The sequence below is a fragment of the Trematomus bernacchii genome, unplaced genomic scaffold, assembly GCF_902827165.1.
Source record: "Trematomus bernacchii unplaced genomic scaffold, fTreBer1.1, whole genome shotgun sequence".
In the NCBI taxonomy this organism is placed as follows: Eukaryota; Metazoa; Chordata; class Actinopteri; order Perciformes; family Nototheniidae; genus Trematomus; species Trematomus bernacchii.
This window is the reverse complement of record NW_022987786.1, coordinates 756693-828781: the sequence shown is the minus strand read 5'-3', so window position 1 is coordinate 828781 and position 72089 is coordinate 756693. Positions and strand designations below refer to the sequence as shown.

Below are 72089 nucleotides of genomic sequence, written 5' to 3'. Positions count from 1 at the left end.
TGCGTACCGACGTACTTGTGAAGCTTTTTCCAGAAGGCGGTTAGATCACCGGTCTCCGCGTGCTGGTGCACAGACAGGGCTGCTGTTAACGTCGGTCTGTACAGCAGCCCTGCGCTAAAACAGCTGATCACAACGTTCACACGCTCCGCGGTCACGAAGCTCTGTACTCCACTACCACCCCCCCCCCGTTGACAATCGCGAAGCGCGCTGTACTCCACCCCCCAAGCACTTTTATTTCCAAGGCAGTCTTTTCCAGACCGCTACCGTAATGCATAGGATATTCGCGCACCACAAACAACGCGGATGCTGGCTTGACTGTGTTTTCCGAAGTGGAGGCTGGCTTGACCGCATTGATAGGTCCCCTTTAACTTGTAATGGAGTATTTTCACAGTGTGGTGTTTGTACTTTTACTTCAGGATGTACTACCTGCAGCACGTGCTGATAAAGTGTCTAAAGTGTTGTTAATGTGATAATAAAGTGCTACTGAAGAGTTTTAAAGTGTTAATGGAGAGTAAAGGGAACAGACCTGCTCTGTGTATCCGAAGCTGAGGCTGTAAAACAGCGTCCAGTAGTTTCTGGAGTCTCTTGTTCTCCTCTTTGGAAAGAGACAGCTCCTCCTCGAGCTCTGCTATTGTTTGTTCAAACAGAGCAAATATCTCTTCAGTAGTGAGTCGCTGCTTCTTCAACGACAGCAGCATTTGGACTTTACTCATGTTTCCTAGATCACCTTTTCCTGCAGACTCCGTTAAACACACCGTTTCTCTCTCCATCAAACTCTCAATCTGACTAGTGTTGCTAACGTGTTTCCAGCTAGCATGCTAAGCTAGCTCCTATAGTCCGAGGTAAACGCTCCAGAAAAAAGAGCACAGAGTCCATTCAGAGGTTGATCCAGACACACAGATGATGGATCAGTAGTGCTGGAGCTCACACACACTTTCTCAGGAACAGAGATGCGGCTTTCACACCAGCGCTTTTCCCTTTCTAGCTCTGAGCTAGAGCTTTTCTGGTTCAGCTCCGGTGTAGGTACCATATGTGTTGCTTACCAATGACGTCACGCATTGTGATTGGCTGTACGGTAATTTACCCAGGGGCGCCCATGGGGCGGAAGTAGATGGGCGTGACTTCGCCACTCTATACCGGGGGTCTGATCAAAAGACGAATGAGTGTAGGTAGAGAGAGAGAAGGAGAAGAATAAGAGAAATCGAAGGTAAGAAGAATATAAGATATGTTCCCGCCACATGTACAATATTTTCTTTTGTTCTGTTTAAATTAATTAAAGTTAATGCTTACAAGTGCCAGTATAGCCCTAATACTTACTACTACTTATTTCGTTTTGATTGTTATATTTGATTATATTATATATTATCAAAAAATTATATATTATTATATGATATACTTTTATATATTATTATATTATCAAAAAGATCATTTTTCCATCTTGAAATAACACAATATAATAGATTATCAAAAAAAAGTATGTATGAAATATGTATATATACGACATTTTTCTTTTGTTCTTAACTTTGACAGAAATGGAGAGTTTTTATACAGAGGTAAAGCACTATGTGCTCAGTGGTGGTTACCACGATCTCACCATCGCCGCTGAAAAGCCTGATACAAGGAAGGCGTTAATTCGGAGGGCATCAAAAAAATACCTGATCAAAGGTAAGTAACAGAATAAGACCATGGTTAAGTCATGAACATACGTTTTTATTATGAGGTACACACCTCGATTTTGCTCCTGTAGTGTAAGCACATATTCCTGCTACTTACTAGGCCTAACTGAAGTATTTTGTAGTTTTTTTAGAACATTTAAATGATCCAGAACCTTTTATATTGTTTATATCTCATGTAATATGTTTCCCTTTACTTTTAGGGATCAATAGTATATATCTATCTATTTATCTAATGGTGTTTTTTGGTGCAAAAGTGATCATACCTCTAATGGTTTATCATATTGCAATTCCAACATTTTTCAGTAAATCGCAAGGACTCCACAGCTTGTTTCTCCTTTTTCTTTTCATTAGTATACACACTATTACTGTAGTTGTTATGTCTAAACCCTATTTGCAACTTATCAAGGCCACTGGATTTCTTGAACAGCTTTTAGTCATAATGTCATCTCTACACACTTCTAAATGATTGTTTTTTTGTTCCTGATGTGCCAGCTGGAGATGTGTACTACACATGCAAGGGCAGTGAAAGGTTGGTTGTGTGCACCAAGGACCGAATGATCGATGTCCTGAAGGAGTGCCATGATAACCTGGGTTCCGGAGGTCATGCAGGGAGAAGGCGCACCACCGAGAAGGTTTTGGCAACGTACCACTGGTCCACTATGCGGGAAGATGTGAAGAAAATGGGTGGGAGTTTTTGACTGACTGATATTGATCTACATAAATGTGTTGTATGTGTACATTGAACAGAGCTGTCTAAAAACATATTTCAGAACTGAACAGTTTAATTCTGTCTCCTCTGAAAGTTTTCTCTGTTCTATCATTTTTATACCTAAAGTTTTTTGTTTTGCTGATTGAAAATGTATGATATTTGCTAAGGTTGATGAGTGTCCCCCGCTGCCAGCCACATGAGGCCATTTAAAACGGTTTGCACCCGTACTGCATCCGATTCATGTTCCTGAGGCCTATGGACTGTCCTTGGTGTGGATCTCATTGGCCCACTTCCCTCATGATGGGCATGTGTAACCTCCTTTAAAGGTTCTAAACGTGAAGATTCTGGTTTAAAAAGAAAGGAAATAATTGACAGTGATTCTGTATGTATTGACAACATTCTGCATTTCATATTGCAGATACATTCTAACAGCGACCGATTTATTCACGAAGTGGGTTGGTAGCAAAAACGCTCTACCGGGAAAACAGCTGCTGATGGTCTCAAAAAAGATCGTAAATATTCTTCTGGATTTCGGCTTGTCGAGAAGATCATTACCGACCAAGGACGGGAATTTGTGAATGAGGTACAATAATCTATCTAATACAGTGTATGTGTTATGTGTAACAATGTAATAGGATTTTTCAGGGTAATTGGTGTACACTAAACCATCTGCAGGTCAACCGTGGTGTTTTCGATGCACTGGGTGTAAAACACTGCATCACTTCAGCCCAGTGCAATGGCCAAGATGAGCGTACAAACCAAACAATTAAAAAAGCCCTTGCTAAGTACTGCGGAGAGGACCAGAATGACTGGGATGTACACTTGAGGGGCATTGTGGCGAGCATTAACACCTCAAAGCAGGTACAATGTTGTAACAAATGCAGATGGAAACAATACTCAACAGAGATACTAAAAGGGAATTTTTATGTTTTCAGAGGTCAACCAAGTGCACGCCCTATTTTGCCCAGTTTGGGAGGCACCCTCGCGTCCCAGGTTTATTAAATGCAACACACAATGACGGGGATGATACCTCTGTTTTGGTGCCTGCTGATGAGGCAGAACAGCAGCTTGAGGCAAAGGCTGCAACCATTGCAGATTTGCACTCGAAGGTGAGAATAAAATGGCAATATTTAAAACATAATAACTCCTAAAAAATGCAAGCGTCTGTTAAGGACTGTAAATGATAAACTGTTACATATCTTTCTCAGATTTACCAGAACATTTCAGATAGCACAACAGAGACAAAAATCTGTTTTGAAAAACGCAAGGGAAAGAATGTGAAATCTTTCCTGATTAATGTTGGAGATGAGGTTCCGAAGAGCGAATAAGAGGAAGGAGGGCCGAAAAAGGGTGGAAAAACTGGAGTGCAACTGGTTTGGGCCTTATGTGGTTTCCTCAATCACCAACAAGGGTGTGGCAACCCTGTTGGGCTCAACAGGAGCTCAGCTGAGACAGGGTGTGAATGTTTCTCAGCTGAAGCCCTTTATCCGGCCTACGTTGAGAGGTATTTTGATTATCAATACAAGGACACATTTTAGGTATACTTCATGTGTGGTACTTGAATAATACTGTTTATTTTTTGTATCTAATAACAGCTGAACCGAAGTTGGATTCGGAGGGATCAGTTGCTGACCGCCAGTATGCCCTCTCTGGTGCGAAATACGCAAAGGAACTAAATCCGATTCAAGACATGCTGGTAGATATATGTTTGCTTCATGCACAGTGATGGAGGTGCATTGTTTTGATTTTAATTTTTTCTATATTTTCTATGGCTTGAAGTATGTTTTGCAATCTGTTATTTGCAGCTCAGCTATGTGCTAGACCACAATAGGCCTGGAGCAGAGGTCATTGTAAAGGAGGGTGATGTGTGCCTGACCAGAGAGGACTTTTGGAGCCTGGGTCTTCCTCAGTGCATGGAGTCAAATGTAGGTATACTAGAGCTTTCCTGACAACTTATCTTGTCTCAAATAAATGGCCACAGGTAACTTACTGTTGTTACTGTTTCAGATTGGAAACACGTGCCTGAAGATGGTACAAGAAGCCACCCAAAGACATGTACAGTTTTCAACAGACATCATTGGCCTGCTTTTTTCTTTTGAATAACACATATTTTCTAAATAGCTGTTTAGTGGTGAAACTCCAATCTCGTGAAGTGTGGTTTTCTCTTGTTGTTGAACATACTTCTATGAAGATTTCATTTATTTTGGAAAACTATCAATATAGGGCAAAGATATATACATCGTGGACATGTATGTGGTTCCTACCTGGAAGTCCAAAACAGCCGACGCGTTGGCCAGTTTTCCAGTAAGTTCCTGTTGCTTGAGACCTTCTATGTTGCTTGACATTGATATACAGCAACTTAAAATCCCTTGTTTAAAATGCTAGGCTGACCACTTGGCCACCAAGGACATGATTTTCATCCCTGCCTGGAGTCGGCAGCAAGGAAAGGCAGATCACTATTTGCTTTGCGTGAGTCTGTTCCAAATGATCTCACCAGCTGGTACAAAATTAACACAAGTTGTGCTGTGTGGTTTTCTTCTGGTGTTGGATTATGTCTAATTTCAGCTGTTTTGTAAATGGTTGACAGGAGATCAAGCCAGCAAAGAGAGTGTTGTATTTGCTCGACCCTCTTAAGCCAGATGGCTTTGGTGACAGTTTGTACAAGGACATCTTTAGGTTTTTGTAACATGATTACCCAGCCCCGTTTTGTGGCTTGTATGGGAATTCTAAATAGTTTATAGTATTCTAATACTGCAGTAACACTCTTGTAGACCAGGGTTCTGAATCTGATCAAATTAATTTATAATATATCTCCTTTTCCACAAAGTCTGGTGTGTCCTTAGTGGAACCAAAAAAGAAAGTCTGCAACAGGATGCTATGAATTATAATGTTCATTTTGTTATAAGCCTTGTTCAAAGGTTGTTTTCAAGTTCAGCTTTGTTCAGAGGCTGGTAAACGTTTGTTTTATTTTAGCCCCGTTCAGTGGCTTTCATAACTTTCCTCTTTTAAGGCATGCAATAGTTCAATGTAAGGAAATCCAAAAACATGAATTATATTGAGTATAGCGTTCCTTCACCAAATCAATTCCCATGTCTTATAATTGCTTTTGACAGTGACCTAGCGCGCCGCATTGCTCCAGGTCATTAAAGTTCGGCAGAGACGTCAAGGTACATTTCTCCACCATCTCATACACCTGCTTTCACATGTCTTTATTTTCCCTTTGACCATGCACATCACTGTTATATTCACAATTCTTACAGGGTTTGCCTCACCAAACCACGGGCAATGACTGTGGTGTCTTCATACTGATGGTCAATTCCTCTCTTGACACTTTTTAAGGGGTTTTGTTAATTTTTGAAACTCATAACTTCACAGATCTTTATCCTTTCACAGTATGCACTCAACTTCAGCACAGATGCTCCACTTTGGTTTACTGAGGTCAGTATTTATTCTCTGAGTTAGTATTTCAGGGGGAAGGGCTAACATTGAGTAGACAAATGATGAGGTTCCATTCATTTTCAACTTTATTATTGTTACATTTTCTTTTAGCGGGACATAGCACAGATCCGGAAATGGTGGTGCATTATGCTGATGGGACGGTACCAGATTGAAGGGTAAATCATACCTTTTAAATGTTACTTTATAGACAACAGTTTCTTTGACACTGATTTACATTTTCATCCTGATATTATATGATTTTTATAGCCACGGACAGAGGTTTTCTTACTGGACCAATGAGGCCAGAGAGCTGCTCAAAGGGGCACTGGAGCCAGTGTACAGGGTCCCAAAGAAGCGAAAGACAGAACATGAGGTGAGCATGAGGCCGATAGGCACACTCCTGTTTGTGATAAACAAATGTAACAATCCAGATTATTTAACACATGCATACATATCAATATTGATAATTGTATACACATGTAATTAAACAATCACATGACCCACACCTTATATTTTCCTTCAAAGGTCCAGTTTCAGAAGTCCGACATGTGCTTCATATTGGAGGGTAATATATTTTCAGTTAAGCAGTAGTAACTGTTTTTTGTTTAAAAAACGACCTGTGATCACGGCAGAATTTCCAACTATTATGACTCACTGCTTTTGTTAACTTTATTGATAGCTGTTTTTTACCTCCAGGAGAAGAATAACAAAACATAAGAAAAATGTGTGTGATATATTCAACATTAATATTAAAAATGTGTATTTTTGCTACCTGAAGCCCAAAGAATCTTGGTATTTCGATTGTGCTGGCAACAGTCTAGTCAATGTGTTGTTAAATATGTTTGATCTAGTCTGACCAACACTTCACAGCTGCCAAACTGTGTTCTTTCGGACATTCTGATGGAAATGGTTCTCCAGGAAGGTGACAAAGCGTACTCAACACTCGCTCTAGTGTGTACCACCTTCAGAGACACAATGTCCACTGTGTCTTTCAGAAGAGGGGCCCACTTTCGCTGGCTTGAGAGTAAGTGATTCAGTGAAGGTGCAGCAGTATACAACAGCTGTGGTGTCTGCATATTTGTACTGGCTCTATTGAAATGTGGCTTGTTTTACACAGGTGTTGCTACATGGAGTTGCTTCTCTGCTTCATACTAAGAGGATTTCAACGTCATGTACACTATTGACACCTGCCGTGGATGCTTGGAGCTATACAAAAACTGCAAACCAGGTAGGCTTCTTATTCTGGATAATATTGTTTATGTGTCATTACAATATTTTCTTTCTCTATTCATAGGATATGTTGGGACAGGTAAAAGAGGAGAATTGATAGGCATCTACTCTGATGACCAACATCCAGGCTATTGCAGTCCCTTCTGCAACCAGATATCATAGGTAAAGATGAACTCACACAAACAAATGTCAGAATAGACTAAATTGACACTGCAATTAATGAAGAAGGAGGCCTTGATGGTGGCACTGAAGAGAGAAGACCTTGACGCTAAGGAGCCTTTCATGTTTGTTTTCAGGGACATGGAGGATTTCCCCTCCGAGAGTTCAGATCAGCAGGATTGTCTGTATGAACTCCCACACTCCCTTGTGGCTGGACGCTGCCTTAGTGCCACACACACACACACACACACATCACATTACATGTTACATGTTAGACGCTTTTCTCCAAAGCGACTCACATACTCAATACTGAGGGCAATCCCCACAGCAGCACTTTGGGGTGAAGTGTCTCAGGGACACAACGACATGCTGACTGCAGTGGGGTTTGATCCTGTGCTCCCCTGATCTGAACACCAACGCTCTATCCACTGCGCCACACGCGCCAGGTTAATACTCGATGTTTGTTACACTTAGATATGATTTCTGTAATACTTGTAACATAATTATTCTCCAGTTTATGTCTGAAGGCTCCTGCACACTTAATATTTCCAATACATGTATTGTTATTGTTCCTGCCTATAGCAAAGGGGTGTGCGCCAAGGTTCCATATTAGGACCAATTATTTCACCATATATGTAAATAATCTCTGTAATAATTTATTCAAATGCTGCTTTCCATTTTGATGCAGATGATACTGTTATTTATTGTTCATCCTCTTCTATAGAGCAAAGTCTTGATTTCCTCCAGTCTGCCTTTGATGTTATTCCATCCCATTTATCTCAATTTAGTATTAATGCAGACAAATTCCAAACTCTATGATATTCTCAAATGGCAAAAAGTTAACTTATTTTCTCCCCAACATTTTACTGTTCAAGGGACTGACATTGAAAGGGTCACTACATACAAATATCTAGGTTTTATTATTGATCAGAACTTATCTTTCAAGTCACACACTGAAAATGTTGTTTTAAAATTAGGTATATATTGTGAGTTTGGAATAAATATGCACTTTATGAAATTATTAGTTGGTTACTGTTAGTAAAAACAGGTAAGGTTAATACTGGATGTTTGTTACACTTGGATATGTTTTTTGTAATACTTGTACATAATTATTCTCCAGTTATTGCATTTTAGTGACTTGCAGTTTAATGCTCGACAAGACAGTTTAAAGGGCTACTATGCTACTTTCAAGTTTTTAGAAGAGTAGTATTTAATACTGTGGAAAAAATGTATTTAAGGTACAATAAATGTCTACTGAATGTGAAATTCAAGTGAAATATGTGTTTATCACAGAAAAGGGTAACTGACAGTGAATGTATGGAACTGTGTCAGGAAAGTGAAGTGTTAATTAAAGAATGTTAATGAACTGAAATGTATAGAAGAGAAAGTTAATATGCCAGATTTTGTTGTGCAATAAAACAATCAGAGAAGCGATCTGTTAATACAGGTATCATCACTGCTACTGTGGTCATATCAGGGACCCGTTACAATAGTTGAGATGTGAAGGGGGTTATGTTTTTTGAACAGACAGTACCCACGTTCAGAGGATGAAGCTGTTAACGTGCTGCTAACATAAACTGGCTGTAGCCACAAACTGAAGCAGAATGGTCAAGTTATAGTAAATAATAACAAACTCCAGTGTTAGAATTCCATAATTCCATATTCATAAATAAAATGATATGCAGATAACATTTTCTTGGCTGTGGACTTGTACTCTACATAATTATGTTGAGCTCATGGTAATCTAATTCAATAAACAATGACTGCAATGAACTGATAGCATTTTCTGACTCGTAAAATGATTGGATATGGTGTAATTTGGTAAATGATTCTGTGTTGAAAAATGTATATCTTTAAAAACTGCGTTGGTGTATTAGGGCGGGCCATACTATTTTTTTTTTGTAAATCGATCGAGAGGGGTGTTCAAATAACGTATGTTGGTGTGTAGAACACAAACATTTTAAAATTCCGATAAACCTAACCTACATCAAAAACAAGGGCAACATCTACTTCTCATTTGAGTAATCTTGTTGGCACTGGGCGAGAGCTGTTGGTGTCTGAACTGCCAACTGTGAGGGATATCCTGAGGTATGGCAGCTACTTGAGGGATCAAAGTAAAGATGGCAGGAGGAACTACCCAGTGGACCAGCTGGTGGGTGACATCTTCCCTGGTCTGATTGGTCAGTGGAGCAAAGCCAATGCTCTTTTCAAGCCACCTGTTATTAATGAAAAGGTGACCATCATGTCCAAGCTCAAAGAGGTCGAATCAGGCAGTGAAGTTTTCCCTTGGGAAGGGCAAACTTGATGCCAAAGAGAGGTTCAGTGTCAAGTTAGACAAATTATTTGATATTTTGACTTGCAAGTGTCAGATTACCAGTTGTGAGGGGGGAGGCTGTGATGGCTGTGTGATCCAAGCCCACATTCACTGTTCCTGCAGCAGAGACAAAAGCATTCCTTTAAAAGATCTTGCATACATCAAGGGACAGAAGGAGAAGGTTGGAAGTAAAGGACCCCACCAAATGGGGGCCCCTGATCTGCAGGAGCACAAGAGACAGGTGAGGACATTGGAAAGGCAGGGGATGGAAAACATGGCTGAGGAAAGGAGAAGGAGCAAGGAGGGAAATGCTTCAGCAATTGGAATTGGAGAGTGGTGCTGAAGATGAGTTTGTCCCTGAAGTTGAGCTCTTCCCTGAAACTGAACCTGAGCCTGCAGCTTCAACAAAAGTACAGAAAAACTATGATGATATTCCAAATATTGCGCTTGCTAGTGTGAGGTATGGCATAGGGCTGAGACCAACTGCAGCTCTGATTGGTGCAGGAATCATCACAGAAGACAACACAAGTAAAGTCATTTATAAGAACAAGGTCAAGAGAGCACAGGAAAAGTTGATGAGAGAGCTGGGAGAAGAGTTTGAGGAGAAGTGCGGGGAGATGGGGGATCTCCTGCATCCTCTTTGATGGGCGGATTGACCTGACCAATGTGATGATGGAAGCTGAGGGCAGTGACCAATCTTTTCCTGCAAAGATCAAAGAAGAACACTATTATCCATGTTGGTTTAACGTGAAGGTCAAGCACTCCTGGATCGAAGGGCCTAGGCACATCCTGTTTCAGCTGGACTGCCTCAAGTCCCAGAGGAAGGAGGTGCTGGACCTTGTGATGCCAACTGTGAGAAGATCTGCTTGGTATGCCCACAGTGAAGCCATCCACCAAACACTGCTGTGCTCTGAGGATCAGAAGGAGATAATTGAGGGGGTGATCCTGGCCATTAGGGGAGAGGGGGACCCATACACTCAGCTGGGGGACTCCTCTGTCAGGACCAGAAGGACACCTCACATCAATTGTGGATGCTTCCAGCATTTGGGGACTTGATCAGCTGGTCAGAAGGTGTGTCAGAGCCACTCACCTGCTTGCTAAGCACCTCGGAGGTGAAAAACGTCATCAAAACCCCCATGGAGGTACTCAACTGGCCTTGCCATACTCAAAGCATTGAGAGGGTTGTTAAAATAAGCTCATATTTGAATTCCCCATAAAAAAAACACATCATTTCGACACCCCCATGTTAGGATTTCCTTCTGATTCATGTTAGCACCTGAGTATGGTCCGCCCTGGTGTATGATCAAATTTGATTTCTAATTTTAAATAAAAGGAAAGAAATTCACAGTTATTGTCAAACAGGAGTTAAATCAATTTCTCGCTTATTCTAAGAATGTATTTCACCATATTCATATTTAAATGTTCGGGATTTAATTACGTTGTAATGATAATAAATCACCTCCCTCGTTCAGATTTATGTCGATTGTTATTTTTTATGTTTGAATGTTAAAAAATAACAATCGACAGTGTAAACATAATTATGTAAATAACCCAATTTGTGTTCTGTGAAACGGGAAAGGATTTTACATTGTTTTTGTTACTTTCGTTGCAGTGTCTTAAATGCAATTTAGGTTAACTTCCTGTTTGAAGTTGTTGCTATGGAAACAACATGACGGAGAAAAAAGTAATATCTTCTACATATAATAATGGGCAAAGTAAAGAATGAAGTGTATGTTTAAATGTTAGCACCCCCCGAAGAGGCTCAAGCTCTTACGTTGAGTCTGGAGTTTCAATACATTCGGAATTTGACCGTGTAAAATGTCCTCTTGGGTTACCGTTGTCACTACCCGATCGAGAAGGGTCTAGCTGCGGCCGCGGCAAGTACACGACACTCACGACACGCCCCCTACACGACACGCCCACCTGACACGACACTACGGTGGCTGAGAGACATTACCGTACATCGCAGATTAAAAACGAATTGCAAATGTTATTGTAGCATTTTAAGCAACTATTAGGCAAATAAATTAATAACCTAGTCTATCCGTTTGAGACACAACAGTATAACTTTCAACCCAAATCATTTTGTCAACAAACGGTGGTTTAGTAAACTTTTTTAAATATATAAAATAGGTATTAATGAGATAATCTATTAATTATGTTTGTCTAACTGCTACACATGTATTTATACATAAATGTAGATATTTGTGAACATCTAAATATAGTTGTTAAAGGTTTTAAGATATACATAATCACATCATGGGGTCATTAAGGAACAAATTAGGAGGGCCAGTCAGGCCACTAATGAGCTCAGTCATTCACATGTATTATTATTACTTTATAAATTAAAAGTACTAGGGGTCTATTACAAAACCTTTGAAGAAATCGTCATGCATTCTGAATGTTTCTGTACTTTAAAAACATCATGGCTCAAGATCCTGTTCTTGTTCAAGATTATTCAGACTCATTTGTGAATTTAACATCCATATTCACTCAAAACTGAAACAACACCAACATTTTTTTTAAAGCATTGCAGGCCTAAAGCTCCACGCCAGTGACCTATATTTTAATTTCTTCCATCAAACTTTAAAAATGGCAAACAGCATGTTTTTAAAGATTTAATCTTTTAAGAAACAAAATATCAAATTTCAACAGAAGGGTTTAAAAACACGTTTTTAATGCAAATAAACTGCGAACTCAAAATTCACTTGTATTGTCTAAGGCACAGTAGGCTATGAGCGAATACATATCAACATTAAAAAAATGACAAAGTCGTACAATATATACCATGTGCTCCTGTCTAGGATTAAGTATGGTGAGACTTTTTTTAAGGAGGGACCCCAGAGCCAAGGGCAGGCCGAGCAGACCGCCTTCTCCCGCCGCAGGCTTCCCCGGTGATGGGCTCCGTGTAACAAGTCCCCTCAGTCTGTGCGGGGAGCTGCACCACGGTGATGCTGCTGTCATCGCTCGCCTCTCCTCCGGTGGTGCCCTCGGCTCCCTCCGACGCCACACTGCCCAGCACACTGGAGATCACTAATGTCTCTCAGCCACCGTAGTGTCGTGTCAGGTGGGCGTGTCGTGTAGGGGGCGTGTCGTGTAGTGTCGTGTACTTGCCGCGGCCGCAGCTAGACCGTGGATGTTTCTCAATCTCGAGTAAAGCTGCTTCAGAGACACTATTTCAAGCATACTACGTCATCGAGTGCCGCCGAAGTACTGTTCCAATCTCCAGCTTACTTGGAAATCTACCGAGCCCGGCGTACTCCGTTTGGAGAAATATCTGTTAAGCTCACCGGTAGCTACAGGAGTGAATTCACTATGCTGAACACAGGACGATGAAACAGAGCTTTTGAGGTAGAAAAAGGTTTATTAACCAAAAACCTAATATAGAGTCAGACGAGGGATTTAATATCCAATAAACCCAAAGCCAGGGTTTGTCAACTGAGGTGGTGCGGATATGCACGGAGATACTCTGACGAGGAGAGCCGGGGAACCAGAGCTGGCGATAGTTGACAGGTTGGAGCTGGTGTGCGTGGAAGCACGGAGATACTCAGACGAGAGGTACGTGGCTGGATGTGGCAGGCAGAGGAGTAGGCAGATGGATTCTGACGCAGAACACAAGGGTTAGATTTGGCAGGAACACAGAGAGTTAGTTTTACCATAAACTACATGTACCAAGTCGAATTACCAGCGAGGTGAAACGACGAACTGGTGAATACTGGATGAGAGAACCGGGCATATAAGCAGGTGAAGGTGAGTAGTGTAATCAGGATGATGAGCAGCAGCTGCGGAGGTGAGTTGGCGGGAATCAGAAGTGGGTCAGCCACACCCAGCCAGGGAGACAGACACACAAACAGACAGAACGAACATAACAAACATAAAACAAAGAAGAGAAGAAGGAGGGAGATACTGCAAATCCTCACAAACATATTGTAAATCGAATACTTCTTAAACTACTGACAGGTAATCACTGTATATTGTACGTTACTTGGTAATTGATTGATGAGATCAACATTTTAACTGCGTAAACCCAATGCTTAGGTTGTAACAACAAACATGAAATTCTGTTACATGTCATAAGACTTTTGTATTGCTGTTTTGCAGGAGTGCTGTCCTACGATATGCAATGTGGGACCAAATCCGAGTAGACCATGGAAAATAATTCTACTTGACTCTTTTCATGCAGGAGAAATTGGCAGACTACCGGAATAACACAGGCAGACAGCCATACATGCAAACAAAGTCAACACAGGCCAGTTGTTTTTTTTATCTGAATTACAATCAACGTGTTCATACATGACATGTTACTTGTTAGACGCTTTTATCCAAAGCGACTTACATACTCAATACTGTGGACAATCCCCACATCGCCATTTCTGTCTTTTACTCCTCACTTTATCTGCTGTTGTAATCATGTAAATTACCCTGTGGCGAAACAAATAAAAGATTTCTGATCTCATTATTCACCCAACTGCTAGCTGATAAAGCTGTCAATAGACCCATGGCGTTCACTAAACTTCTCTAGGGGACTGCTAGCTTTTTCCTATGACATATGTGGCAGTAGCCGCAGAGGGGAGGATAGGTGAATGTATTTGTTCAAGTTGGTTTGATTACACCATTCACAATTCCGACAACGCCACCCTGGGAGTTTCACCCAAGGAAATATTAACACTTTTTCAGAGGACACATAGGTTGGAATACTAATGGAGCCAGAGACGTGGTTTCAATTTATCAAAAATATACCATTTTATTTAGCACAAGTCAATAGTTTAAAATGCAGTTTAAAACAGTCGCACAGGGCTGTAGCACAAAGGGAACAAATGAATTAGGGGCTGAGGCTTACCAGTGGGGGGATAGGGTCGACGAGTGAGTGGAAGGATCCCCAAACAAACCAAACTTAAATCACCCCAGTCATACGTGCAGGAAATCAAATCCCGGGGGAGCACATCACACACAAAAGGAGAGAGGAAAACCACCACCTTGGACACCAGCACCACCACCTTCAGCTCTCAGTAACTAAGTAGGGGAACAAAGAGGGGAATGCAGTTAATGGGGGCTAAATAAGTAAATCAAAGTAATAAACAAACACAATAGCAAATATGTTCTCATAAACAGATAACTTGTGTAAACATTTAAGAATAAAACAAATCACAAGAGAAAAGGTTCAGTTAAACAAAATAAACAATTAACTAGAATAAAATAAACAAACTAATTTAAATCAAGTTGGCCAAAGTAAGGACAAGTTATAGGGGGGAGTTAGCCCCAGAGTTCAATGACTTCCACACTTCGAGTGTCGGCCAGCATGGACCCACCAGCATGGACCATGCTGGTGGATCATGCTGGTGGGTCCATGCTGGTGGATCATGCTGGTCCATGCTGGTGGTCCATGCTGGTGGATCATGCTGGTCCATGCTGGTGGTCCATGCTGGTGGTCCATGCTGGTGGATCATACTGGGGACCAGCATAGTATGCTGGTTTGCTGGTCACCAGCATACTAGCATAGACCAGCATACAAGCGACCAAAACACAACATATGCTGGTTTTGCTGGCATACCAGCATTTATCTATCACCAGCTTATGTTAGTATTAAATATACAATGTATTCTGGTAACTATCAAAATAAAGACATTGTATTGTGTTCATAACAGTATTTTTATTTAATAAATTATACATTAACAATACAATAATATTCCAAAAAAAACCTACATCTAAATAAATATATCATCTAAAATAAATGCATTTGATTTAAAAATAACAAATATAATTCAAAATGTAAATAGCAACAAAGAAATTGTAAAAAAAAATGTTTAAAGTATTTTTTTCTTTTTCTTGTTAATATCCATTATGTTTCTCTGTTATGTATCTTCCGGTCTTTGCCAATCTGGCCAGCATTTCTTGGTCCTCCACGTCTTTCTCGTACAGCCATGCTTGAAGCAAACTGAAAATAAGAAACAACAATGTTTTAACAAATGGTATTAAATGATGTGATGACAGAACTGTAAACAGGATAGCTGAAACTTTAACAAAATAAATAACTCAGTTACCTCTAATCATTAACCCATGTTTGTATCATTTAGTTAACTCCGTGTGTTGCTGCTAGCATACATAATATATACCTGACGTGGAAACGTTACTTGTGGATGGGGCTATAGAGTTACTAGAAATTAATTTATTCATTATAATAAAAACGTAGCTCAAGCATTTATGCAACTTGATTTGAACCGTGTGTGTGTGTGTGTGTGTGTGTGTGTGTGTGTGTGTGTGTGTGTGTGTGTGTGTGTGTGTGTGTGTGTGTGTGTGTGTGTGTTGAAGTAAGAAGATATGATTCTACACTGTATTGAAGTAAACATATATTGTTTGAACGGGTTTTGATAATCACTTAGAAAAAGAATGTTATTCTCACTTTTAAATTCACTGACTTAGAGATTCTGTGTTTCACACACCAACATTGATCCTTATCACCACTAAGAGCCAGATGCTGTTTCTAAGTCGTTAAAGACATCGTAAAATAGGAAAAGATCCCCTGGAAAAGGTAGGGAGGGGAGATCGGGACGGAGATAAGAATTGACTTTTGACCTAGTGTGGTTTGGGGTCTCACTCTGTTCGAAACTCTGATTGACCTCGGCCAGAAGCGAATCCAGCCAATCAGGACACTTGGAGGAGGTGGTCAGTTTAAACAGCTCCTCCCCAGGGCTTCTCTGATTCGCTTGGGAGAAAAGTGGGAAGGAAGAAGAATCGACAAATCTCCGCCCCAAAGACAGATAGAAATACTGACGTTTGTGTGTGTAAAATTGCTTTTGGGTTTGGTGAGTTTGTTGGTCCTGATATCTGTGTCCGCATCGAATCACAAACTTGAAGTCCAATTTCTTCTCGTTTGATGAGTTTGTCTGGTCCCGATGCATTTATCCGCATCGCATCACAAATCTAAAAGTCCGGGGTACTCGAGTACTCTGTATAACTTGTATATGTGTTTGGTTTCCTACTAGAAGTAAACTCAGATAATTTGTTATAACTTTGATTCCGGTGTTTTCAATTCCTTTCTTAATTTAATAGAGATCCAGCCTCATCCAACGAACGGCGCGTAGCAGAGGTATTCTACTCCAACAAGTGGTGACTCCCGACGTTTGTGAGCTGATCTCTAGAAAGGAACACCGATAGCCGGGGGACAGAATCCAGTCCAGGGGGAGGACACAGAGATACTGGTGACAACTAAACCAATGGCCATATACAAAAGGTGAGCAGACACCTGTTTTGATTATCGAAAATCTGTGATTGATTATACTAAAATTTTAGAGTTGTCAGCAGCGTTCTCAGTGTTTTTAGTCACGGTGGGAAATACAATACATATTCTAGTTAAATTAGATTATTAGTGCTTAGAGAAGGGTATTCAGTCCTGGATCTAGAGCAAAAATAGTGTTTGAGTGTGGCGGGTAGATCCCAGCCCTTCACTCACTAAATACGAAGGCTGCAAGGCTAGAAAAAGAGGGTTAAATTCCCCGCAGATCATGATAAGATTGATTAATGCGGTTACTGTACCTTGCAGCGCTTTAATTAAAGACTACAAAAGGCGTAAAAAAGGGTTGCATTCCCCGCAGGTCATGATCAGATTGATTAATGCGGTTACCTTTCGTGGTGCTTTAAATGTATAAAAATGTCTGTAATTGTAATATGGTGGGTGATAGAGGAGGAGAGAGACGCGACCTCCAACTAATTATTTGGAACGACCGTATCTCATCACAAAACTGTTGTGGGGATAATCAGGCTCATTAAACGTGACGATAAAGAGATTTTGTTGACTGAGTTTTTAACTCTTGACCTGAAGTCGCAATCACCGTGAGGAGATTGTAGAAGCCTACTTCTGGAAGTCACGCTATCTGTTGAAATAAACATTGCACAATAATAATTTGCCTGAATGTGATATGATAAGGTATGAGAAGCTCTGTGTGATTTTTTTAAAGTCAAATCTGTGTAATACTTGAGAGACAGAGAGCAACAAGAAGGTGGTATAATGTCTGAGACCCTACCTCCACCCTAAGGAGATAAGGGCTCACAAATGCCACTTATGAGTATCCCATCTAATACTCCTAAAGGAAAACACATTGTTAGACCTGATATTCAGGGATAAGGAATGTTGGAAATAGTAATGGAAGATATTGAAAATCTTAAACTGGATCAACCAACCATGTTAGTGAACCCTGCTAATATGGAGCTAATACATGTAGAAAGACTAGCAGCAGCTCTGGCAAAGACAATAGGTCCTAGCATGCAAGCACAGAGCGGTAATATGATAAGGGCTATTAAACTGACCCTTTTTGGAAATGGGATTTTCCGTTACATAACGGAAGACTCGATTCAGGCCTTAAAGAACGCTTTACAAACAAGTCAGGGAGAGTTAAATGTGTTGCTATGTTGCTCAAAAGGGAACTTACACTTTTGAGAAGAGATCTCCCTTTCTCTGTCCTGAGGTGCTGCTGACTCAAAGCAGCATACAGGGTCAAAGACAGGCGTGACCTCTGGAGAGGAAGAAAATCTAAATCTGAACAGACCACAGAGCCCATTAAAAGGTTTTATGGCCTCTACACTGAGAGGAAGATCTGGAGATTGTAAGGAACTCTCCCTGAATATCCACCCCCACACCATTGAGGGGAAGAGTGTTCCTTTCACCAATAAACAAATCATCTCTTAACCAAGTCAGATTTCAAAATAGCCATACCTCAAGTTGTTAAGAAAAGAGGGAGATTCAAAAGGTTATCAATAATTGCCCAGTATATTAAATAAATACAAACAGACACGTATCAATATAAGTCAGATAATGTAGACGAGGTCAATCATGGAAGAAGGCTGACATTTAATGCCTGATATATAAGTAATAGTAATAATAAATATATAGCTGATATTAAATAACTGATGTATAAGGCTCGATATTTCTGAAAATGAGAACACCGTTAACGGCGTTCTATTTCAGAAAAAGGGGGAAAAGGATGGGATATACATCAGACAATATGTATGTGAGATTATTACGTTTTTAGGAGAAATTTATCAATTTAAAATACTAGTTATGGTATTTTTTGTTTTGTTTTATTTGTTGCTTTTAAGAGAAATTGATACATTTAAAATAATCTAGCTTTGGTTATTTTTTGTTTTGTTAGTTTGTTCCTTTTTTGTTTTATTTTTATTTTTGTTCTATTTTTGATTTTGATTTTGATTTTTGATTTAGATTTTTGATTTTTATTTTTTGAGATGATTTCAAAACCATATTTCCAGCAACTTAAGGGCTTGGTATGAGACTTCTCCACACAGGCTGCTGACGTTAAAAGGGGGACCCGAGAAACACAAGGCCAACACAGCAGATTACGTCTGGTTGGAGGGGACCTCCCATGCCGTCCGCTCAGATGGAAAGGGAGACAACTGGTACCACTGGAGCCAGTGTGCGGTCGGGAAAAACACCTGCGAGGACCCTGGACGACATCAGGACAGAGTTGGCCCTCGTCGCGAGGACCCTGGACGACATCAGAACAGATCTGGCTCTCGTCAAGGCAGTCGACCCAGGAGGCGCCATCAGCAGACCGGAGGAGGAGGATCAGGACATCTCTCCAACAGTCGACCCAGGAGGCGCCATCAGCAGTCCGGAGGAGGAGGATCGGGACATCTCTCCAGCATCGACCCGGAAGCCGCCATCAGCGGGCCGGGGGAAGACAATCAGGCCACATCTCTCTAGCAAGCACCCCAGAAGCCGCCGTCAGCGGGCTGGGGGGACGAAGACATGGCAAACCAAGACGGCACAGGGAACTCCATTTCCCGCTGAAACAGGTTGATATAGCCGGTGTGGAACTTTGTCTGAACAATCCATTTTTTTTGAGGAACTTTCAACTTTATTTTTATATCCTATAATGTAAGGGATTTGTATTTTTTTATTCTACAGAACTATGTGTTACCAAAAGAGGGAAAAGTATGATAATGTCTTTTCTGATTTCTGTGGCTACTTTTATTGCCATTTTGGTGACATGTGGTTGTTGTTGTGTGCCTTGTATCTGCTCATTGTGTGTTAAGACTCATCAGTTCCACCATTGAGGGAAGAGTAAAGATGACTCAGCTGACAAGGACTTTGCTTTTTAGACATATTTTATTCTCCCTCCACTGTCATAATAAGTTGTTGTTGTGGACTGTTCCTAAAGGTTTAAAGTGCTCTATATCCCAACTTCTGATGGGTTTATATAAATGTTGGGACAGACACAGTAAGAAGAAAATTGACAGTGGTAATGTTTCAAATGCTATATGTTGATCTCGTGAGGTGAGATCAAAAGAGGGATTGAAGTAAGAAGATATGATTCTACACTGTATTGAAGTAAACATATATTGTTTGAACGGGTTTTGATAATCACTTAGAAAAAGAATGTTATTCTCACTTTTAAATTCACTGACTTAGAGATTCTGTGTTTCACACACCAACATTGATCCTTATCACCACTAAGAGCCAGATGCTGTTTCTAAGTCGTTAAAGACATCGTAAAATAGGAAAAGATCCCCTGGAAAAGGTAGGGAGGGGAGATCGGGACGGAGATAAGAATTGACTTTTGACCTAGTGTGGTTTGGGGTCTCACTCTGTTCGAAACTCTGATTGACCTCGGCCAGAAGCGAATCCAGCCAATCAGGACACTTGGAGGAGGTGGTCAGTTTAAACAGCTCCTCCCCAGGGCTTCTCTGATTCGCTTGGGAGAAAAGTGGGAAGGAAGAATCGACAAATCTCCGCCCCAAAGACAGATAGAAATACTGACGTTTGTGTGTGTAAAATTGCTTTTGGGTTTGGTGAGTTTGTTGGTCCTGATATCTGTGTCCGCATCGAATCACAAACTTGAAGTCCAATTTCTTCTCGTTTGATGAGTTTGTCTGGTCCCGATGCATTTATCCGCATCGCATCACAAATCTAAAAGTCCGGGGTACTCGAGTACTCTGTATAACTTGTATATGTGTTTGGTTTCCTACTAGAAGTAAACTCAGATAATTTGTTATAACTTTGATTCCGGTGTTTTCAATTCCTTTCTTAATTTAATAGAGATCCAGCCTCATCCAACGAACGGCGCGTAGCAGAGGTATTCTACTCCAACAGTGTGTGTGTGTGTGTGTGTGTGTGTGTGTGTGTGTGTGTGTGTCAGACTCCTCTCTTCCCCTCCTCCGGGACTTGACCCGGAAATCGATCAAGACACGCCATTTTGAAGGACGTCCCAATAGCTGAAATGCACACGGAGGAGTCGAGGAGAGGTGAGGGAGGAGGGGTGAGGGAGGAGGGGTGCGGGAGGAGGGGTGAGGGAGGATACACGAGAGCAGACTACGCGGAAGTGTTTTCACTACTCGCGGATAAAAGCCCCGCCCCCACCTTCACAGCTGGTCGATTTCAACACAGGAAAACGGAGAACTGGAAGAATGAGTGGGAAAGCGTCACATAAATGTATAAGTGCTCACAGCTCAGTGGGAATTATTATGTGCAATTCATTTCTTAAGGTTATACTAACAATTTAAGTCATGTTTAATGATCTTGAATGTCACTAAAACATAGCTATTAAGAAAGCTATTTCATAAATGGCTAGATCTTGATAAATACAAATTATTTGTTTTGTTTTGTGTTAAAATATTGAGTAGTTAAATTATTTAAAATGCACAGTCCTGAATGTGGGTTTGTGGTGAATGTGGGGATCTACAGGACACACATGTTCAGAGTAAAGGCTTTCACATTATTATAATTATAATTTTATTGAAATGTACATTTTACACCAAAACGGAACACAAAAGCAGGACCAACCATCATACATTGAATTCCTTGACTAAAAAGAGAAAGATTCATCATTTAAATACATATTTAACAACAAATGGGCCGGTTCTAAAGGTTATTCAGTTAAACCCAATGAGAGGGGATACAGCTGTGCACATGTCATCATTAACAGACGTCGTTTAAGAGTGACGTTTGAGTGAACGAGGACATCCCAATTAATACCTGAGGACTCCTCTGTCCTCGCGTCACCTCCTCGTGTCTCTCGCTCGCATCTTACGGAGGCGGAGCTAAGACGCAAGGAAGGGACGCGAGTGAGGGAAAGGAGGAGTCGAGGAGGGGTATTGAGACGAGGCTAGTGTCTCCCCGTCCAATCCCCCCCCCTCCCCGTCCACCCAGTAAACAAATGGTGTGTGTGTGTGTGTGTGTGTGTGTGTGTGTGTGTGTGTGTGTGTGTGTGTGTGTGTGTGTGTGTGTGTGTAAACCGCCCCCTCGCACACAGACAGGGGAGAGAGATCTCTCGTCTGGATTGGAAAGATAACAAATAAATCATAGACGCATGTTGTAGTCTTTTTGCATATCAGAAACGGAGTTGGCGACAGTAAGACTGCGATATAATGTGTGTGTAGCAATAATACATATGACATCAATTTTTTTAACGTCTCCATTACCGATAAAAAGATCGTTAACGTTGGACCTTAACGGTACCACGGTCTTTAATAATTCATCCCCGGGGCCCCGTTAATACCGGGGCTCGGTACCCATCCCTAGTTTTAATTATTACATCATCAATATTACATTTCAAATAACCAAGAACTTGGTATCTCACAAAGAGCAAGTGGCTAGTGCTGCTAAGAACATACCTTTCAAACCCCATAGCTTCTGCAGGGTGAGGGGCTGCCTGGTGGTCTTGGTGGTGGGGCATTCCTTTCCAGTCAGGCTCCTTTCCCCTAAGGTGTCGGTGCCCCAAAACGCCACAGCCAACTCCTTCACGAACATGGAGTCCCTTGTGTTGTTTTTTATTTTTGCCCAGACCTCTGGACGCACTGGAATCTCCCCTTGCAAGTGAATGACAACAATCTGAAACATCAAATGTGTCCAGTAGCCTATACATAAAAGGTAGACACCAATATGAGACTGAGGAGCAAAAATAAAAAGGCTCCACTATGGAAATAATATATACCTTCCCATGCGGCTCGCTCTTTGAAGGGGGATTATTGGGGTGTGTGGGTGTCCAGGGTGCAGGCTCACACTGGGTCTCAGATTGTTCTTCTACAGAATGTGAATAAGACAAAGAAAGGACAAAAACATTTCAACAATAGTATAAATTCATATGCGTATATCTTGATGGGCTGATTGTTTACACATTTCACTGCCATCTTGTCTGTTTCTTTTATTGCAGTTGCTGATGAAAGTTCAAATGCAAAATCGATCCAAGACTGTCATTATTATTTGCTTGCAATTTAAAAACAAATGTACTTACTTTGTGAAAATACCTGGTTTAATAGTTTATCCAAATGAATGTTTAGATGTGCTGTCCTGTAGGTGGAGACTTCCCCTTCCAGCTCAGCTTTGGAATCCTCCAATTTAGCAGATCTTTATAATGTAATGAAAAATAAAATGATCAACAAACCAGCCTTTTAGCCTACCACCAGTCAAATCTGTTGTTACCCTATGACTGGTAGAAACACAAACATGAAATGTACCTTCTGTATTAACCGTCTAAAGATTAGTTCCTGTTGTAATTGTGCAGCTGTATTATCTGGGAAATAGAAGAATCGGATCAGGATTCGGTATTAGCAGACAATCAATATCAAATGACTCGGATGGTTATTAGCATCAGCATCTGATCACCTTTGTCGACTTGCAGCCTAAATACAAAGATAACTCCTCTCCTACCACTGCTTACCTCTATTAAGCCTTGGTAGAACTAGTGTCCTAGTCATAGGGTCCAGGACTGACTGAAGACATGTGGAACAGAGGACAGGCATCGTTTGATGTACAGGGAACTGGAACTTTGAACAGGTGTTTTCATCTTTTCTGCCTGAAGATTCTCAAGTTCTTGATCAGGTGTTTGATGTGGGCTGGCATGATCCTTTCTGCAGCGATAAAGAAAGACAACAAAGAAAACATTGTTAATAATAGCAATGATGGTAACAACAATAATATTAGTATAACTATTTATATAGCACTTACACAATTGCAAAGTGATTCTCACTCCAAAAATAAAGAACAAAACAATATCATCAATCCAAAAACTAAGCATTAAAGAAGTTCAGTGACAAACATCCTCTGAAGTAAAAGACCAAATCATGTGAAGCTTGAAATCGTTCAGTCTTTACAATGCACTGTTGTGAATGACATTCCAAAGGCTGAATCCAGACTCAGAAATAACTGGTGCTTTACCTGATACTGGAGAACACGTTCCACACGGAGCAGCAACCATCCGGCTGGGCCTTTTGCTGCATCTTCTCCCTCTCCACTGTTTCCAGTACATCTCTACTGCCTCTTTCCAATAAAACAGAAATGCCCCAAAAAATCATATTTAAAAAGTTAAAAACAATAACTTACTTTTGGCATTAAAATGGATTTGAATCTCACCTTTTTCCTGGATGTCAGGAAGGCCAGGAAGTCGTTCCCTTCAAGTCCACAACCAGTCTTCTCTTTCTTTCACCCTCCGAAAATCTCCCAGCATGCACCAGGAAGAAGAAGAAGAGGAAGAAGCAGAAGCAGAAGATGCATTTTTCAGAACATTTTCCTTAAAAATAAGAAAAACATACCGATTTCTTTTTGAGAGCATCCATTTCTGTGGATTCCCCTTCACAATGATCAACATCAACTACATCTTCTTGGATCCTTGGAACTCTGATTCGTTTTGGAGGATTTGATGTTGAGTCCTCAATCTCTTGGGTTTCTGTCAAAAGGTAAGTGAAGCTAACGTTAATGTTTAATGTCCATGGTAATGATTTTACCTTACTTTAATTTCGGTAGTTTACGTCAACGTAACGAGTATGCCGTTAAAGTAAGCGGCTTATTCTAACGTTAAAGTAAGCCATCTTAACGTACTAGTAACGTATATATTATATATATATAGGCTATATATATATATAACATATAATATATATATAAATATATATATACGGCTTATAAGTCTGCATACTCTAGCCGTTAGAGTCTAACGGTTAGAATAAGCCGTTGGCTACTCGCATATTAATTATTAATGTTAAGGTAGCCTAATTATTCGTACCTTTCACAAGCAGAACCTGGCCGTTGAAATATGTTTTCTTCCCAAAGAATGGGATAGAGGATGTCCGCTTGATATGTTTTTAGGTTGAAGTTTTGGATGTTTGTTATAGGTAGCTACAATAGCCTTAAATCCGTCCGTGTATTTCACATAAGCAAACATCCTGGCTGACAGATGTTTCGGGCCGAACGGATTACTTTTACACATTCTTGGCCTCACGCGCTACCTATTTCTTTTGCGCACGAGACACTGCTCTGGAATCTTGAATTCTAGAATGTTCTTCTAAGAGCTGTCATTATAGCATGAAGCGATGTCAATCATCTTATTATGTAATGCAGTGGCGGCTGGTGCATTTTTCTCCAGGGGGGAACCAAAATGTAAGCAAACTTATACACAAACTCATATTACAACGCAGGGCTAGCTCAAAGGCACACAGCACTTGATACAGTCTATTATTTTAGTGCCTGTTTTTGTCAACCTCCTTATTATGCTTAGGCTACTGAGTGATCCCTATCCTGTACCCTCATTGGACAGCTGTGTTTACTTTCCTAAACATGGCTAGTCGCATAGCATCATCCATGTGGACTCTAGTTTGTTCATGCTTTTAGTTTTTTCTGAGATGTGCTTTAAGTCACTCACATCTGTCTGGATCCATGCTGGGTCTGGTCCATAGACTGGTCTGATCCTGACGTTTGAAAAAGGGAGGCAGGGGAACATAACATATAGCACTGGTGTTGCTGCAGGTAGTTAGCCTTCTTGCTAAACCAGCTCCTTGAAAAAGAGCGTGTACTGCCTTCCTCTGTACAACTCCTGCCCTGCCTATGTCAGGCTGATCAGGTCCGAGCTCTTTTACTCTCAGCTTTCCCTCCAGTGTCCTCGTCTCAAAAGGGTGTTTCTTTAAGTGATTAAACATAACGTTCCTTCTCCATATTTGCTATCTAGTTTTGTTTACACTCCGTCTCCATCTACTCTCTCATTCAAACGTCAATCACTCACTCTGGCGCTTCTGCTGCCCCCTAGTTGTTGGCGGTGTCAACAGCTGCTCATATCTGTTGTTCTGTACGTTATAACGTAGCAGAACAACAGATATGAGCAACAGATATCACTATACAATGCTGCTTACATGGTTGTTAGAAAAATAAAAATGTATAATACACAATATTCAGACACAAAATATACACAGCTTATATTATAAGATTTGCTGCATTGCCAATACATTATTTTCTAAAGCTGTCTGCTATTTTTCCATGTGCTAACTTCCAATATTTTCGTGGGATTCTGTATCAGAATCTAACATTTCTTGAAAAGAGAGGTTTCACTTAATGGTGATAGTTTGGATAGATGGATTGGGATTCCCCATTTGAAGGCACTGTTTCTGGAGTCCTTAATATAAGACGTTGGAACGATTTCTTTAACTCCGTCGTCCAAGTATTTAACGTAGGCAAACATTTTTGCTTAATTGATGGTTTGATGTGGTTGCTGTGTGGGTCAGTCCAGAGCCCTATAATATACATTCTACATAAAGAAGCAGGTAGATTACAAATAAATGCATTTGATGCTCCCAGTTATTTGCATTATCCATCCTATTATATTGTTGTCTTTTTCCACATTTAGGTGCCAGTCACACTTGTTACTCTGGGGAGAATTCTGGAGGCAGGCGAGACCCCACTCCCCGGAACGTTCCTTGCTCGCCTACACCAAGACCTGGACAACCCAGGTGGACTTGGGGCCTTTAGCATTGCCGGAGAGGATCAGGAGGGGACAGGGAATTCTGGAGCGCCCCCGGGAAGAGATGTGGGCCAGATTTGTCAGAGATGTAAATACATGCTGTGTGGGTCAGTCCAGAGCCCGATAATAGAAATTCTATTATAGATCTCTGGATCAGTCGAACATCTCCTGTCTCTCAGCCAATCACAGAGCGAATGTAACTATACAGAGCGGGAAGCGCGTGAGCTGAGGTCTACCTCAGCTTCCCGCGGTTCACGCACTTCCCGCTCTGTATAGTAAATACCATAGACTGCATCTCTCTTACATATTTTGTCTGTGTGCAGTAGACGTCGTATATAGATATATAATGCTTGCAATGTTTTGAACTCTAGCAACACAGATAAGGTTTAAGAATTAAATTATACTAATCAGTTTAGAATATCCAAGTTTCTTTTTTGGCAAATAAATTACTTTTATCTAAAAATATTCTTTGTTTTTTCTCATTTAAAATTACAAATGTAATCTTGTAAATGTTGTGTTTTGTCTGAATATTTCCCCCCTATGGCATGTACAAGGCATGTATTTCACAATAAATACCGTGTTCAAAAAACAAGGTAATATCCTCTATATATCCCAGAAGGATTAAGTGCTCTGACAAACAGCTCTGTGCAAAATGAATATTGCCATACAGGAATGAAAAGTCAATAAATAAACATGTTAAAACTCACACGTTTTTGTTGTTTGTCACATGTTGTTGCACGTCACAAAGCACAAAGATTCCAGAATGTAATGCTTACAGGTCTTTGGTTTGGTTCCCATGAGTCTGTCGTGTCTATTTTTCTCAGACCCTTTGTTGATCAGGGAAAATGTTGGAGGGAAAATGGAACCTGTGTGAACAGCAAAGCTGTTGGACTTCGTTGCTGTGTAGACTCAAAGGCAAGACCTACAATGCAAAACACCCGAAAACACCACACAGTTTAATGGGTACTTTTGGTTGCAGCTTCTGTCTACATCCTGGTACTCTAATAGAGAAACAGGTGACAGGGTAGAGCAGGAATTCATGACTTAAAAGAAGGGTGAACAGACGCACATTTGTTGCTTTTCCAAACGCACATGAGAGGGAGTAGTATTGCTCAATGGTTGTTATACTGTAGCTTGTATTTAGCTGTAATATTCCTGAAAGCACCAGCTAGAACTATGATCAGCTTCACTGTTAGGTTTCCCAAACAGTGCACAACACAGGAGCCGATGGAGCTGCTCAGTCAGTTTGTGGCCGTTTCTCAATGTCGAGTAAACCTGCTGCAGAGCCACTATTTCAAGTAGACTACGTCATCGAGTGGCGCCGAATGACTGTTTAAATGCATGTTAAATGCCCAGCATTCGGCGCCACTCGATGACGTAGTATACTTGAAATAGTGGCTCTGCAGCAGGTGTACTCGACATTGAGAAACGGCCATTCTGTCTGATCTTTAAGTTGTGCCTCTCTGTGAATACTCTCACTTTGAGATATTACATCAATACAATTGATGAAGCAATAACAATATTTATAAATAAGTCCAGCTTTGTAAATATGAGGATTTGCTGTTTTTCTGTTTTATATCATTGTGTATGTAATGTCTATGCCTCTGGACATTTGAATTGGTATTTTCTTACTGTTGTGTAAAAATAACAGTTAAGCTATTCATCATCGTAAAAGCAATGAACAGATTAATTGATAACATATGAATGTATAACTCAATAATTGAGGTTATAAACTATACTTAGTTAATGAGCCAGGGGGTTGGTTGTGCCAATGTAGATGGACCATGTCTCATAGTGACTTTTTAAAGGTCTATAGTTTTGAAAAATGCATTATAGCATTGCAAGAATATAAGCTTTCTATATGCTATTACTCCTTATTTCAACCCTATATCATTGCAATTCTACATTTATCAGAATTTTAACTCTTTAAATGTTTGTTTACGTAATGCCATTGCTTGTGGGGTATTTTTTCTTTATGGAATAGATCAATGATTCGCAAAAACAAAATGCATTTGTATTTGTAAAGATAAACATGAAAAATTGCTATATATGGTCGAAAATAGTAAAAAGCTACATTTTGAAGTCATGTCATAATTACTTCTTTCACACCATGTTACAGCATGGACCAGCATGAAGTCCATGCTGGTCCATGCTGGTCTGCCGGTTTTTGCGCCGGCAGACCAGCATAATGACCAGCTTCACCAGCAAAGACCAGCATGGACCAGCATGGACCAGCATGAAGTCCATGCTGGTCCATGCTGGTCTGCCGGTTTTTGCGCCGGCAGACCAGCATAATGACCAGCTTCACCAGCAAAGACCATCAAAGACCAGCATGGATATGGTGTAATTTGGTAAATGATTCTGTGTTGAAAAATGTATATCTTTAAAAACTGCGTTGGTGTATTAGGGCGGGCCATACTATTTTTTTTTTGTAAATCGATCGATAACGTATTTTGGTGTGTAGAACACACATCTATTTAGATTTATTTATTTTGAAGTTGTTGCTATGGAAACAACATGACGGAGAAAAAAGTAATATCTTCTACATATAATAACGGACAAAGTAAAGAATGAAGTGTATGTTTAAATGTTAGCATCCCCCGAAGAGGCTCAAGCTCTTACGTTGAGTCTGGAGTTTCAATACATTCGGAATTTGACCGTGTAAAATGTCCTCTTGGGTTACCGTACAGCCAATGCGTGACGTCATTGGTAACCGACGGACCCCGAACACATATGGTAGGGCGAACACATGGAACACATATGGTACTTACACCGGCTCTGAGTGGTGTGAACAAAGCGGGAGCAGAAAAGGGAAACCTGAGCTGAACCAGAAAAGCTCTAGCTCGGAGCTAGAAAGGGAAAAGCGCTGGTGTGAAAGCCGCATCTCTGTTCCTGAGAAAGTGTGTGTGAGCTCCAGCACTACTGATCCATCATCTGTGTGTCTGGATCAACCTCTGAATGGACTCTGTGCTCTTTTTTCTGGAGCGTTTACCTCGGACTATAGGAGCTAGCTTAGCATGCTAGCTGGAAACACGTTAGCAACACTAGTCAGATTGAGAGTTTGATGGAGAGAGAAACGGTGTGTTTAACGGAGTCTGCAGGAAAAGGTGATCTAGGAAACATGAGTAAAGTCCAAATGCTGCTGTCGTTGAAGAAGCAGCGACTCACTACTGAAGAGATATTTGCTCTGTTTGAACAAACAATAGCAGAGCTCGAGGAGGAGCTGTCTCTTTCCAAAGAGGAGAACAAGAGACTCCAGAAACTACTGGACGCTGTTTTACAGCCTCAGCTTCGGATACACAGAGCAGGTCTGTTCCCTTTACTCTCCATTAACACTTTAAACTCTTCAGTAGCACTTTATTATCACATTAACAACACTTTAGACACTTTATCAGCACGTGCTGCAGGTAGTACATCCTGAAGTAAAAGTACAAACACCACACTGTGAAAATACTCCATTACAAGTTAAAGGGGACCTATCAATGCGGTCAAGCCAGCCTCCACTTCGGAAAACACAGTCAAGCCAGCATCCGCGTTGTTTTGTGGTGCGCGAATATCCTATGCATTACGGTAGCGGTCTGGAAAGACTGCCTTGGAAATAAAAGTGCTTGGGGGGTGGAGTACAGCGCTTCGCGATTGTCAACGGGGGGGGGGGTGGTAGTGGAAGTGGAGTACAGAGCTTCGTGACCGCGGAGCGTGTGAACGTTGTGATCAGCTGTTTTAGCGCAGGGCTGCTGTACAGACCGACGTTAACAGCAGCCCTGTCTGTGCACAGCACGCGGAGACCGGTGATCTAACCGCCTTCTGGAAAAGCTTCACAAGTACGTCGGTACGCAAATGCGCTTTGTGACACAAGTGATGGTACGCATTTCAGATTGTTGCCGTGCATGCGTACCTGCGTACCAGTTATGTGCACCCCTGATTATAGAATCTGTTTTTAGATGACAATAAAACAAAAACTGTCAAAACCCCACATTCCCCTGATAGGTGGAGAGTTGGCCCAATAGCCGTAGCGCCACTTCTGTGACGTCATAGAAGTGTTCAAATCTGGATCAGTTTTTATCAGATCCGTTGCAGCCCCTTTTTTAGAGATTTGGGTATGGAGGAAAATAGAGAGGGTTGTGTTTTCTGACACTTGGTGAGTTCCCTGGAACACCGGGGACACATATTCATGTAGAAAAGACGTACAAAAGTGCATTTTGCATGATAGGTCCCCTTTAAGTAAAAGTATGTAAGTATTATTAGACACATGTACCTTATTATAATTATTATGGAAGAGCAAACCTACCAAAATAAATATATTTATAAAAATACATACATTGAATAATATGCCATTTAATGTACTGATTTAAATATGACCCATGCATGTAGGCACTAGTTGGTTAAATGTGACATACATTGATACTTTAGTTTTAATGTGCTTCTTTATTCACCTTTTCTTTTTAAATGTGTAAAAGCAAATAAAAACAAATACTTTGGATTAATTCAAATTGCGCGAGAATAATTCATAAAGAAATCAATGAATAAATATTAGGGATGCTCCGATCGATCGGCCACCGATCGATATCGGCCGATACTCACTCTCTACCGATCGATCGGTGCTTTCTAAAAATGCCGATCGCGAGAGCCGATCGCATGACGTAAAATGATGACGTAAAATACATGACACTTTTCTCTGTGCGCGCAAAACAAGCTCGCCAAAATGGCTTCACCAGTCTGGCAGTATTTTAAGGTGTCCGAAAAAGACAGTAAAATAGCGGTATGCAACGTGTGAGAAGCAGAAATCCTGCAGCTCCACCCGCTGTGACGGACCGGTGAGCGGAGCAACACACACACTGAGATGGGCTCAGAACAGTCTCATAATACACACATGCACACAGAAGGATTCACACTTGTGTTTTTCAATGCTCACACAAATGTGTTCCGTTTCATATTCATGTAAATAAAATCCAAATACAGAAAAAAGTTTTACATATGTATTTTTGATCCTCACATATTTGTTTTCCGTTTAAATCCCCTGAACCTGCAAACACAACCCGCTTTCTGTGCATGGATCGCTGTGCATTCGTGTGTGGGTTTTTTGAGACTCCCCTGACGGTCACCCGATTCGTACTTGTAATTCTTTCTATCTATAGCCAATCAGATGTCTCCTTCATTCTAAGCCAATCACATGAGCGCGTCCCCACGAGGGTATGATTTATTGCGTTCATGACACTTCATATACGCATTTTGCACTGTCCGGAGCTGGGTTTCCGCGGACAGAATTTATTTTACCGGACAAATTTGAAACTTACCGGTCATGTTTCAATAATAATAATAATAATAATAAGAAGAAGAAGAATTGTGTAGCAGAGTTTCCGTTAGCAGGTAATTACCGGACTATGACCGGATATGGCTAATAACACGGGAGTAAGGATCATCTCTTTTCCTCTCTCCCTCCCTCTCTCCTGACAGCCCGTCAGTTTCTCATGCAGCTCGCTAAAACTTCACTCACGTTTATGTCCATATCGATCAGATCCAGCTCTCCTGATCGGCCTTTATAGAGAGCACCGATCAAACTATTAAGAGTGAATATCGGCCGATAATGACCGGCGGGGCTCCCCCCGTTGACAGTTCACTGTCTAGCACTGGCTTCGTAGTGCACTGATCGATTAGGCTAAGCTAACCTGTAGCTGCTCCCTCCACACTCACAACAACTTCATACAGACATATAGTAGCTGTATTCGCCATACAGGAAACACACATTTAAAACGGTTTTGCCTGCCGTTTTTGTGTACACAAGCATTCATTAATGGTTCGGAAAGTGGCACTGTACCTTAACCTGTTAAGCCCTGAGCCTGTTTTTCAGCTTTCAGGCTCGAAAATGCCACTAACACAACAAAGACTATATCTTCACTTCTAAAAGGGTTACATTAATAATCTTTTTTCTCAAAGCAAGGTTACATCTGTGAGTTGGATGTAGAAGAGGTGTTCCAAATTCCAACATTTCAGAAGCAAGCTGCTCCCTGAACGTCTTCTGTGTGTATGGCTTTGTCCTGCTGGGGTCACTCGTCATCTTGTGCAGCTCCTTGTGGAGAATGAAGCTGTTCACCACGGCAATGTCCACAAAATGGTAAAAAAAGGTCTTGTACCATTTCATAGTTTTGTGGAGAACGCTGTAGTACCCGATCAAAGCCTCAGACACATCCACGCCACCCATGCTTCGGTTGTAGTCCAACACAGCGTCAGGAACGGGAACAGTCTTAGTCTGCCACACACCAGCCTGTTTCACTTTCCGCTGGACCGTCTGACCGCTGAAGGCCTCGTGCACTGTGGAGCACATGGTCACTTCACGGCTGTCCATCCACTTTATGAACAGGAGTTTGCCTTCCCTTATCAGTTTAACGACCTGACAGCCCTACACCTCCATGCTGTGTGAAAACCAGCAAAAAAGAAGGGGAGATGTTCTCAAATAATTCTAATTTAAATGAATACTGCTGTAGGGTACAGGCATATAACAATTAAAAATAAGAGAAGAATAATAATGTAAAATTAAAAACAATGAGAAAAATTAAATAACGGTTGTTTACCATTTCCTCTTTGATACTGAGGTATTCTCCATTCAAGCTCTAATGATCCATATGCTAATGGACAGAGTTTCGTCTTGCCATCTTTCTTTGCATAATGCACTAAAGATTCTAACAGTTGTAATACTAAATCGTCTGCAATTGAAATATTGCTTGTTACTCAGATTTAAATTCCCTCTTTTGCTCCGTAAAATATCCCTTGGTTCAGAACGTACCAAGACAAATTCTAAATTATTGTAGGAAGATCCCACAAAAAGCCATCCTCTCCTGTGGAAGAAAGCACATTAATCTGCCACGTGTGTGTGCAAAACATGTCATGTGATGTGAGACTGATAGCATCAATAGTGGATTGGGTAGGCCGCAGTCATATTCCTGTCTGGATTCTAAACTCAGTTGGCTTGGGTGAACCGGTCCTCTCTTTTGGAGTGAAACTACGTTCCCTGAGATTGACGTCACTGTATCCAAACCTTCTAATTTAGTTTTAAGCTCACCTCTTTCTGGACTTCGCCCCTTTCTAGTCACCCATACACGATTTCTGAATTTAAACGGAAAAGGTGTGATAATTAGATATGACCTGACCTTTGCCCTAGGTAGCTTTTCCATACATAGGAATATATTCAGCCTGGTCAAATTGATTGGAATGTCCCAATTTATTTTACAGTTTTTTATACTCCACTCTTTGGCTGCTCTAATATCTGAGACTTATATGGTACAGACCAGATGGTACAGGTGGGTTCCCATTATCCTGTAAGAGCGACACAACTTTCTCATTTTAAAGTGAGTTGCATTATCCATTCTTATTCTCTCAGTTTTAGGAAAAATACTTAAATGCTCCGCCATTTTAGCAGACACTGTGTTCCCTGTCGGTCTGGTCAGAGGATAAACATGTTTATGACTCCCTCCGTTATCAAAGATCACAAGGAAATACTTGTTCCCACTAGGAGTGCGGGTCAGAAAAGGATCAGCACTAAAACTGATATTTTATGATAATGTTCAGGATGAACTTTCTTGAACCCATCCACCTCTGCACATTGATGACATGTTGACCGTGTGTGTTGTAAGTGCAATCACAGCTTTGGTATGAGGATTTTATTGTTGAGACAATATTTTCTCATCCAAACTAGGCCCACATGGCCTAAACTGCCGTGTAATTCGAGCACAACCTGAGGAGCTTCTACAGGAGGTACATGAATGCTTCCACCCTTTTTCCATATACTAGGAAATATGGCAGTCAGGTGGTTAACTCGTCCCCTGCTTTGAGCAAGTGCATCAACTTCTCTATTTCCCTGATAGTCAAAATCGATCTTATCTGTATGGCTACGAACATGATTCCATTCTAGGTACATGCCCGCCCTTAACTCTGCAATAAGACTCCATTGATAGGCATGTGTCAGCGCTTCACCTTTCACATTGGTTAACTGCCTTTGTTCCCAATAATCAAGCTCTTCTTTACCTGCTTTGTAACAATAATCACTATCAGTAACAAAACGGATGTGTGTTATTTTACGTTTTTTAGCAAAAAGAAGACCCTCAACTGTGCTGTACCCGGAATCACACCTTTTTCTTTGCAAAGTAATTCACCTGAATTAGTTTTCATTATAAAGGCCCAAGTGGCTGCTTGGTCACCTTTTCACAGACTCCCATCTGTAAACAGAGTTATTTTGGGAGCAGCGGTTTTCTGTAAGGGTTTCATTGTTTCCCTTTGTGGCTTACTTCCTGAGGTCCTAAACTCCACATCTGGATCAGACATCATCATCTGCCATTTACCCCATCTACTCATCATGGCTTTTGCTTCCTGAACTGTTTGTTTTATAGCTTCAGATATTGAAGAATAAGGAGTGTATATGCACATTTCGGTACCTTGAGACATTTCCCGCAGGGTTGGATAAAATCTGAACTCAAGTGCAAGATGCTTCTCTTCAGGAGAGAATCTTTCCTCGGTTCTTGACCAAGTCATGGACATGAATAACACCGATTTTTTATCACCCAGGTTCCTTATCTCCACACCTCCTCCTAAATCATTTGTGGTTAGATGAACTTCCAAAGCTTTATCCATATTTCGCATTGTTAGTTTTTGAGAATGGGTCCCAACATACTGTTTTGTGTTTTGATATTGATCTTTTTGTTCTGGTGTTAAAATGATAACTTTTGGAGCTCCCTCTTTTCTTAACAACTGGAGCTATGGCTATTTGAAATCTGACTTGGTTAAGAGATGATTTATTTATTGGTGAGAGCCAAACTCTTCCCCTTGTTCTGGGGTGGGGGTGGGTAGCCTGGTTTGGGAGAGTTCCTTACAATCTCCAGATCTTCCTCTCTGTGTTGAGGCCATAAAACCTTTGAATGGGTCGCTCTGTGGTCTGTTCAGATTTAGATGTTCTTCCTCTCCAGAGGTCATGCCTGTCTTTGACCCTGTGTGCTGCTGTGAGTCTGCAGCACCTCAGGAGCAGAGAAAGGGGGAGATATTTTCCAAAAGTGTAAGCTCCCTCATGAGCAACATAGCACCACATCTAACTCTCCCTGACTTGTTTGTAAAGCGTTCTTTAAGGCCTGAATTGAGTCTTCTGTTATGTAACGGAAAATCCCATTTCCAAAAGGGGTCAGTTTAATAGTCCTTATCATATTATCGCTCTGTGCTTGCATGCTAGGACCTATTCTCTTTGCCAGAGCTGCTGCTATTCATCCTACATGTTTTAGCTCCATATTAGCAGGGTTCACTAACATGGTTGGTTGATCCAGTTTAAGATTTTCAATATCTACCATTATTATTTCCAACATTCCTTTTCCCTGAATATCAGGTCTAACAATGTGTTTTCCTTTAGGAGTATTAGATGGGATACTCATAAGTGGCATTTGTGAGCTATCATCTCCGTAGGATGGAGGTAGGGTCTCAGACATTATACCACCTGCTTGTTGCTCTCTGTCTAAACGGTAGTCTAACAGGAACGTATTTAGGTCGCGGTACGCCCGTGGGTCTGGGCTAAGCTGACCAGGGGGGGCAGAAGGTCCGGATCTAGCTTCTGTGTATCCCTCCCAATCTGTGGCTGGCTCTGAGTCATTAAACTGCGTTCTAACCTCATCTGCCATTTTTTAAGGGTTTAAGTTCACTCTTTTATACACATGCAAGTTCCTAGGCTCTTACTCACGCCGGGTGTACAGTCCGACTATACCGTCACTTGGTTCTAGGTTACTCTCCTGGATTCAGCTAGTGCATGCGGATACCTCAACTAAGAGGGTTATGTATCGAGCTTCGAGCTTTTCCAACAGCCTAGGAACCCTTTCAGACCTATGGTTTATCTTTATTAAATATCCTATTAACTCTTCACCACGTTATGTTTTAACGCAAAAGTTCTAACCGCAGCTCTTTGTCAAGTCCTACCTATAAGTTTCAAAGTAATTGGACAGGTACTGAGCAGTGCTCCTACGGCTGACTTTACTAATAACTACTAGCCACCAAACCTGTGCATTAGGGACCACAGGGGTTTCCCAGTTTGGCTAGGGGAAGAAAAGCCTACTTTTAGCTTCTTTAACAGACAGCAATATCCGATATAATATAACCCTCAGTCCGGTGCAATAGTATCAACTTTAATTACTACACTTTTAGGTATAAATATATTCTAGGATTTGGGTAGGTATTTTAACAAGACTTTCAGCCTGTATTTCGCTGATTTGTGCTCATCGACTTTTGTCACTAGGCCGTTTTGGTTTCTTGTATTTTAACTCTGTAGAAGTACAACTTCTCACAGAGCCCCACGTTGGGCGCCATGTAAGAGTCGGGAGTCATCCGATATAATTTATTCCGAACTTAAATTACTCAGACCTCCTAATTGACCTAACCGAAGTTATTGAGTCTATGTAAGTTTACTGCTTGGCTCAGATCCACCAACGGTCAGCAAGATCTCACCTCTATTAACTCCTGAAGAACCAGGTTCAATTAACTGCTGTTTCAATTCAGACAACCCCCTAAATCTGTTTAAGCAATCCCGAAGGATTTTGATATCAGTAAATGAGGTGTGGCCCTACCTAAGTGTGAGTGTGGCAGGGTGCGATCTTACCTTTCAAGCAGGAGAGGAGAGCGCAGATGTCTTTTAAGTTGTCCCAATCCAAAAGGTGGGATCAGTTTATTTGAAGAAAAATAGGTCCAAACTAATACAGGGTTTTTGCCTTCTCTCGTTACAACATTATCACCATACTAAACCTATCATGCTGTGATCATGTTCTAATATGAAACTTTAATTCACAGTCTTACATTTATTACCAAAATTGTACCTTCTCTGCCCAATTCAGTTGTGACATTTAAAATCTCCCGATAGAATTTAGAGGCTTTTCCTCATTAAAAGACCGTTGTTAATAAAAAGCACATTCAAACTTTCTTTCACCAAATCAGTTCACATCAATTCCATTCCTTTTTTCCCAAACACAGATGGTGGGTACTAATCATTCACAAACACATAACCTAGTTTTCGCACAGATGGCGGGAACCTAGTTTCGCACAGATGGCGGGAAGTTTAACCTAGTTTCGCACAGATGGCGGGAAGTTTAACCTAGTTTCGCTCGGATGGCGGGAAGTTTAACCTAGTTTCGCTCAGATGGCAGGAAGTTTTAACCTAGTTTCGCTCAGATGGCGGGAAGTTTAACCTAGTTTCGCTCAGATGGCGGGAAGTTTAACCTAGTTTCGCACAGATGGCGGGAAGTTTCATTCACAAACACATACCTATTTCCCAAACACAGATGGTGGGTACTAACATTCACAAACACATACCTATTTCCCAAACACAGATGGTGGGTACTAACATTCACACACCCATAGATTTACGCAATAGTTACCAAGTTCGAGAGAACCTTACCGAGAGCAAAAACCCAGCTCTCAGGGAGAGAGCGTTACCGAGAGCCAATATACCAGGGGATCCCCCCCCCCCTGTCTCCCTCTCTCCAAAAAAAAAGTTCCTCCTCATCTGCCAGTGTCTTTATGCTCGAAACCAGGATAGAAAAACCTAAAGACACCTCCTCCATACCCATATTTGTGGAAACTGGGCATGGCCTCTGGTAGAAAGAACTGGACATGACCAGACATATTCTATGGCTCTGGCATAAGACACACCTTCCCATGTTTGTGTAAAAAGGACATGACCCCGACATAACCACCTTTTTGGGGCCTCAATGTATTTCTCCTTAAGTCAGGAGCCCCCCTCCCTGTGTACTGCTGTGAGGGGAGAGGGAAGAAACTGCCTCTTCTCTTATCAGTGACACCCATAAACCATTACAGGCCTTACACACTCAACTTAACAAACCACTTGTGTTTTGTTTATACTGTAAATATAGAACATCATAAAATATGAAGCATTTTCATTGTGGGTTATACAAGAATATGATTGATTATATTTGATTATAATTAACTTTCGTTTTAAGTATTCATCCTAATATGGAGATCTCAACATTGGTCAAATGCTCCAAATACCACCCCTTTCATGTGAACGCGCACCTAACTAGATAGGACACGGCTGGCTTGAGCGATCCACTTGATAACCAGCGTCGTAGTACAGCTTAGCGAGAGCGCGTATGTTTTGGATTAGGCCAACCGGCTAACTCAAACATATCCAGGTTAGGAAAATCCGGCTTCGTAGTACAGGCCTCTGAACCCACTTCAGCATGGAGACTCCTCTCTACAGTTATATTACAATAAACTACATCTTCTTAAGATCTTCATTACACCCCAACCCTTTTCCCTGTTCATACCAGACAGTAGGACTGTAGGGAGAAGCTGCTAGCTGTATCTGTTAAACACTCAGTACTCATGGCAATACTCCAATGTAAACTACAGCTGACTGGAGAATTGCTGTTCTGGATCAACACATTCTCACTCCCAACTCGGCCTATGTTGACGTTATGTCAGGGTCCCTGGCGTCACTTTCCAACGCAAGGGGGGGCCCTTTAGCGTCGAGTTTCAACTATCAGGGAGTCCCATTGACTTGCATAGAGCTCCCTGAACGTTGGTAATAGACGAGTTGGGATCGCGGCGAAATGCTCTCCGCAGATCCATTCTCACAGCGTTTATCAACCTTTTTCTAACTCAATATCAAGCCACACTTATTGTTTTTACTTCTTTATTTTAACTGAATACTGTCTGACTTTTGTTGCCGTCAGTTAGGGGGAGAGTAGGGGCTCAGAAAACTGACATCTGTATTGTTTCATCGTTTTTTCCTTATAATTTTGTATTCTTTTCTAAACCACACGCTGTTATTTACTCAACAATAACACACAATTATCCTTGTGTTTATTTAATTGTTTGATTGTATAATGTCGGACTTTTGGAGTCCGTCAGGACCGAGGATTGGAGCAGCTCATTCGAACACAGGAAGCTATATTTTCAAAATAAGTGTAGGAGCCATTTTATGGGTGTTGTTGGTGTCACAGGCCCAATCCCAAACCACGCCCTACAACCTACCCCTACACACTACCCCTCCGTTTGCGCGTTCGCGCGGAGGGTCCGCCACATTAAGTGCTGTTCCAAACCAACAAGTGTGGAGTGGTGTGGAGGGGGAGTGGGCTATCAAGCCCTCAAACAGCGAGTCTGCAGCGGTGCTGACTTGAGACTGGTCTCTACCTGACCGGAGTCACGCTGTGTGTGTCCGTCAGGAAACACGCTGTTTACAAGTAGTTCCAGCAAACATCCACTGATAAACTGCGATGTTAACAACCTCATGATAACCTCATATTTTTTTAACTTAGGATCGTACCTGTGTTTAGTCTAGAAAAAGGTAAATGTGTGCATTTTATTATAAAGTTGTGTATATTTACAGACTGTTGCAAAAACTAAGAAGCTTATAAACATCAGGTTTAAAACTAAAAGAGCTTTACAAAAAAGTAACACAATGAAAGATGTTTGGAGTTTTATTTGAGTTCTTAATTTACATTTTTTGTCAAAGAGAAGCTGATTTGAAACCGTTGTTACATACAGTTACGGCATTTCCTGTTTCTGCCGGAGAGAGGGGAGTTTGTCCCAAAGCTTGCCGCTGTATTTACTCCCTCCATCTGACAGGAGGGAGCCTCGTTGAGCTGCGAGTGTGGCTACAGACGGAGTTCAGTTCAAAGGCCCCCAGTGTTTCTCAATCGCGAGTAAAGCTGCTTCAGAGCCACTATTTCAAGCATACTACGTCATCGAGTGCCGCCGAAGTACTGTTCCAATCTCCAGCATACTTGGAAATCTACCGAGCCCGGCGTACTCCGTTTGGAGAAATATCGAGTCTGCACATGAGTAGACTCCGCGGTCTTAAAATCCCCACAATGCTTTGCGCACGGACCAATTTCCCCAAATCTGTGGCGGAAGATGTAAGGAGGCGGGGCCTCTCCTATGACGCACACCTGCACACTTGCTAGCGTGTTCCACACTTCGTTTTCCGAATGCCAGGAAGTATTCTTGACTCCCTTCTGCAGCAAGATGCTCGGCAGACATGTGCTACCAAGCAAGCGTACTCGCGATTGAGAAACACCCGGAGTTCACTCCGCCACGGAGGGGTAGGGTCGAGGGAGTGGTTTGGGATTGGGCCACAGTTTAACCTGGGCGGATCGCCGCTTACCTGGGAGGGTCACAGTTTAACACAGATGAAGACTTCTCCACGCTGCTTTCAAACTGTGAGTAAACACCGTGTGCTTCACTTGGAGGCTGTCTGAAGTGTACACAGGTCTCAGATGGACTTGGTATCACATTAAGAACGATATTCAGTAATAAGTCTGGCAACAATAGCTGGTTTAAATGATTTATTGGAGCTCGCAATGTTTTGAACAGACATCCCCAGTCAACTCGTTTCTTTTTTTGTAGTCCTCGCTGTTCGCGTCCGGATATCGCCATCGTAACCACAACCTCACACACTGGTACTGAATGTGCATCAAAGTCTTCCTACCGAGCCAAATATACCAAAAGATGTATGTAAACGACACAAGAAGCGATCGAAATGTGTATTTCAGTCGAAGGCCACGCCCCTCACATCTGTGCCCCAGTTGATCGGGGAACCAGTTAATCCGGAACACCGGTCCACATTAATACAAATGATCCCAATACGTATGATTGTATGAAAAGATCTTAAAATCAATACAAATGTATTTATTATAAACGTTAGTCCTTAACATCTATCACTGTGTATATCACCTTTCAAACATCTTTTAAAAGTTGATCAAACCCCACACAGCTCAGTAAAGACTGTGAAATGTTGACTTTATTTGATCATTTCAGTAAAAACTAACGTTCATATTTCTCTTTTTGATTATAATACTGATGAACGTTCAAAACAAAGCACTTTGGCAACTTACCACATACGTTTTAAACAGCGCTTCGCGATTGTCAAGGGGGGGGGGGGGGGGGGGGGGGGGGTAGTGGAGTACAGAGCTTCGTGACCGCGGAGCGTGTGTACGTTGTGATCAGCTGTTTCAGCGCAGGGCTGCTGTACAGACCGACGTTAACAGCAGCCCTGTCTGTGCACACGGAGACCGACTCTGTGCACCCCTGTTTATAAAGGAAGTTTGAAACCTCCTTTCCTTTCATTTAGAGAATTCGAACGGCACTTATCATGGCTGCCACTGAGGGACTTCCGGGTCATTTCACAACCTGTCGTACAATGGACAGCTTCCCCCCCCCCATCTATGTATATACTCGCATTTTAGACTCTGTTACTAACTGTATATCTGTAGACTTGGTATATCTTAGATGTCCGGTTAGGATGTATTAGAACGAAACCTAAAATGAAAATTGTAAATAAGCCATCTGTATGTCAAATATGTCTTATATGTCTTAAATGATATGATGATTTGGAAATGGGGGACCCTGATGTAAACAAGACGAAAGTCTTTCTCTGGTCTGCATCCCCTTAACAATTGTATGTTTTGAGCTGTACTGTACTGTACCCAATATACAAGCTGTTAATAAACTTTTCAATCAATCAATCAATCAATCAATCACTCCGTTAGGAAGGTTCCTAAGCTAAATGGACTATTCGACCGCAACCCTAGTATTACAAAGTTGACCCAGCAACTTTACACCAGTGGGAGAGGCAGAACTGCTCTTTCTTTTCAACATAACTTAAGTTACACATGATTTCTTCCAAGTGGTTTGGCTTGTTAAAAACATCTTACATTTAGATACATTATGATACAGGAAATTGCTGGCTTTGTGGTTCCAGAAGTACCCGACTATGCCTGACTTTTGTGCAGCCTACGGATGCTCTAATCGCCGCAGTCTGGAAACAAGAACCCGTGGAATCACCTTTCACGTGTAAGATATGACAATATTATGACTATAATTAGGATAATCGTAAATTCCTTAGTGGATGTATGTACATTACAAGTTCTGCTACACAGGATCAGTGGGGCTATGTGAGATAATAGTATTGCAAGATAGTTGTTGACCCAGCCTCTTTAGAATATGTTGCTACCATTTCTTTACACAATTATTTAATGTTTCTTTTGGACACCTTTTTTATAACTCTTAGTGTGGTTGTCTTATTCTTAAAGTATACATACATACATACAATTACCCCAAAAATATGATAATTTTCGGTGTGTATTTTTGTCCTTACCCTTAATGTTAAAGGAAAGAAGGGAGGAAAATGTTGACAATAATTGATATATCTGGCTACCTTTCTCATGTTTTTAAGGTTTCCCAAAACCGGAGAGAGGAGGAGGCAGTGGGAAGCTGCCCTAAGAAGGCAGGACACTGCTCTGCAGTGAGCACTTCAGTTGTGAGGACTTTGACAGGACGGGGCAGACTGTCCGGCTTAAAGATGGTGTTGTGCCAACAGTATTCAACTTCCCAGCTCATCTTCAAAGGGTATGTGTATCATTGGCCAACAAGAATTCAAGGTGTATAAGATTGATATATAAATATGTGATTAAATGTCACACTTTAGTTTTTCTTTCTGCAAGTTTAGGAATAAATAATGTGTTGTGTATTACAGCACATTTTAAACACTCAAAATGTCTTTAATTATGTTTATTTTAGCCGGAAGCAACAAGAAGCACAACCACTTCTAGAAGAGCGGAAGATGAACCTCAGCCTAATGTTGTGAGTATTCTGAATGTGGCCAAGACCAGAGAGATGGTCATTGATTTCAGGAGGGTGAGGACGTCTCCTCTGCCCCTGTGCATTCTGGGAGAGGATGTGGCAGTTGTGGAGGACTACAAATACCTGGGAGTGCACTTAGACAATGGGCTGAACTGGAGGATCAACACTGACGCTGTGCACAAGAAGGGGATGAGCAGACTCTATTTTCTGAGGAAGCTGAGATCCTTCCACGTATGCAGCAAGATGCTGGAGATCTTCTACCGGTCTGTGGTGGCTAGTCCACTCTTCTTTGCTGCGGTCTGCTGGGGGGGCAGCATCAGAGCCGGTGACACCAGCAGGATCAATAAACTGATCAGGAAAGCTGGGTCAGTCATCGGCATCAAGCTGGACCCCTTTGAAGCTGTGGTGGAGAGGAGGACACTGAACAGGCTGTTGTCCATCATGGATAACCCCACCCATCCTCTCCACCTGCAGCTGGACAGTCAGCGGAGCTCCTTCTCCAACAGACTGCTGCAGCTCCACTGCCATAACTCTGTACAACAAATCACCTCTGGCTGGAAGAGAACTCTCTGCTCCATAGTTTCTCTTGAATATAACCACGTTGTACATTTTACACATATATAATCTGTTCAATATTTAAAGGTGGGGTAGGTAAGTTTGAGAAACCGGCTGGAGATACACTTGTTGTTATATTCCATGGAATGCTCTTAACATCCCGATAGCAATGAATATCTGAAGTGCTTTGACAAAAAATCCATAAAAAAATATCATCTGTGGAAGCTGTAGTACTGTAAAAACTGATTCTGACCCCTTTTAGATGTTACATGTTTTAATCTAGCCTTTTTTAATAGATTTGAATGTGTTATAGCATCCTTCTTATATTTTTTAATTAATCTTAACATATTTTGTCACTGTTTAAAACAAGTTCATTTCATTCATTTAAAAATAATTAGAAAAAATTATGTACCATTTAATTACCACATAATACTGTCCTGTCTGCGCATGTGCATACACAAGCAGACCGCCACTTTTCCCTCCATTTTCCATTCGGAATCGGAAGGACAGGACTGCCTGTGTATAGCTCCGCTGTCGTGAGGTGAACATTCTCCACGGCTCTCCGTTTTAAGTAAGTAGGCTAGCTAATTTATAGCATTGGGTGTATTATATTATACTTAAATAGGTAGCTTTTTGATAGATTAACATTAGCAAACGTTAACGTAGGCCTACAGCAGCTAGCTAACTGTTAGCCTAGCTTAGTTGTGTAGTAATGTTTAAGTAATTTAAATGAAGTGTAACATGCATCATTAACATTATAAGATAACTTAATACTGCTCTCAAGTTAAATACGTGTTAAATTCAATCTTTGTCTTGTTAGACTTTATTATTAGTTGTTGGCTAATACAAGTTGAATGTTAAACTGCCTGTTCCTATGGCTTTTTTTTTTTTGTAGCTTCAACTTCCCCGCTGCCCGGCTTGTATACTGGCCATGCTGTCTTCCTGACCGACTGTAAGTATGTTTTATTTTATTCTTATCACTGTGGTAATATTAGGACACAACTAAACATATGAAATCACGTTGGTAAGGGTGCTTTTGGTAACGTTACTCTCTGGCGGCAAGGGGTTAATGTTACCGCGGCTAACGTTCATATCTTGGTCTTATAAGCGCTTTCACACCGGACCGGAGTACTTTCCCCCCCGAACTAGGGGGGAGGGGGGGTAGTCTTAGTTTCGCCAACACCGTATATAATATGCTATAAGACAAAATGCGTCTATGATGTATTTTCGATCTTTCCAATCCAGACGAGAGATCTTTCTCTCCCCCGTGCCCCGTCTGTGTGCGAGGGGGCGGGGCAGTTTACACACAGGCGGCTGCTACATGCATTCAACACACGGCGGAGAGAGAACTAAGCGCTCCGAGGTGTGTTTAAATGTTACCCGTCTTGAGGTGGACTCTTTGCCAAAAGTGAGAAATAATTGATTGGTTTTGGCTATGGAATAGAATATTGTAGCGACCCGGTATAGGGTGCTGTGTGGGTCACTCAAGCATCCCCGGCTCTCTGCCAATCACAGAGCGGCACAGTAATGCTGGTCGGCGTGCGGGCCTGTGGTTGGGGGAGCAAAGGTGTGTGTGTGTGTGTGTGTGTGTGTGTGTGTGTGTGTGTGTGTGTGTGTGTGTGTGTGTGTGTGTGTGTGTGTGTGTGTGTGTGTGTGTGGTGTGTGTGTGTGTGTGTGTGTGTGTGTGTGTGTGTTGTGTGTGTGTGTGTTGTGTGTGTGTGTGTGTGTGTGTGTGTGTGTGTGTGTGTGTGTGTGTGTGTGTGTGTGTGTGTGTGTGTTGTGTGTGTGTGTGTGTGTGTGTGTGTGTGTGTGTGTGTGTGTGTGTGTGTGTGTGTGTGTGTGTGTGTGGTGTGTGTGTGTGTGTGTGTGTGTGTGTGTGTGTGTGTGTGTGTGTGTGTGTGTGTGTGTGTGTGTGTGTGTGTGTGTGTGTGTGTGTGTGTGTGTGTGTGTGTGTGTGTGTGTGTGTGTGTGTGTGTGTGTGTGTGGCCTGTTTCCGACTCCTATTGTGGAACGTTACAATATAATCATTTAATGTCTAAACATTTAGCAAAAGTGCACCACATCCAGTAATATTTAGGCTCTATTTAAAAAGAAAAACGTAACATTGTTTGTCACAAAGAATTTTGTAGGATTTTGAGTCATTGGCCTAACACAAGTTAGTAATCATTAGCAATCAATTACCTTTTTTCATTTACCATTATTATTTTTCATTTCTGCTCATCTTTATTTTTATTGCAGGTTTTTCTATCTGATGTTGGTGTGATGTAGAACAGAACCTTACTCTTTGGGGACCTCATGTTGTTTTGGTAAGTCAATTTATCAAACAAATTCCTTACTCTTCAAGTTTTGAGCAAACTATTAGGATTTTCGTTTAGTTCACTCTGCTTAGAGATCCAAATTATTTGTAGATCACCATGACCCAAAGGTGACTGTGAAACTCCATCACTAATGTTTGATTCCCCCCCCCCCCCCTTTTCTCTCTTTGGTGTTTGTCTAGTTTATGTGGCAGTGTAAAGACTGTGGCGCTGAAGTGTCTAAGCGATCACAAATTCTCAAACATTACAGACTAAAACATAGTCATTTTGGGCGTGGCCATCATATTAAGTGTATATATCCTGATTGTCCATGCATTTTTAAGGCTTGGAATACTCTTTTGGTACACTTGTCAAGGAATCACACCAATACCTCAAAGCCCTCTGCTGACATATTTACTACATTTTCCTGTCATCTATGTGGCTGTAGTGAACTCGGAACAGAACGTGATTATTTTGTGCACATAAGCCATCATCTGAGAAACAATGAGACAGTCACTTGTATGTTTAAAGGCTGTGCATACAAATCCAACATATACAGCACCTTCAAGTCACACAAAAGACGGAAGCACAGCTTGCATTCATTGGTAGATTTTAAGGACGGTGTTGTACAAGGAACTTGTGTAGGTGAAACTGGAGAGCCTGGTGTTTCAAACAATGAGGACATTTGCGATGAAAGTCAGTTTGATGATGTTGATTTAGATACGTCGAAGGATCAGCCAGAAATAGAGCAAAAAATTGCGGCAGAGTTATTAAAGCTGGAAAATATTTTTCATGTGCCAAGTGCTGCAGTTGATGAATTGCTGGAAGAATTTCAATATTTGTTGAGCACAGCATCTTTGTGTAGTACAAGAAATGTGATCCATGACACACTAAATAGTTACAATCTACAAGTTGACCAGTCGGTCATTGAAGAACTTGCATCTGCTCTGTGTACATCTAATCCTGTGTATAAGGCTATTGGTAAAGGTTGTCCTTTGGCAACATCCTTTAAACGCAAGCAATACTATAAACACAATTTTAAAGTTGTGGAACCCATAGAATATATCTTGGATGAGAAAGATAAAAGAACGCTACAGTATGTTCCACTATTAAAGTTTTTGCAGCAGCTTTTCACTGATGGTCACATTCTTAACAAAGCATTAGACAGTCAACTCATATCAGAGGATAGAGGAGAAGAAGTGGTATACAAGTCTTTTCGAGATGGTTTGTTTTTCAAGGATAACCATTTTTTGTCAGGAGGTGAATTGCGAGTGTTACTGAATTTGTATGTCGATGACTTTGAGATTTGTAATCCGCTTGGCACATCTCGTAAAAGCACAAGATCTGTGGCGTTTATTGGACTCTCAGCAATTTACCACCAGGTTGCCATTCTTCGTTATCTTCTATTTATTTGGCCTTACTCTGCAGGTCTGACGATGTGCGAACATATGGCTATGAAAGGGTCCTAGAGCCCTTGTTGAGGGATCTTGTCATTTTGGAAAGTCAAGGTATTTTTATTGCACAGCTTGGAGATTGTGTTAAGGGCACAATACAGTGTGTCATAGCTGACAATTTGGGAGCACATGGAGTAGCTGGATTTCTTGAGAGTTTTTCAGGTGGGTACATTTGCCGTTTTTGTGTGGCACAAAAGTCTGAAATTCAGGAGAGGGAAGTGAGTTCAGGTGCATTTACTCTCCGAAGCAAGGAGATGCATGAAACGCATGTCAGATCAGCACAGGAAAATCAAAAACATTGTTATGGTGTTAAAAGAAGTTGTGTTTTCTCTGCACATCTTTCTCATTTCAATGTCTGTACTGGCTACCCTCCAGATATTGCACATGACATCTTTGAAGGCATATTACCAGTCGAGTTGGCACACTGCCTCAATTTGTTCATTTCCAAAAGATATTTCACCCTTGAAAATCTCAATGAGTCCATTAAGAAATTCCCTTACAAGTGGACAGACAAGAGTAACCGTCCTCATGCTATTCCCAGGGCATTCACGGTGAAGAAAACTATTGGAGGAAATGCTCACGAAAATTGGAGTCTTTTGCGATTGCTTCCATTTTTGGTTGGACAGTTGGTGCCCCCAGATGAGCCAGCCTGGCAGGTCGTTTTGGACCTTAAAGATATCGTCGAACTAGTTGTTGCACCAGTGCACACGACACAATCCATTGCTTTCCTTGAAGCCAAGATTTGTGACCATAGACATAGGTTACAAGAGGTGTTTCCGGGTATAAAGATCTTGCCCAAACATCATTTTGTGGAACATTATCCACAGATGATCCGGTCTTTTGGCCCACTAGTTGGGATGTGGACAATGAGGTTTGAGGCGAAACACAGTTTTTTTAAGCAGGTAGTCCGCCACACACGCTGCTTTAAAAACATACTCTTGTCCCTGGCGGTGAAGCATCAGTTCATGATGGCATATCATTTGGAGTCAGTCACAACCGAAAAGTCTAGCCTGACTGTCTCAGCTGTTTCAACGGTCTCTGTTGATATTTTGCATCAGGATGTACAGAAGGTCCTACAGCTGAGAGACCCTGATATTGCTCACATTCAGCTCACAAAGAATGCATCTGTTAATGGAGTGAACTACAGGGAGGGTATGGTTATTGCTCATGGCTCTGCTGGTGGCTTGCCAGAGTTTGCAGAAGTTATCCAGATGGTTGTTGTGGAACAGAGCTTGAGCTTTATTGTTAAAGAGCTGAGTGCTTGGTATAGGGAGCATTTTAGGGCATTTGAGTTATGTCCCACGTCACAAGTCTCTCTCATTCAACTTGGCGCCTTGGTAGACCAGTACCCCTTGGCAGATTACAGGATTGGAGGACGGCGAATGGTGACACTTAAACGATTCATACACATAAAAGGTTAGGACAGTCATTTGTGTTGTGTTCATGTGTTGCATGAGTTGACATTAAGACACTAAATATGGTAACAAGAGGGTTGCTTTACAGGAGGATTAATTTTGTTTTTAGTCAAATTGAAACTATAATCCTTGTGGGAATTTTTTTATGGAAGGTATCCAGTCCTCTGACGTCTTCCTTAGCTAAATTACCCTCATGTTGCCATGTATTATAGAAATGTGCATGTTAATTAAACTTACCTACTCTAACTTTGTTCATAATAAAAGTGTATACTTAAGTAACAACATTGTCAAATATTTATTTAACAACATGTTGTTTTGTGTCTTTTAACAATTAGATTGAAGAATGGCACGACATCTGAAGTTGAGGGTCATTGTGGACACGGATGACTGTAGAAGACTTGATCTCCATTCAGGAATGCCAAAAACTCTGACAGAGTTACACGATACAATTTGCCAAGCATTTGGAATTGAAAGAGACTTTCGTATTCAGTTCATGGATCCTGACTTCAATAATGATTTCATGAATGTTACATCAGTACAAGACATACAGGACCGAAGTACGATCAAGGTGGTGTACATACTTGATGATGTGGGTTCGAGTCCATCTTCTTCAGTGCAGAATGCTCCCAGCACTCCTGGATCATCTGGAGCACCAGTAAGCAGGCAAACATCTTCCAGTGTGTCGTCATTATCCTCAACAAACTCGGATAGCACCATTATTCTGCCACGTACAGACACTGAACTGAGAACACGTGCATGGCCACGCAAATTCCCCATTCCTCTCTTTCCATACAATGTAGAGGTGCAGCTTCGACGTGGAAATGAGAGCTTCAGAGAAACTGGCACTCGACTGCAGATCACACCAGGGCTGAAATCGGACATCTTGGAGAAGCTAGCCGAGGACATTTTCCAGTATACGGCATATCCACAAAATCTCCAAATAGAGGAGGTAGCAGGGGCACTCGTCCAAAAATGTCCCTGTTTGAAAGAACCATCTGCCACTGGTTACTATGGCTGGATGATTAGCCTAAAATATAAAATGGCTAATTACAGGACAAAGATGCGAAACCTTGGCTGTCCAGAAGTGACTGTAAATGCTTTGAAAAACAAATCAAGTGATGAATGCATCCCAGCCAAAAATGTAAAGAAACCTAAAAAGGCTGAAGTCAACTATTGTCCTTCACACCCTGCTGGCGAAACAGATGAAAGCCTAGAAAATCTGAGACTTGAACTATTGAATGATGTCAGACAAAGAAGCAATGCACCGTGTGTAAAACAGAAGATGTCCAAAACATTCTCCTACAGAAGAAAAGAGGTGGTGCAGGGAAATCTATCTGCTGGAGAGTTCAAAGCCAGGTGGCCTGCACTTTTCCATATTGATGAGGTAAGTTATATATTTCACATGGTGAATGTATGGTGAAATGTCTATTTATCGTACACATTGAGCTGATACAGAGCAACATGATCATACATTTGAAATGGTGTTTCTGTCCATCTGATAAGTCCAATATTCACTATCTTTTAGCTCTGTTTTTGCTCTCCACCAACTCCTTAGTAAAGTATTTGGCTCTTTAGCTGCTCAATGTTCCGCTTTCCTCACCAGCTATTCTCTAACTGTATCTGTCTGCTGTTTGATTGTCTGAAGAAAACAGCTGCTGCTGGAATTGGGGTTTTCACTTTATACCTCAACATTTTACCCATTGTCAATTAAAAAAAGTATTAGCAAGGTTTAAACAACCATACAGCTTACAGGTCTAGTTTTAATTCCTTGCAATTACCTTAGATTAATAGAAATACTTTGGTTAGAACACACTGTACACCAATACACATCTCATCAAGGACTTGGTTAAAGAGGTCAAAATGAGAATCTATCCTTTAATTATATAGTAGATACAAAATATCATTACACCAATGGCTGAATGTGCTCTTTGTCTTCTGTCGTTTTGTTTTTGCATAACAGATACATGCTGAATTCCAGCGCATAACAACTATCCCACTTGAAACGGCCTTCATGGCGCAGTTGGACAGCCATCTACCTCAGCTGACATCTGTCTTCCAGAAGAAGGGAGGAGTTGTTGGCCAGAAACTAGCCAAACATCTGGCGATTTTGCAAAAGGTAAATGTGTGTATACACTGTTTTATACAAATTGTCATATACTCTGTGGAGCAATTTTATGAAATGTACCTGTCTAGTACCGTATAGAGCCCCATTTGCCTAACAACAGCCTGGATTACTTGCCAGGTGCAAGAATGCAAGACACTTTTCTAAGGAAATCTGATCTTAATAATGCAATAGTGGCATACTGGTTAGAGAAGCAGGCTTGTGACTGTAAAGGTGCAAGTTCAATCCCCAGGTGGGGAAAGTGAAAAAGCAGAACCTGCCTTGAGCAAGTCACTTAATCCTCAGTGGCCAACAGATCAGACTGTGGTTGTACTTGGCAGATTCCAGGTGTGAACTGTGAAGAACAGAGCATTGCTCTTGGTGAAAAGTCCCTGGATGAGTAGAATTAGTAAACAGTGCTATCGCCCTAACACATTCAGACCTCTGACATTGTAATACATTTAAGTCACAATTCTTTAACATACTTTAGGTCAGTCCATTTACATGTATAATGAAGTCATTGCAATATTGTTATTATTGATGTATTTAGAAATATTTTAATTGTAATTTTTTTACACAGGCAACAAGTGATGTTAACCTTAAAAGGGAAGCAATCCTCAAGGCACTTTGCATCCACCTTGGTGAGGATGATGGACATCTCATTCGGGAGTATATGGTGAGTCATTGTAATTGCATTTGCCAGTCACATGTAGTGTTTTAAGATCCTAGTTTCAGGCATCAATTTTAGATAATTATTTTTTACCTTATAAGAAGCATGAAGGTTGAGCATATTTATATGTATGAATGTTGATATTCATCAACAGACTAAAGCATTTCAAACCATCACCTTGTTTCTTTATACGATGAGGTTGGCTTTATTCATTGTTTTTCTTATTGTCCAATGGAAAGACCATAATCAACAATGTCTTAGTCCACCTGTCAATCCTCTCTGACTTCTGACACTCATCACCAAGCTTATTGGGTCGTACGTAAATCTTTAAAAACACCTCACACATATTTAGTTTGATTCAGAAATATATACAGTATGACCAGCTTTGTTTTAAGGGATTAATAGGTATGTGAGCAATATTACAAAAAATGTATAAGATAAAGTATGTCATTAAAATTACATATATTGAATGAATACATGTTTTTTCTTTAAATATACAGGACATCGGAGGAGATGACATCACCAGAGACCTGCAGAAATCTACCATGGGCGTATACGTCATCAACAAGGATGGTGGAGAACCTGGACATTATGACGACGTTGGGATTTTTGTTGAAGGACTAATCATTCTGGACAACATTGGATCTGTAGCCCGAGCTTGTGCCATCATGCTGGGAGTCATCTATACACTGAACATGGCTTACCCCAAAGAGCTAAGGTACTACTATGAATTCATTCAGAAAGTGCTCTTGCAAATGGATGGTGAAAGGCTTTCCCCCAAAGTCCTTGGACTGAAGAACAAGATACATGCTGGACTGTAGGATTTCTTCAGCCGCTCTTGTGAACCGATGCCACTAAAGCATTACAAAAACACCAGTCAAACCTCAAAGGTTGGGAGAAGAATGTGGAAATGTTGATGGACTTAGAAGACATGTATTAATGTGTGGAAGGTTATATTCTCCTCAGCTGTTTAAGTCACATGCTTCATGTTACGTCAGGATTTATTCTCTGTCTGTTTCCACTGCACTTTGTTGCATTTCGTTTTTATCAAAACGGCAACTTTTTCTACCTTAGCCAAGCGTAAAACATTTTATTTTTTATATTGGCAATTTACATCTAGTTCTGGAGAAGAATGTAAAAATATTACATGTATTAATGTGTAGGTTATATTCTCCTCAGCTGTGTAAGTCACATGCTTCATGTTACGTCAGGATTTATTCTCTGTCTGTTTCCACTGCACTTTGTTGCTGTCATGGCCTCCACCTCTGCCTAGTCTGTCTCTCCCCATGCGTGTGTGTGTCCACAATCCAATCACCTCTGCTATAAGACTCCGGCCCTGACTCCTCCACTTCGCCATATCGTAGACTCTGTAACCACAGTCAGTCACGTCTCCTGTGCCTGCAGCTTCAAGCCAGCCTGACTCCTATCCTGTCTCCAGACCACCTCCAACGTTGGACCCTGTCCCGCTCCTCCAGGCTCTTCTCCCTGCACTCTCCAACCTGGTCAGACCTCCGTTCCCTTGGACTCCGTCTAGCTTCCCTGGCTCAGACCCCCCTGCCCAGTAATATTCAATAAACGTTATTATTGTGTTTGAAACTCCTGCCTCCTGTCTCTGCTCAGCTCCTGGGTTCCCTGCTAGCCTTAACAGTGGCCAGATTGTACTGTTAAGGCTAACAGGGAACCCAGGAGCAGAGAGTTTCAAGCAAAATAATAACGTTTATTGAATATTACTGGGCAGTAGGCAGGGGGGTCTGGGCCAGGGAAGCTAGACTGAGTCCAAGGGAGAGGGGAACGGAGGTCTGACCAAGTTGGAGAGTGCAGGGAGAAGAGCCTGGAGGAGCGGGACAGGGTCCAACGTTAGAGGTGGTCTGGAGACAGGATAGGAGTCAGGCTGGCTTGAAGCTGTGGTTACAGAGTCTACGATATGGCGAAGTGGAGGAGTCAGGGCCGGAGTCTTATAGCAGAGGTGATTGGATTGTGGACACACTCACACACGGTGGAGGCCATGACAGTTGCATGTTTTTATTCGAATCAGAAGATGTTTTGTGTAAGACACATGCTTCATGTTACGTCATTTTGTACAAGATAATAAAGTAAGAGTATGTATCAAATATGATGTTTGTTTTTTATTTTAATATATTGAAAGTTAACATAGTAATAATGGCTGAAAATGTTTAATTAAATTCAACTTAATTTTTGTATGTAGAAATTAAACTATTGAATTGATCTGAATGTACAAAAAGAAAAAAGGTTACTGTTACATAATCCATTTTAGTATACTTAACATGGGTTTAGTGAGTACATTTTACTCGGAATAGTTGAGGTGAAAATTATCAGTATAATTAAATTGAAATTACTCAAAATAGTTTAACTGAAAATTATCAGTATAATTAAGTTGAAATTACTCAAAAATAATAAGTACAGTGAACTTAAAAAATAAATCTGGATTTAGATAACTTTGTTTTGTGCATCCACTTACCTTAATAAAATTAAGTAAATTCAACATAACAATTTTTTCAGTGTACTGTAAAAAGCACGACCAATCATCTGAGCCGGCCCGGCTAAAATAACTGGATGGCCTACCTGCCTGTCAGCCTTCCATCTGTGCACAAACTTATCTCGTGCCCTCATTGGTCATGTGTGCGTTCGTGTGTGTTGGAGGAGGGGCTCTGTGAGGAAGTGGCAGATTTTTTCCGGCTGTGTATTTTCAAATTCTAGCGATCTCAAGCTGGTTTCTCCAAAATGACCTACCCCACCTTTAACATTAATATTCCATATGCCTTATATTTATGTATATGTATATTAGATATATATAATATCCTGCCAAACTCAACATGTATATTATTTTCCTCTTTATTTATTTTATTTATTTTTCTTGCTTATTTCTAATTTATTGTAAAATTCCTTGTCCCTTATGCTGCTGTAACTAAAAATGTTTTCCCAAATTGGGATCAATAAAGTACCATCTTATCTTATCTTATCTTATTTGCATGTGGAATGTCACTAACAAATGAGAGCATCATATGGCTTGTCATATTAAATCCTTTATCTCGGTGGTACCCAGGAAGGTCTATGATGGTGTTACTAGGAGAGCCCAATATCATTTGAGGTGGTACCCAGGAAGGTCTATGATGGTGTTACTAGGAGAGCCCAATATCATTTGAGGTGGTACCCAGGAAGGTCTGTGATGGTGTTACTAGGAGAGCCCAATATCATTTGAGGTGGTACCCAGGAAGGTCTATGATGGTGTTACTAGGAGAGCCCAATATCATTTGAGGTGGTACTCTGTGTAAAACGTTTGAGAACCACTGGCCATCTCACTTGCTCTATGTCACTCATACACTTGAATTTTATCTTCTGATAAAGGTGTGAATATCTAAATAATATACCACCATATGCTATTGTCATTAGTTGTGTCCCTGTTCTTCAAGCTAAGGCATTGCTAAATTAACAACTCTTGGCTTACAGAGTGGTAACATGAGACCGATTTGTATATATAAAATATAAATATATTTTAATTTTATAATTTATTTTAAATATTAACAATATAATAAAATAAATGGAAATATATACACCGGCAAATATTTAATATAAATACCTTGTGTGTGTGTGTATAGCTATTGCTTTATCTGCTTAATGTTATTTTCATATGAAAGTCCATGATTATAAGTATGCAGTATCATAACTACATCTTTGATGTTTATAAAAAACCAAACCGTTTGAAAATTGGTTGAAAATTGAGCAAGCTATGGTTATTTAAATAGTAAACCATAATGTTATGAATGAGAGCACTGCCTGTAGCAAGATGGCGGCCATGTGGCAACGTCGGTCTCCATTGGCCAGCAGCGCGGGTGAGTCATCTAGTGTTTATATATATCCCGATCCGTCCACCTGCCCGATCGGTACTGCGCATGTGCGAGATGGTCCGCCATATTGGACAACTACATACGGCAACTCTAATAGGACACTTGACACAGTGGCTTTTGGCAAAGCAGAAAAAGAACTGATAGAGATGAGTTATTGTTATTACAACATCGTGACTTCACTATTATTTAACAACTCTTTTTATTGGGTTCTTTTATTTGGGGTTAAGTACATTGTTAGAATAAGTGAGACATGGATTTAACTTCTGTTAGACAGCTATCATACTGAATAAATATTTACTGTGAATGTATGCAAAAATGTATGGCATATAGCTGTCTAACAGAAGTTAAATCCATTTCTCACTTATTCTGACAATGTACTTAAACCCACATAAAAGAAGCCAATAAAAATAGTTGTTAAATAATACTGAAGTCACGTTGTAATAACAATAACTCATCTCTCTCGGTTTTTTGAGTTTTCTTTGTGTGCTTTGCCAAAAGCCACTGTGTCAAGTGTCCTAGTTGTGTTGCCGTACGGAGTTGTGCAATATGGCGGACCATCTCGCACATGCGCAGTACAGATCGGGCAGGTGGACGGATCGGGTAGTGACAGTGTGAACAAAGCGGGAGCAGAAAAGGGAAACCGGAGCTGAACCAGAAAAGCTCTAGCTCGGAGCTAGAAAGGGAAAAGCGCTGGTGTGAAAGCCGCATCTCTGTTCCTGAGAAAGTGTGTGTGAGCTCCAGCACTACTGATCCATCATCTGTGTGTCTGGATCAACCTCTGAATGGACTCTGTGCTCTTTTTTCTGGAGCGTTTACCTCGGACTATAGGAGCTAGCTTAGCATGCTAGCTGGAAACACGTTAGCAACACGTGTTAGATTGAGAGTTTGATGGAGAGAGAAACGGTGTGTTTAACGGAGTCTGCAGGAAAAGGTGATCTAGGAAACATGAGTAAAGTCCAAATGCTCGAGGAGGAGCTGTCTCTTTCCAAAGAGGAGAACAAGAGACTCCAGAAACTACTGGACGCTGTTTTACAGCCTCAGCTTCGGATACACAGAGCAGGTCTGTTCCCTTTACTCTCCATTAACACTTTAAACTCTTCAGTAGCACTTTATTATCACATTAACAACACTTTAGACCAGGGGTGTCAAACTCAAGGCCCGGGGGCCAAATCCGGCCCGCGACTTCATTTTATGTGGCCCCACAAGAGCTTGCAAAGAATTTAATATGTTTATTATACGGTTACTTGCTACTTTACAGAAGCACGTTGCCCATAAACGACATGTCCCACAATGCATCTCAAATTTGACTTTTTCTCAGAATTTGACTTTTTTTGTCCAAATATGCCTTTTTTCTTAGAATTAGCCTTTTTCTCATAAATAGATTTTTTTTTTTAAATGTCAATTCTCTTTTTCAAAATGTCACAATCAAGGTTTTTCCAGAATGTGTCTTTTCTTATAAAATCATATTGTGACATTCTTACTGAAGAGATTTGCAATTATTTGCTCTAGACTTCTGCTTTCAGACGTAGTTAATTATGAAGTTATATTAATTAATTATATAGTCTTAAAGTTACAACCGGCCCTTTGAGTGCAACCATAATGCTGATGTGGCCCGTGATGAAATTGAGTTTGACACCCCTGCTTTAGACACTTTATCGGCACTTGCTGCAGGTAGTACATCCTGAAGTAAAAGTACAAACACCACACTGTGAAAATACTCCATTACAAGTTAAAGGGGACCTATCATGCAAAATGCACTTTTGTACGTCTTTTCTACATGAATATGTGTCCCCGGTGTTCCAGGGAACTCACCAAGTGTCAGAAAACACAACCCTCTCTATTTTCCTCCATACCCAAATCTCTAAAAAAGGGGCTGCAACGGATCTGATAAAAACTGATCTCTCTCCCCTGTCAGGCTGTCAGGGGAGAGAGAGAGAGGACACTGTCCTGACATCACAGAAGTGGCGCTACGGCTATTGGGCCAACTCTCCACCTATCAGGGGAATGTGGGGTTGGGCCACGGCCGGCCATTGCCGCTCGAAAGCGCTGGAGACGCTGTAGTACATATGCCAGGCCTGTAAGTGGCGCTGTAGTCTGCCACAAAAGCAGCGAAGAAGACTCTCCGCCCATAGTTACCATGGTTACCCTTCTGTTTATTCTCCGCTGTGGCTTTCTTTCTCCCTCCCCGAGGCAAGCGTTTGCTCCCGCTGCTTTAATTCAATGCAATCCCTCCCCGTCGAGGCAAGCACTGTAATTCTCTCCGGTTAGTCCACCAGCAGATGACAAACACCCACCTCTCTCCGCCTCTTCCAAGGAACGAGGGGACCGTGCGGCAGAGTTTCAGTTTCAGTTTCTTTCGCCGGTCAAGATGTCCGTTAAAGTTTAAATCTTCCGGACAAAATTAGAAAAGTGCCGGTCAAAGGTCTTCTTTGTTATTTATTGAGCTTTAAAACAAATGAATAACGACTATATAATAAAACACGGAGGACGGAGATCTCTTTTTCTCCCCCTCTATATATATATATATATATATACACATATATATACATATATACATATATGTATATATATATACATATATATATATACATATATGTGTATATATATATATATATATATACATATATGTATATATATATATACATATATATATATATATATATATATGTGTATATATATATACGTATATATATATACATATATATATATATATATATATATATATGTATATATATATATACGTATATATATATACATATATATATATATACATATATGTATACATATATACATACATATATACATATATACATATAGCCCCGTAGTTTCAGAGCGCATCGAGTTCAAAATACCATCTACAACAGGGGTGGGCATTTTACGGCCCGCGGGCCACATTCGGCCCGTTGGCCGGCCTTGGCCGGCCCGTGTGAGGTTGATCATAAATTATAACATAATGAAAAAAAACAGCAACCTTTTCAAAATAAAAGCAACACAGCTGTATTGCTTGCATGGCGTAAATACTTTTCTAACTGTGTTGCTTTTATTTTGAAAAGGAAGCTGCTGTTTTTTTTATTTATTTACGTAAACGCGCATGCCGTAACAGCTATGAGTGATGCTGGCCGGCTAGTCCTCGAAATGTCCGCTAAGGGCAAAAAAAGAAAGATCGATAATGAATGCCGCGTTTTCAACAAGACATGGACCGCTAAGTATTTATTTACAGAAGTGAAAGGTAAAGCTGTGTGTTTAGTTTGTGGTGCGCAGGTCGCTGTGTTCAAGGAGTACAATTTGAGTCGCCACTATGCTACCAAACACGCAGATAAATACAAGAACCTGTCTGAGGAAGAGCGGGCAAAGGGGTCGGATGCTTTGCTAGCTAAGCTGCAAAGCCAACAACACATTTTCACAAAACATTCCACATCCAGAGATGCAGCTGTCAAGACGAGTTATGTCTTAAAAGTTAACCGTTTTCGGACGAAGAGTTCATTAAGGAGTGTTTGTTGGACACTAATATGCCCGGAGAAAAAGGAGGCATTTGAGAAAGTGCCGCTCTCCCGACGCACTGTTACGAGGAGAATTGAGGACATCGCGGGAAATCTGGAGCTTCAGCTGCAGAACAGAGCGGTCAACTTTGACTTTTTTTCCTTGGCTTTGGATGAGAGCTGCGATGTACGTGACACTGCCCAGCTACTCATCTTCCTACGTGGGATAACTACAGACTTCAAAATCACGGAGGAGCTGGCAGCCATGCAGTCAATGAAAGGGACAACAACAGGGAGTGATTTGTTCACGGAGGTAAATGCATGTGTGGAAAAGTTGGGACTGAAATGGGACAAGCTGGCAGGCGTGACAACCGATGGTTGTCCAAATCTGACAGGGAAAAATGTTGGACTATTGAAGAGAATGCAGGATAAAGTGACAGAAATTAACCCTGAGCAGAAATAGGTATTTTTGCATTGCATTATACATCAGGAAGTTTTGTGTAAGTCAGTGTTAAAAATTAACCATGTTGTTGATGTTGTAACTAAAATAGTTAACTTCATCAGGGCAAGAGCATTGAATCACAGACAGTTTGTTGCACTTTTGGAGGAAAGTGAGACTGAACATCGTGACATACCCTACCATGCAGCTGTCAGGTGGCTCAGCCTGGGCAAAGTGCTGAAAAGAGTATGGGACCTGAGAGAAGAGATTCAAGACTTCTGTGTGAAGAAAGGAAACGACATCCCACAGCTTTCAGATGCAGACTGGATGGCAGACCTTGGTTTTGCTGTAGATGTGACTGCACTAATGAGTGAACTAAATGTCTGCAAGGCAAGGGCCTTTTTGTGCATGACATGTACAGTGCAGTGAAGGCTTTCATGAGAAAGCTGCAGCTTCTCTCAAGCCAAATGGAGGACAACATTCTCACGCACTTGCCAACACTGAAGGAAGCCACACCATCAGCTGATCACCTCCAGAGGTACTCATCCATGTTAGAAGCACTGCATGGTGAGTTTTCAAGGCGATTTAAAGACTTCAAAACAGTTGAGAATGAAATGAACATGATCTTTTCCCCATTTACATGCCATGTGGATGATGCACCCAGTGATGTTCAGCTTGAACTCATTGACCTGCAGTCTGACACACTTCTGTCAGAGCACTTTAGGTCAGTCTCACTGCCTGAGTTTGACGCTTCCCTGAAAGAGGAGAACTTTCCACACATCAGGAGACGTGCTCAGAAGATGATGGTCCTCTTTGGATCTACCTACATATGTGAACAGACATTCTCAGTGATGAAGTTCAACAAATCCAGATACAGATCCTCTATCACTGATGATCACCTCTCAGCTGTCCTTCGCATATCCACCTCAGACATTGAACCAGATTTCCGTGCACTTGTTCAAGCCCAAGACAGACTGGATTTTTCTCACTGAACAAGTCAAATGAACTGAAAAACAAAAATCAAAAGCACTCATTTCTTTTTGTATAAAGCTGATTCATTTCTTATCTTTAACATACTGTAAAACACCTTTTCAGTATTGGTATATTGAGCAGAATTAAGTTCAACTTATTTTTGATTCGGCCCCCCAACACAGCTCGAGTTTCTGTAGTGGCCCCTTGTAAAAAATAATTGCCCACCCCTGATCTACAAGCTGATGCTGACAGCCCGCTCCTGCCGCCCGCTTGTGGCAGACCACACTTCCACGCTCACCGGCAGGCCCGGACTGGCCATCGGGAGGACCGGGAGGGTGTGTGTATGTGTGGCGCGACTCGAGCGAGGCACACCTTACGTGTTGTTGTTGTTAGCATCTGGTGCTAGCTAGCTGCGCTAACGGATATAAGGAGCTGTTTCAATGAAAACAGAGGAGCGACATTTCGCCGACAACTGCGCCGAGCACTTGACTTGATGCAGGTAGCCAGACAGTGGGACATTGTACGAGAAGTCAGCACACTCAGCACGGATAGTGCGCGCAACATGATTGCAGCGTCCAGGCAGCTCGTTCGAGCATATATGCCTTGAGCTGCACATAGCTCCAACGATCCATCACAGTGTCTACACACACACACACACACACACACACACACACACACACACACACACACACACACACACACACACACACACTGTATTATTGTATGAGAGAGGTTGTAGGTTGAATTGAGGCGAATATTTGTAATGTTCAGGTTGTTGTGTTTAATATTCATGAGAATATTTGTCATTGTTCAAATGATAATAAACAAACATATAAAGCATAGTTGTCCACTCATATGTTGATAAGAGTATTAAAAACTTGAAAAATATCCCTCTAAGGTACATTTAGAACAGATAAAAAATGTGCGATTAATCGCTATTAACTATGGACAATCATGCGATTAAATATTTTAATCGACTGAGAGCCCTAATATGTATGTATGTATGTATGTATGTATGTATATATGTATGTGTATATATATGTAATTATATGTATGTATGTATGTATGTATGTATGTATATATGTATATATAGCGGCTGCACAATAAACGGCAACATACACATTAATGTAAATAAATAGCCAAGTAATGGATCAACGCTCTCTGTCTAATATGTTCGCTAGCTGTTGTTAGTGTTGTTGCATAGCAACCACCTAGCACTATGTTTCGTGCAGAAGGCAACGGAGGGACTATTTTATTTTGTACATCATTATTTACTAATAACAACTATTTAAATTAGAGTGTGTATTTTTCTTTCATATTGCCACACTTGGTAACCGTTTTATAAAAGCAGTAGCTCACTTCAGGCCGTGATATATGCTTCGCGTCTGGCCGAACCACGCCCCTTAACTGTGATATACCACCTACACTTCTCACCTCTCCTCCACCACCCAGCCTGGCTTCTGCACCCCCCCTCTGCTCACATTGCCGCTGACCCCCCCCCTCTGCTCATCTTGCCTCAGACCCCCCCCCCTCTATCCCCCCTGCCATCAAGCCCCCCCCCCCCCCCCCCCCCCGCTTCACTGTGAGCACAGGACAGGTCCAGAGTCAGATGGAAAAACTCCACCTGTGCACGCCAGCTGGCTCCTGTTCTCCAGTATCTCTTCAACCTCAGCCTGCACCTGGAGACCATCCCGGTGCTGTGGAAGACATCCTGCGTTGTTCCGGTCCCTAAAAAGACAACTCCTTCTGGGCTCAATGACTATCGCCCTGTAGCACTCACATCTCATGTGATGAAGGTGCTTGAGAGACTGGTCTTGGCCCATCTCAGACCGCAGGTGAGATCATTCCTTGACCCTCTGCAATTTGCCTACCAGCCTCACCTGGGGGTGGACGATGCCATTATTTACCTGCTGCAGCGTGCTCACTCATACCTGAATGGATCGGGTTGCACTGTGAGAATCACCTTTTTTGATTTCTCCAGTGCATTCAACACGATCCAGCCTCGGCTACTGAGTGACAAGCTGCAGGCTATGAGGGTAAACTCGTCCACCATCTCCTGGATTACCAACTACCTCACGGACAGACCACAGTACGTCCGGCTGGGCAGTGTGCTGTCTGATGTGGTGGTTGGTAGTATTGGAGCCTCACAGGGGACTGTGCTGTCTCCTTTCCTGTTCACCTTATACACCTCTGACTTTCTATACAACTCAGAGTCATGCCACCTGCAGAAGTTTTCGGATGACTCTGCAGTGGTAGGGTGTATAAGGGATGGACGGGAGGAGGAGTACAGAGCGCTGGTGGGTGATTTTGTTGAGTGGACTGGAAGAAATCATCTGCTTTTGAATGTGGCCAAGACCAGAGAGATGGTCATTGATTTCAGGAGGAAGAGGACATCTCCTCCTCTGCCCCTGTGCATTCTGGGAGAGGATGTGGCAGTTGTGGAGGTCTACAAGTACCTGGGAGTGCACTTAGACAATGGGCTGAACTGGAGGATCAACACTGACGCTGTGTACAAGAAGGGGATGAGCCGACTCTATTTTCTGAGGAAGCTGAGATCCTTCCACGTATGCAGTAAGATGCTGGAGATCTTCTATCAGTCTGTTGTGGCTAGTGCACTCTTCTTTGCTGCGGTCTGCTGGGGGGGCAGCATCAGAGCCGGTGACACCAGCAGGATCAATAAACTGATCAGGAAAGCTGGGTCAGTCATCGGCATCAAGCTGGACCCCTTTGAAGCTGTGGTGGAGAGGAGGACACTGAACAGGCTGTTGTCCATCATGGATAACCCCACCCATCCTCTCCACCTGCAGCTGGACAGTCAGCGGAGCTCCTTCTCCTACAGACTGCTGCAGCTCCACTGCCATAACTCTGTACAACAAATCACCTCTGGCTGGAAGAGAACTCTCTGCTCCATAGTTTCTCTTGAATATAACCACGTTGTACATTTTACACATATATAATCTGTTCAATATTTAATACTCCATAATTCCATATATTTTGAATATATATATATATTTGTATATATATATATATAATATCTGTATGTATATTTTCTATTTTGTATTTTGACATGTATATTTTATATTTTATTTTATTTTATTTCTATTCTTGTATATTTTGTTTTATTGTAAAATGCCTTTTATGCTGCTGTAACAAAAACAATTTCCCAATTTGGGATCAATAAAGTACGATCCATCTATCTATCTATCATTATTTACTAATAACAACTATTTAAATTAGAGTGTGTATTTTTCTTTCATATTGCCACACTTGGTAACCGTTTTATAAAAGCAATAGCTCACTTCAGGCCGTGATATATGCTTCGTGTCTGGCCGAACCACGCCCCTTAACTGTGATATAATGGCCATATACCACGGCCTGTCGTGAGCTATTGCTTAAATATATATATATATATATATATATATATATATTTTGAGAGAGATATACACTAGTATTAGACGCAGTCAAAAGTTTGGACACATCTTCTCTTTCGAAGTTTTTTATTTATTTAAATTGGTTCTACTTTCTAGATTTATACTGAAGACATCAAAACTATAAAGGAACACATTAAAGGTGTGGTAGGTAATTTTGGAGAAACCAGCTTGAGTGCACTAGAATTTGAAAATACACAACCGGAAAAATCTGCCACTTCCTCACAGAGCCCCTCCTCCAACACACACGAACGCGCACATGACCAATGAGGGCAGGAGATAAGTTTGTGCACAGATGGAAGGCTGACAGGCAGGTAGGCCATCCAGTTATTTTAGCCGGGCCGGCTCAGATGATTGGTCGTGCTTTTTACAGTACTACGGCTTCCACAGATGACATTTTTTTGTTTTTTTTCGGCTACTGCAGAATGCTGTGGTAGCCATGCTGGTTAAGGGTGCCTTGAATTCTGAATAAATCACCAACAGTGTCACCAGTCTCTGAGCAGAGGTAACTCTGATGTATTTATCCTCTGAGCAGAGGTAACTCTTGCTCTTCCTTTCCCGGGGGGTCCTCATGAGAGCCAGTCTCATCATAGCGTTCCATGGTTTTTGCGACCGCACTTTAGGATACGATCAAAGTTCTTGACATTTTCCGGATCGACTGGCCTTCATTTCTTAAAGTGATGATGGACGGTCGTTTCTCTTTACTGAGTTGAGTGGTTCTTGCTATAATATGGATTACAACAGCAGTCAAATAGGGCTTTCCACTGTGCACTAACTCTACCTCTGCTCAACACAACTGATGGTCTCAAACACATTCAGAAGGCAAGTCATTCCACACATTGACTCTTGACGAGGCTCACGTGTTGATTGAAAACCATTCCAGGTGACGTCCTCATGAAGCTGACTGAGAGAAGCCAAGAGTGTTCAAAGCTGTCATCAAGGCAAAAGGGGGCTACTTTGAAGAATCTAAAACAAAAATCATTCTTGATTTTTTAACACTTTTTTGTTCACTAGATAATTCCATATGTGTTCTTTCATAGTTTTGATGACTTCAGTATTAATCTATAAAGTAGAAACACATTTAAATAAACAAAAAACATTGAATGGGAAGGTGTCCAAACTTTTGACTGATATATAAAAAACACATATTTGAATATTGAGCAGGTTCCCTCATCTATAATCATTTATACAAGCGCAACTTTGAACATGTACAGCAGTAAGATGCAACATACACAATAATCAAGAAACAACATAAATGAAACACTGACAGGGAACATTTTACTGCACCGTCATTACTTTGACATAAGAAGGTGCCGTCAAATGTTCTGTCAATACTTTGGATACAGGATTTTAAATTTGTAACAGAGTATTGTAATTCTATACTGTAGGCGTAGTGTATCTGTGAACGATCCCAAATACAATTCCTTGTTTACATTGCAGCTAATGCTACGCCAGAAGAAAAAACCCTTTTTCATTTTGAACTGGAAGTGGAAAGGGGCGGGGCTACATGAGGTGACTTGAGCCAACACAAATACACAATAGGTGGGACTAAGAAAGATAATGTGAAAATATAAAAACAAAGGCATTAATTAGGGCTGCAAAATGTCTCCCATTGTAATGGTGATGAGATTTTTAAATGCTAACACTTAACATGTTACGCACCGCCCCCCCCCCGGTACCGGGCGGATAAACGCGTCATTTGCAGGAAACAACGTCTAAGGAATCTTAATATTTAATAAACTATGAATGTTTTATATCCATGTAACGGGAAGAAACTCAGCTAACTGATCTTTTTAATTTTTTTCCCCAAAAAAACCCCACAATGCTAACACTCAGCCTCTGAATTAGCCACGAGCGAAAAAATGCTAACCTATCACTGCACCTAAACTCACTCATAACTCCCTTATTACTTATCCTAGATGCACAGCCCACCCCTCGATTAGCATCTCCTGGAGGCACAGAATCTGGGGGTGCCCACCTCAACACTCAGTGATAAACATTTGCGACTCTATAAACGAAAACGTACATCAAAACATGTGGCGCTAGGTAGCTACAAACGCTAACATGGCTTACCTTGGTCAAAACTGGTCTTCAATGGCATTAAAACGATAAACGATGCTGAAGTTAATCCATAGGTTAATCCAATGTGTCTGTGTCCTCTTTGAAATGATTTCTGATAATCCATAAGCAATAAAACTGCTTTTTCGTTTCCAAATGTCAGAGCTAGAGATCACTTCACTCTGGTGCAAACCTGCATGCGCGAAGCCCCCACCGTTTCTCTTCAGAACGTGTGTGTGTGGGGGACTCCCCCTTCGATTCTATTGGCTCTAACGGTCAGACAGAGGTGTCAACCATCAAAATCAACCAAGGGGGGCCAGAGATATGGAAAAAAAAACATTTTCACCCAAATCACCTCAGAGGTGGGGTGGTTTTGGCTAAACCTCTCTAAAAAGGTCAAATGTCACTTGTTTTGCATCAATCTTGATACAGGGTACTTATTATATGTTGTACTTTGGATTCCTAAAGCTTTTAGTCTACCTTACCATCATCCAAGGGTAGTTTTCACTATAAGTAAAAAATAATTTTTGGACGGACACTATAATTTACAGTTTTTTACTATGTAAAATCTGAATTTTCTTTAAAATAAAAATCATCTATATTGATTCTGACTTTTCTACATCCAACTCACAGGTTTATCATTACTTTGAGAAAAAAGATTATTAATTTAACCCTTTTAGAAGGGAAGATATGGTTATTTGTTCTGGGAATGGCATTTTCGAGCCTGAGACCTGAAAAACAGGCTCAGAACTTAACAGGTTAACAGTTTGTTCTGACTGTGTGTTTCCTGTTTCCTGCAGACGTCCAGCAGCTGGTGGTGGTTAAAGAAGAGCTTCTCCCTGACCAGCAGGACCCAGAGCCCCCCCCACACATTAAGCAGGAACAGGAGGAACTCTGGATCAGTCAGGAGGGAGAGCAGCTTCAGGAGCTGGAGGAGGCTGATGTCACCAAGTCCACTTTCAATCCTGACCCTGTGAAGAGTGAAGATGATGAAGAGAAACCTCAGTCCTCTCAGCCTCATCAAAGACAAACTGAACACATGGAAACAGAAGCTGATGGAGAGGACTGTGGAGGACCAGAACCAGCCAGGAGCTCAGATCCAGAGAGACATTTACAACCAGAGACTGAGGACAACACTGGAGACTCTTCTGAACCTGACACTGGAGACTCTTCTGAACCTGACACTGAAGACAGTGCTGATTGGAAAGAGACCAGAGAACCTGCGTCAGGCTCAAACTCACTGAAAAATAGACATGAATCTGTCAGTGATCCACAGTGTAGTGCTGAAAAGAAACCATTCAGCTGCTCAGTCTGTAAGAAAGCTTTTTCACATAGTGGACCTTTAAAGTCACACATGAGAGTCCACACAGGAGAGAAACCATTCAGCTGCTCAGTCTGTAAGAAAGCTTGTTCACATAATGGAAGTTTAAAGTCACACATGAGAGTCCACACAGGAGAGAAACCATTCAGCTGCTCAGTCTGTAAGAAAGCTTTTTCACATTGTGTAAGTTTAAAGTCACACATGAGAATCCACACAGGAGAGAAACCATTCAGCTGTACAGTCTGTAAGAAAGCTTTTTCACGGAGTGTAAGTTTAAAGTCACACATGAGAGTCCACACAGGAGAGAAACCACACAGCTGCTCAGTCTGTAAGAAAGCTTTTCCACAGAGTGCAAGTTTAAAGAGACACATGAGAGTCCACACAAGAGAGAAACCACACAGCTGCTCAGTCTGTAAGAAAGCTTTTTCACATTGTGTAAGTTTAAAGTCACACATGAAAATCCACACAGGAGAGAAAGCACACAGCTGCTCAGTTTGTAAGAAAGCATTTTCACGGAGTGTATATTTAAAGGCACACATGAGAATCCACACAGGAGAGAAACCATTCAGCTGCTCAGTCTGTAAGAAAGATTTTTCACGGAGTGGAGATTTAAAGACACACATGAGAATCCACACAGGAGAGAAATCACACAGCTGCTCAGTCTGTAAGAAAGCTTTTTCACATAGTGGACATTTAAAGTCACACATGAGAATCCACACAGGAGAGAAAAAATAGATCTGCAAAGTTTGTGACAAAAGATTTAAATGGCGTAATCGTTTAAAAAGACCAAGTGTGTTGGTAAGGGAATACATTTGTCTATTTTGTATCCTGATGCCGTTACATGTAATACGTTACTCCCTAAGCCTGTTTTCACCCACCTGCAACCGATTAGCTAATAATCACAAATGTTCATTTCTTCGACCCCTTGACTCGACTATTTCTTGTTTAATAATCGTTACATCTCCTCAGGACCAAGTTCCCGTGTCCTGCCCTTCACCTGCTGATCACCCACTGCTCATTTAAGGTGGACTCACCTTTACAAGGGACCAGCTAGTCTTAGTGTCTTAATGCAAACGTTTTGTAAAGTGATGCTAGACCATCAACGTGCTGTTGGGTTGTGTGCTCTCTGTAGGACGGGGTCTGGACTCAAAGATTGTTTATGGTATGAGAGCTTCATTCTGTTTTTGTTGTCCAAACGACGCCAACAGAGCGATACGTCTTCTTTCCAGCAGATGGCATACATGTTACATCATCCAGTTCAACTGTCATCCACATATTAGTGATTCAAAACAGCAATGTGTGAGATATGGCTAGTAATTGACTATTTCAACAGAATGTGAAGAGGTTACAGTCTTGAGGCCATGTCCAATATGTTTATGTTTTGTTTGATTAAATCTACTGAAATGAGCATTCAATGACTAAATTATTCTTAATTACTGTCATTACATCATGGGTTTGCATTGCAATATTAGAACGCATAAAACCCAACTTTATTTCTTCCAAGTTGCGGGTGTTCATTGTTTAGAAGTCCGCTGTGTTTCATCCAAGCGTCCACTTCGTGCTCCGATAATGCTGAAAGTATCTGTTGTATGCTTTACCTGCTCCAGTAACACAAGTGTAATTCACTGGACAGAGACGAGAGATAGTGGATGGATCCAGAGGAGAACCAGAAGATAGTCCGTATGGAGCCTTCAGGTTCTGAAAATGATCAGGGAGAGAGCTAGAAAAAAACTCCAAAAACCTGAATAGAGCTAGAAGATAGCCAGAACAAAGCCAAGAAAGACCCAGTAGGAAGACAGGAAGGAGCCACAAGAGTTTGTGTCTTTACTTTTTTAATATTCAAGCTCTTCTCTTAAGATAATAATAATAATAATAATTCCTTATATTTATTATAGCGCTTTTTCCATGACCCAAAGCGCTACAGATACACATTACACATACATACATGTAACGGTCATGTACTGTGGACAATACCCACAGGAGCAAATTCAGGTGAAGTGTCTTGCCCAAGGACACAACGGCTTTACAGACGCAGAGGCGGGTTTCACCCCCTTGATCTGATGATCAATGCACAGCCCACTGCGCCACACCGCCCATCTTCACACCTCAAAGTCATCAAGACGCTTTACAAGTACACATTAGTATCATACATGTACTGTGGACAATACCCACAGGAGCAAATTCGGGTGAAGTGTCTTGCCCAAGGACACAACGGCCTGACGCAGTGGCGGCGGGAGCGGGTTTCGAACTGGAGTTCCCCAACGCCCCCTTGATCTGATGATCAAACGCACAGCCCGCTGCGCCACTCCGCCCCTGATATTAGATATTAGAACTTCCTATCTCAACATGTATCCTTTTATGCATTAAAAAAACCTTACATTTTTGCTGGTAATTATTGAGATTGTTTCACAGCTTTATCTTAAATATTTAGACTTGTTTCTTTACATATAGATGACATAGGATGAACAGCACGATCCACTCTGCTGGATTCTGCCCAAATCGATCAAAATGCATGCAAACATCTGGCTTTATCCATAGTCCTGCAGTTGTATTGTTCTGGATTCATAGTGAAGTGTATTAGCACTGCACTCTTATTGTTATGTATTTAATATAAAGTGAAATACCTAATAATAATGTTACCCTAACCCTCGTTTGCTTGGAACGGTGATAATATTATAAACTGAAGTTACCTACTGTAACTTCAGTTCTATGAGTATATGAATATATTTTCTTCAGCTATTCGTGGAGCCAGTGGGGCCCAGCACTTAGAGGGCTACGCCAATACTCATAGAAGCTGGAGTTACAGTAGGTAACTTCAGTTCCATTTCGTATATGCTTCGCCCTCTAAGGCTATCGCTATTGGGTTAAGGGCGAAGCAAGATGTAGTCTGCGCCCCACTGGGTCCGCCCGGTACTAGAAGCACAGACACACCTGCTCAGATAATAACCCATGCCTATTGCGCCATGCGAATTGCGCATCACAGTCCCTGGAATATAGAATAACATGAATATTCTCCATGAGGGGACGAAGGCTGATTTTCCTCCCTTTGAGGAACCCTGGAAACAGCCTCTTTCAACAGGAGTTCCTGCAGCTCTGGAGCGCAAGACACTGTTCCTGGGATGACAGGAGTGTTTCCTGTATCCCATTGAACTGTGGGGGGCGAGAGGCGAACTGCAGGGTGTACCCTCTGCTGATCAGCCTGCTCATCCATCTGTCCATCAGACACACGCGCTCACTCTGAGAAACACTCTGAGAAACACTCTGAGAGCACATGCTCGAGATGTTCTGTGCTCGTCATGGCGACGAGCCACGCTAGAGCCCTCGCCGCCGCTGCCCGTGAGGCAACCCAAGGTGGGCCTGGACCGAAAAGGGCTGCGAGGGAGCCTCCACACGCTGCGTTTCACTCCGGCTCTCATCATGCAGCGCGTACACGCTCAGGGGATGAGTGGAGGTGTATGCAGTGCTGTCCACATGAGGCGTTATAACGGCGCTCATGGGCTTATTATGACCGTGTGTAGGAGACGTATCTCGGACAGAGGAATGCCGCGAGCTCTGCAGTTTATTAACCAAGGTTAAAACCGGCAGGCTTCTGCAGCGAGCCCTGACGCCGTGGCGGGTGCTGCCGGGGCTGCCGCTGGGGGCGCTCAGCAGGCTGGAGCCAGCTGACATGCTGCCCTGTTCCGCGGCAGTTTTCATGGACTCCACCATGGCGTGGAACTGGGGTCCGAACAGCCCGTCCGGGCATCCAGCAGCACTTTCCTTTATCTCCTCCGAAGCCTCGGAGGGCATGGAGGGCTGCTCTGATAGTCTCACTATGGAGTGAGACAGCAGAGCGATGTTGTTCGCCGCTGCAGACGCAAAAGGAAAGCAAGGGACGACGTGGGGCGACCGTGCTGGCCTGCTTCACCCCGAACAATGCCGTCAGGTTCGGCTCCAGGGGAGGCGCGGTCGGAAACCAACATCCGTTTACCAACATCCATTAACCAACATCCGTTAACCAACATCCGTTAACCAACATCCGTTAACCCCTTAGTGAGGGGGACGTATGAGGACACTGGAGCCTTCAGGCTCCTAGGGGCCGCCGCCGCTCCCTCCTGGCACTTCCGTATGGCCGGGAAGCGCGGCCAGACCGGGTCACTCCTGGCGGTCTGTACCCGGGAGAAACACTCCTGCCACCGGCAAGAGAGCTCTCCTGAGCCGGGGGAACGATGAGAGCTCTCCAGGCGGCTGCCTTTTCGATGATCTCCGGCAGTTCCTGCAGGATCCCGCCTATCGACGGCAGAGCCGTCCGGGGGAGAAACGGGATGGGGTAACCACACGGTGATCCGTGGATGGAGGCGGGGTAGGAGTCCTCCGACTCCTGCCCAGCACTCGGATCCAGGAACTCAAGGCTGGTCCACGGAGTAGGACTCCTGGACTGGCCAATCATCCTCCTCTTCAGTAGCGAAGAGCATCCGCTCTTCGCTGTCTGTCGGCCAGAGGGAGACGGGCACAATGACAATGAGCACATGACACCTGCTGGGCGAGAGCTGCGTGCGCGTGCTCCGACCCCAGGCAGGATTCGTCTGGCATGAGGAGCAAACTCTAACACAACCCTGTGTACTCATGTTTAAGGATCTTTTTCGAGGTGGCTCTTAAAAGAGCCTTTACTCTTTAGTGTCTCTACCGTGCTTCATTACCGGGGTGCTGAAGAAAAGAGGGAGCAGATTGTCGGGCCTCCTTCCTATTTATACCGGAAGGGAGCCCGAGGGTGGGGCCCACCTCGCGGGTGGGCGTGGACTACAAGTGTTTCAGTGCTGCGCGGGTGCGCAGGGGATTACCCAATAGCGATAGCCTTAGAGGGCGAAGCCATATACGAAATAGAACAAGGTGAATTTAGCGATCACAACTTGATAACGAATATAAGAAGCTTTTTCTCCAACCAGTGAGGTAAAGCCACATCTTTATATGATCATTATAGTTATAAAAAAATAAGAGAATAAAGTTAACAGGTATAACATACTATATGACAGTAAGTTATTAACCTGTTAAGCCCGAGAGACCCCGGTACCGGGGCACTGCCGCAACATCTTGCAGGAAACAGTGTCTGAGGGCATGTTCATTTAATAAAACTATGAATGTTTTATATCCATGTAACGGGAAGAAACTCATCTTTTTTTTT

At 41.7% G+C, this 72089-nt stretch overlaps 1 protein-coding gene and 2 long non-coding RNA genes across 10 annotated transcripts; 2 read left to right on the top strand and 1 right to left on the bottom strand.

Annotated features, from left to right (window-relative positions):
- Positions 1-15326: 15326 nt before the first annotated feature.
- On the bottom strand, positions 15327-25484 carry LOC117497533. 4 transcript variants are annotated; one of them, XR_004557425.1, is made up of 9 exons: positions 25171-25484; positions 23889-24201; positions 23694-23795; positions 23197-23386; positions 22994-23049; positions 22771-22883; positions 22471-22559; positions 22151-22367; positions 15327-15461 (listed from the first exon to the last, which is right to left on the bottom strand). It is a non-coding gene; the product is annotated as an uncharacterized LOC117497533 (long non-coding RNA). The 4 variants fall into 4 exon arrangements; XR_004557427.1 differs by having other exon boundaries at positions 22151-22345; XR_004557428.1 differs by having other exon boundaries at positions 22784-22883.
- Positions 25485-41992: 16508 nt separating this feature from the next.
- LOC117497568 lies at positions 41993-42977 on the top strand. Its single transcript, XR_004557431.1, has 3 exons — positions 41993-42087; positions 42470-42642; positions 42814-42977. It is a non-coding gene; the product is annotated as an uncharacterized LOC117497568 (long non-coding RNA).
- Positions 42978-43779: 802 nt separating this feature from the next.
- Positions 43780-53182, top strand: LOC117497530. Of its 5 annotated transcripts, none has more exons than XM_034149495.1 (7): positions 43780-44002; positions 44327-44383; positions 45670-45737; positions 48930-49978; positions 50555-50710; positions 51276-51371; positions 51866-53182. In XM_034149495.1, exons 4-7 carry the CDS (start codon positions 48938-48940, stop codon positions 52184-52186), a joined length of 1614 nt encoding a protein of 537 aa, XP_034005386.1. In that variant the 5' UTR covers positions 43780-44002; positions 44327-44383; positions 45670-45737; positions 48930-48937; the 3' UTR covers positions 52187-53182. The 5 variants fall into 5 exon arrangements, 4 of the variants coding, with proteins under 4 accessions (XP_034005386.1, XP_034005384.1, XP_034005387.1 ...); XM_034149493.1 differs by having other exon boundaries at positions 50555-50716; XM_034149496.1 differs by lacking the exons at positions 45670-45737; positions 48930-49978 and having other exon boundaries at positions 50555-50716.
- The last annotated feature ends 18907 nt before the right edge of the window (positions 53183-72089 follow it).

Coding starts and splice junctions, on each gene's coding strand:
- LOC117497530 (XM_034149493.1), top strand. CDS start 48,938: ATGGCACGACATCTGAAGTTGAGGGTCATTGTGGACACGGATGACTGT. Junction 49,979..50,554: donor CACTTTTCCATATTGATGAG/GTAAGTTATATA, acceptor TTTGCATAACAG/ATACATGCTGAATTCCAGCG. Junction 50,717..51,275: donor CGATTTTGCAAAAGGTAAAT/GTGTGTATACAC, acceptor TTTTTTACACAG/GCAACAAGTGATGTTAACCT.